The sequence below is a fragment of the Sciurus carolinensis genome, chromosome 4 (genome assembly GCF_902686445.1).
Source record: "Sciurus carolinensis chromosome 4, mSciCar1.2, whole genome shotgun sequence".
NCBI lineage: Eukaryota > Metazoa > Chordata > Mammalia > Rodentia > Sciuridae > Sciurus > Sciurus carolinensis.
Window position 1 is genome coordinate 37,923,798 of NC_062216.1, and position 60,948 is coordinate 37,984,745.

Below are 60,948 nucleotides of genomic sequence, written 5' to 3' on the forward strand. Positions count from 1 at the left end.
ACATGATCCAGCCATTCGTAAACAAAAATGGTGAATAAAACCTTTTTTCATTCAAACATAGGTGCCTGAGCACAATGTTGAATAAATGTGGTGAGAGAGGATGTTCTTAGGAGAAATCATTTGGTCTTTTGCTGTTAGGCATGACATTAGTTCTAGGTTTTCATAAATGCCCTTTATCAGATTAAGAAATTTACTTTCCATTTCTAGTTTGAGAAGAGGTTTTTGTTTGTTTGTTTGTTTGTTTGTTTTAAATTAGGAATGGATGTTGAATTTGTCAAATGCTTTTTCTGCTTCTTTGGGTTTTTTTTGTTTTTTGTTTTTTGTTTTCTTTTTTAGTTTGTAAACAAGATGATTAGCGTCAATTAATTTTTTAATGTTAAACTAACCTTGACCTTCTGGAATAAACTCCCAGTTGGCCATGATATATAATATTTTAATATATTTATGGGTTCAATTTGCTAAAATGTTAAGAAGTTTGCCACTTTCTTTTCCTGAAATATCTATTCTTTTTTTGGAATCAGGATAACGCCGGCCTCAAATAATGAGTTAGGAAGTGTCTCTCATTTTTTGACCTTTAGGAAGAATATTTGTAGAATCGTTATTACTTATTCATTTAATCTTTGGTAGAATTCCCCTGTAAAGCCTGACGTTTTATTTATGGAAAGCTTTTAAAGTACACATTCAATTTCTTCAATAGTGTGGGACTATCCACATTACCTGTGTCTTCTTGAATGAGCTTTGTTCTTTCAAGGAACTTGTTCTTTCAAATCAAGTTATTGAATTTATTAGCAGAAGTTATGCATAAAATTTCCATATTATCCTTTCAATATCTATAGACGAGTAACACTACCTCTGTCCTGATAACTTTTTTTGTCATCAGTCTGGCATATCGATTTTAATCTCAAAGGACAGCTATTAGTACAAGGAAGAATCCTCCACTAAAGTTTTCAGAGAGAACACAGGTCTGCTGGCAACTTGATATTGACTCCTAGTTTCAGAACCACAAGAGAATCATTTTTGATGTGTTAAGCTATCTGGTTTGTGGTCATTTGTTATAGCAGCCCTAAGAAGGGAATACAGAGCTATTTAAATCTCTGTGGATTTGTCTCTCTCTCCTTGGTGTTATATCAGGGCTTTTTTTTTTTTTCGTTTTTTTTTTAAACACTTTTTATTTGTTGATGGACATTTATTTTTATTTATTTATATGCGGTGCTGAGAATCAAACCCAGCAGAGTGCTCTACCACTCAGCTATAACCCCAGTCCTGTTATGCCAGTTTTTATTTCCCTCATCTTGAAGCTTTATATTAGATGCACAGAGATTTATGATTGTGATGCCCCCTATAAAATGACTTCTTTACCCCTTTTTATTTTTTCTTCCTATTATATCTTTATCTGTCTTTTCACCTTTAACTTGTTTACATCTTCCCATTTGAGGTGCATTGCTTGTGGTAGCAAACTCTTGGGTCTTGCATTCTTCTCCCACTTGATAATTTTTTTGCTCTGACTTAATTCTTTTTGTTCACTATTTTGAGGTTACATTTATATGTCTTAAATGTATGGAGGGATTTTTCTTCCCTTTAATGTGTATCCTATTGAAACGTTTTTAAGATTAGAAATTTAGACTCTTATTTTGTGAACAGCTGTATGTGGTCTCCCTCTAGTGGCCAAAATGAATAATGTAATGAAATCCAAATTCCAGAGCAGACCTTTGTCATGGCAAGCAAATAACTTGACTTTAATATTTTCCAAAGCGATGATAAAATGGTGTCACGGTCCTGAGAAACTATGCCTACATACGTCAAGAAGAGAAACTTGGCACCCTCAGTACCCAGCAAAGTAGTAGCCACCTAAACTAGTAACAGTTAGGGAGTTATCAACTCTTTGATGTGTAATTCAGAAACACAGTGGTTTGCATAGGAATGGTAAGTAAGTAGTGGAAATTTTCACTACATCCAAAAGCAGGACAAATTGAAAGCATAAGATAGCAAGGGAAAAGACTTATAATATGTGCAGTCATTCCCTCACAATATCCTTTGAATCCATAATTATTTCAAAATAAAACTTAAAAAACACCAGTGGTCATGACAAATGGAAATGAATTCAGACTCTAATCTCTTTATTTAAAAGAGTAGAGTTTTTTTTTTTTTTGAGGGGGTGATACTGGGGATTGAAGCCAGGGTCACTTTACCATCAAGCTACATCCCCAACCCTTTTTACCTTGAGACAGGGTCTGACTAAGTTGCTGAGATTCTTGAAATGTTGCAGAGACTGGCCTTGAACTTGCAATCCTCCTGCTTCAGTCTCTCAAGTCCCTGGGATTACAGGCATGCACCACCATGCCTAGTTTCAACTTGGACTTTTTTTTAAAAGGGAAAAGAAAATATAATGGTCTTCAGAAGACATGCCTAAGGCAAAAAGAATGGAATAGAAAAGAAAAACCAGGGATTTACAAACTAAAGAGAAGCAGGTATTGCTCCATTAATTTAGGGGGGAAAACTTTAGGACAAAAGTATTGCTACAAATAAAAAAGACCACAACTTAATGAGAAAAAATTTAATTCACACACACAAAAAGATAACAGTTCATGTCTTTCATGCCTGTAGATCCAAACAAAGCCTTGAAACATATAAAGGAATAGTTGACAGACCTCCAAGGAGAAATTAATTAACCCACTATTAAAATATCTATGGTTTTTATATGGCAGACACAGATTATAGAGAATAGTGTTTCTGCTAATATAATTACGCTTAGTTTATATGATGAAATTCTATATATTTCATATTGTTACACACACAAAAAATAATCACACTGATTCCCAGGTGTTCCATCATTAAAAGAATTTGAGAACTATTGCTTTAGAAGTTGAATACAGAGAGTTGGGGAGATAGCTCAGTTGGTAGAGTGCTTGTCTTGCAAGCACAAGGCCCTGAATTCAATCCCCAGTACCGCAAAAAAAAAAAAAAAAAAAAAAGGTTGAATACAGAATTAGGCATTTGTGGCACCTGTGTAATTCCAGCTACTAGGAAGACAATTTAGTCTTTTATTTAAATCTGAATCTCCTCCTTAAAGAAACATGCTTGATGAAATGAGGAACAGCATAGAGTTTTTAAAATTCTGACGTCTTTAGTACAAGTCACCTTTTGCAAATAAGCAAATACTATAGCAAGAACAAGTACTGGTCAGCAAACTTAGCAGTACAAGACAACTTAATTTTTATTAAAAGACTGCATTCTACCAAGTGGTGGAAACAGGTTTCATCTCCTTTTCTCACTGTGCTTTCCAATGAATGGCCTTTAAATTCCAGAGGTTTCTACAGGGCTAAGGAGGGGACAGGGAGGGACATTTGGTCTGGCTCTTCATCTGGCCATGCTGTATGAACTGCCAGGTCCTTTTCCCTCTGGTCCAAAGTCATGGTTCCATAAAGGTCACTTCTGACACGTTCCTCACTTCCAACCAGGTCTGGCCTGCTCTAAGCCAACTTTGGTGTCCTTAGAAACCCTGTGTTATTCTGTGGCTCCTGAAAACACAGTGTCAGGCAGAACTTAATGGGGTTTTTTTGGTCCATCACACCAGCCAGCTAAACTGCATGTGCTGGGTTTTGTTCCTCTGCTCTCGAATCATCACCGGACTAGCTGTGGGGTTGTCTCTGCCCTGTGTACTAAAACCCCACCCAGCCATTTCTTCCCCAGCATCTTGCAGTTTCCACGGACTGGGGCAGAATACAGAGCCCTTGTTTCTCAGGGATCCAGACTTGCATCTTGTTCTTTGTTTTCCCTTCATCTCTTTCCTTTCTCCCAGGTTTGGGAAAGCTTCTTGTAATCTTTGGAAGGATGGGTGGGCAGAAATCTTTTCCTTCCCTTTGGTATTCTACTCAATCTACTGTGTATCCTTGAATTTTTTCTCTTCCTTTGGAAATGATAATGCCAAGAACAGCTTCTCTTTTCTTTGCTTTACAAGTGTTCTCTTTTTCTTGTGACAATGACACAGAATGTCTGACTGATTGAGGAAAGTATCTGGGGCAAAAGAAAGCATATCATGATATGAAAAACCCTTACACATTAGAACAGCAAACTGTGTTCTTTGATAGTATAGATGATAAAAATTCATTTAACATTGGTTTTAATAACAGGTTGTATTTTTAAAAATGATTGATGGGGGCCGTGGTTGTGGCTCAGTGGAAGAGCACTGGCCTAGCATGTGTGAGGTACTGGGTTTGATTCTCAGTACCACATATAAATAAATAAATAAGTAAATAAATAAATAAATAAAATAAAGGTCCATCGACAACTAAACAATATTTTTTTAAAAAATGATTGATAGGAGGTATGAAACATTAAACACTAGGAAAGCCAGTTTAAAATGTACTTAGAAGATCAATTAATTCAACTCCAATGAGTGATAGCTTCATTCACAGAGGTTGCATGGCAATAAAATGGAAGATGTCAACAAGGAGTGTGGATCATTACAGTGGGAAGCCGTTATAAATTTAATTATATCATAAATTACTAAATACATGTGTTGGAGTCTTAGATAAAATAAAGGGATGCTAAGACTGGAAATAGGAGAAGGGAAGTTGTGAATCTGTCTTGAGGAAGTACAGGATCTGCCTGTGTTCGAGGGAGTTAGTGGCATAGCTGAGCACCTAGGCTTCCCTGCCTCCAGCAACCAATGGGCCAGACTGACTCAATTTCTCCAGGAAGCATAGGTTCTTCTAGGAGAGTCCCTTGGACTATTTTTTCTATGAATCAGGGAATTCCCAACCTTCTACCACACTCTATCTCCTTTAATAAGACTCCAAATTCTCCTAACAAATGTTTTGTTTCAAAAACATTCATAAAATGTTAAAATGCAAGTTCTAACCCAAGTAGCATGTTAAAGGTCATTCGCCCGAAAATATAAGCAAAGCCTCTGTGGAGAGACTTCTCACCCTGCATTGGAATGGCCCTGTAGGCAGCGCAGTGCCTGTTCCTGGCAGGTGTGCTTCTCCAGGGTGGCACGTCACTCTCTGAGTTCTGTCTCTGCAGGTTGCTTGAGTGTTTGGGGTCTAGAGTAGGCGCTCCATGAGGCTCTTAGAGAGGGAAAGGGGGGAAAAGTGAATGAATGAACTGGATTTAAATGGTTTCGATCATCTTAATTCTGGTGGGAAAGAGTAGGAGGGAAATGATACACAAGAGAATTAATTGACCATGAAAGGGTAAAAAAAGTTCTAGAAAAAATAATTGGGGTTAAAAAAAAAAAAACAAATGTTGTCATTTCATAATTTTGTTCTGCATTAGCTAACTGCCGGTGGTTGGTGCATTTTGCATGAATATTCATGATTTCAGAAGATGTGTGTGTGTGTGTGTGTGTGTGTGTGTGTGTGTGTGATTATAAAGAATGTATTAATTGAGGTATTGTTCTAATTCATAAACTCACCTGAGCAAGAACTGTGGGAAAATACTCATTTATTTTGTTCTGTCCTTTCAGAGCAGTGTGTCAAGGTGAAGGTGTCTACTAAGTACCTTTGACTGACATTCAGCAATTTGCCTGTAGTCCTATACAAATGTAATTCTGATACTCTCTGCTTAATACTGAAGTTTTCCATGTGGTATGTTCTAATTCCTATCAATATTAGGTGTATATCGGCACGACATCATCACCACCATCAGCAAATCCTTATATTTTCTTTTTTTCTTAGGAGTTTTACTCATTAATAGCTTCCATTTGATATTCCCAATTTGGTAGAAGAGATGGATCCTGTAAAAGCTTCCCCTGAAAATCCAAGCAATGAACTCACCACACTGTTATTTCTAGGGAGCCCTGTCCTATGGCCTCCAGGATGCCATGCCACATTGGAAAGCACAGTTTTCTCTCATCTTCTAGCTGCCTTGTTCATTCTCATGCTGGCAGAGAGTCACTGAGCACTGGGCTGGCGAGGGACGCATGTTCTGCAGAGCACCATTCTCTCCCGGGCCTGTGTAAATGATACTTGCATCTTGTGATCACAGGCAGCTCATGCTCCTGAGGGCATCTGAGGTCTTTTTTCTGAGAAAGTCCATGGAGGAAGAGGACACTGCATGGGCTTCTTTGGAAAACCACCTGTCAATAATTCCAGCAATAACTTCCCGTAGGTAACAGGATAATTGCAGAACAGCCAAAGAGAAATAAAATATCTTCTACTCAGAAAGTATTCAATATTATGATTGATGAAATTGAGCATAATAAAGATGATAATACTTTCTGAATTAAAACATTAAGCTAATATTCAATTTGATTTAAACATCTGTTAAAATTTTTGTCGTGGTGTTTAATACTTGAACAACTTCACAGTAAAAATAACTCCAGATACATAAGCACACAAAACTTTCTATTTTTTAAGTATTTGTAGACTCACATGTCTTTTTAAAGAACAGTGACCAGGAAAGTATATCATAGTTTGGAGATTTCATAAATTAAAGCTATTATAAGAACTTAATTTGTGACAAATTAGAATCAGGAGTATTAAGACAAATAATAGAAGGAATGTTTACTTATGGGCTGGGGTTGTGGTTCCATGGTAGAGTGCTTGCCTAGTACATGTGAGGCACTGGGTTCGATTCTCAGCACTACATACAAATAAATAAATAAATAAATAGATAAAATAAAGGTCCATCAACAATTAAAATGTATTCTTTTTAAAAAAGAAGGAATATCTACTTAGGAAATAGTTCAGAATGGTATGAAGAAAAGTGAAATTGGGTCTATATCTTCTTACTATCTATAATACAGTGCTAGATTTTTAAAAAATAACCAAAAAGTATTTTTCTTCCTAAAGCAGAAGAAAATAGGCCAATATACCTATGAGGGCAAACACACCAATATATCTATAAGAACAATACATTTACATCAAAACACAAAGATGTTCATAAAGATTGGTTCCTATTTAAATATATATCACTGATAGAGCAATATGATAAAATAAATGTCAAAGGAGAACAAAATGAATAATAATAAACACATATTTACTGCCCAAAATATATAAGAACTGTTGTTAATATCGATAGTACTCTGCTTTCACTCTAGCAGTGGTCAAGGAAGATTAAAAGTTTACATAAAAGGTAAGTCCTGCCAAATTAAATTGGATCATATAGAATATAGTTTCCTAGTGATTAAAGAGATGCAGATTAGAATTCATAAATGGCACAAATAACTAAAAGATGCTTAAAGAAAAGAAAAGAAACCAGAGCCCATCTACATTACTGATGTGTTCATATTTCTTTCTTTTTTTTTTTTTTTTTCTTTTGGTACTGGGGATTGAACCTGGGGGGGTGCTTTGCCACATCCCCAGTTCTTTTCATTTTTTATTTTGAGACAGTTTCTCCATAAGTTGCTGAGGGTCTTGCTGAGTTGCCAAGGCTGACTTGAATTTGAGATCCTCCTGCCTCAGCCTCCCAAGTCACTGGGATTAAAGAATTTTGCCACGTGACTGTCATGGTGGGTCCATATTTTTGAAGTGCAATTTGTCAATAGGTAGCAGGAGCTACAATACTTGAAAAATCTTTAACCTATCCATTCCATTTTGAAAATATATAAGAAGAAGAAAAAGACCGAAGGAGAAAGTGAAGTTTGTGCAAAAGTATTTGTAAAACAGCATTATTTTTCACAATCAAAAATAAGAAACAACTCTAAAGTGCAACTAAAAGTAAAATGCTCAATATTAACAGGATGGAATGTAGAGCACTATTATAACAAAAACAATTAATATGTGGATTATGTTGATCCATGCAAATCTACTTACATAAAGAAAGCTGAACAGGGAACAAATTACACTGAACTCTAAGGACCTGGGAGATGAGCCATGTTTTACTTTGTTGAATCCACAGGACCAAACTGAACCCCTGTACATAATCAATCAACAAGTATTTGTTGAATGGCTTTATAAGTGCCTGTTCTATTTTTCTATCTTTCTGTCTGCTCCGACCTCTGGCAATTTTGCAATAGTACCTAGCCTTCATAAGGCTCACCTTGATTTCCAAACTCTAGCCTGCCCTGACCTTGCATGAAAACATACCCTCTGTGGTCCTGGCACCCAACTGTTGACCTCTGCTCTACTTAAGTCTTTAGGCCCGAGTGACACACAGCTGCTGCTCAACAAACACCTAACATGATGTTTGCATTTATCAGGAAGTGGAAGAAATTTTTGTGAAAAATAAATAAATAAACTGTCAAAGATATAAGATAACATTAGCAAACATGGGGAAAATAACTGAGTAATGAGTTTAGAGATAAAAACTAATAGTAACCATTTCAGGGCGAGGAATTGCAGTATTGAACATCCGTGTGGTTATTTGGGCTGCCTTAGGGGGAAAAAAAGTAAGGTAAACCAAAAGTACTTTATTCATTAATGTACTCTAAAAAATTAATTGTAAACAATTTTCTGGGACTACATAGGTCTCCCCAACCACAGCTACTTTATACAGAGGTTAATACAGCCAAGGATTCCACCTTCTCTGAAAGGTTGACAGTACTGACTCTCAAGAAGGCGCCAGCTGATTGAGAACATTCTTCTCAGAATATGGGCTGAGATTCCATTGAGAACTGATGTACTCATAAAGTCCGTAATGGGCTTACAAATGCAGAGTCGGTGTCTCTCTCTCTCTCTCTCTCTCTCTCTCTCTCTCTCTCTCTCTCTCTCACACACACACACACACACACAGCTAAAACAAGTATTCACCTAGCCACCCCCTGCATTCTTTCCTACTGTACTGAATGCTGGGCACTTAAATATTTGGTAACAGAATGAATGATTGAACGACTGAATGAACTCGAGCACAGTAGATTGCCAGATTATATGAAGCAATCACAGCATCAAGTGACTTTAGAATATTTGGGAGGATCGTAATTGATTTGCCAGAGCGCACAGCTCTGATGAGACCCAAATCCAAGTACTGCCTCTGGCGAGGACGGCCTCTGCCAAGCAGAAAATAGGCAGAAACCTCTTGGCCTGCTGCGCGTCCCGTGGAGGCCCGAGGTTAAAGAAAGCCCTGCTTGAGGCGGCGGGTCCCGTGTCTGTGCCCAGGTCGGCCCCAGGCTAAGCCCTCTTGTGCTATAAATACAGCGGCCCACATGCTGCAGTGACACGGTGTTCCCGCTGCTAGCTGGGACAGATAACATGAATTTGCCCTTTAAATGTCCCAACCTGAAGGCACAGCCCCCGGCCCACCCCTGCCTCCCGGAAGCGCCTTCGCCCCCAATGCCCTCTGCATAGGAGGGGGACGAAGAGGGGGGTGTCCAAGCACCTGCTCAACCAATGCGCAATGCGCGCGCTGGTCCAGGGCCCTCCTCTTCTCGCGAGAGACCGGGAGGGGGATATAAGGAGGGCTGCAGGCGAAGCGACCGGCCCCTTCGCATCGCGCAGGGTCGGAGACGGGGTGGCGTTGCCTGGCCAGGGCGTAGGCGAGAGCGAGAGCGCGGCTCCTTGCAGATTGGGTGCGCCCGGCTGTCATCATGGGTGATCAGGCATTGAGCTTCCTAAAAGACTTCCTGGCAGGTGGCATCGCCGCTGCCGTCTCCAAGACCGCGGTGGCCCCCATTGAGAGGGTCAAACTGCTGCTGCAGGTAAGGACAGCGAGCCGGCGCGGGCGCGGGTGCAGCGAACCAGGGGCGGGCGGAGCAGGGCGCCGGGATGCAGCGCGAGCCGCTGCGACGCGGGCACGCGGGCACGCGGGGACGCGGGGACGCGGGCACCGCAGAAAATCAGTGCTAGGCCACGGGCTCGGCCTACGCGAAGGGGAAGGTGCCCTCTGCGTAGTGACAGGTCCGGCGTCAGTAGCAGATTCCTGGTGTCGGGTGGCGCCCAAGGTTCGGGTGTCTATATATGGAAACCCACCCGGAGTCGGTTTACAGCGAGCCAGATTATGCTCCTGGGGCAGCAGACACTCCATTCAAGGTCTCCTTAGGCCCGCCTCACCTTTTGATTTTCAATATCCCTTGAACCTTCTTATCTGCATCCACCTTTTCCAATACATCGGTTTACTCATGATTACTCAAGAACTTCATGTCCCACGAACTGCGCTATAGACAGACATATGTATTATTTCATTCATCTTCAATCTTTGTAAGATAAGAATTATCCACCCACCTCCCCTTTTTTTAGACGAAGAAACAGGTTTTGAGAGATTAAGGAACGACTTTCGGAATAAATTCAGAGCACCTTACCCATCCTGTGCCCAGATCTTTATCTCCCTTCCCTGGTTATTGAATGGTTCGTAGTCATCGGAGCATCTATTCGGTTTTTCTCCACCTGCCCAAAAGGCAAGGGCTTCTCAGCGGGGAATAGCCCAGTTTGGGAGTCCAAATTATCAAAACAAAAACCCCAACAAATTGCCTACAACAGGCAATTGATTACTTGTATAATCTGCTTGAAAATTTTAAGGCTGTATTGCCTAGTGGGTTTATTCTCCTTCCTGTTAGAGTACTACTCAGATTCTCATTTCCAGGGAGACTGGAGTGGCATTGAATAATTGTCACCTTTTGCTCACCATGTCCATTAAATCAGGAACCTTTTGGAGCAGGGATCTTTATTCAGTTCTATTTCCCAATAAACCCTGAAGGAAAGTGTAATAAATGACTATCTTTACACAAGTAAATCACCTTTTTAGTTTTGGGGTGAACCGTTTCCCTCAAATGCCCTAAATAAGTGAGGCAAAATTGGATTTTTTTTTCCTTTGCCTCCTTATCCAAGCAACTAACATATTCATTAATATTTCCTTCATATCTGGTTTCCTGATATTATTTTCAAAAGGAAATTGAGTGTCTCTCATGCATGCCTCCTGAGGGGGAAGGAATGGGAGAAAAGGAAGGGGTCACCAACAAAGTGCAAATCGTCTTTTTCTTCTGTCCTTCCCTTCCTTCTATCTTGCTTGTCCTCTGTCACCCCCCCTCCCCCTCCCCCCAGGTCCAGCATGCCAGCAAACAGATCAGTGCTGAGAAACAGTACAAAGGGATCATTGATTGCGTGGTGAGAATCCCCAAGGAGCAGGGCTTTCTCTCATTCTGGAGGGGTAACCTGGCCAACGTCATCCGTTACTTCCCCACCCAAGCGCTCAACTTCGCCTTCAAGGACAAGTACAAGCAGATCTTCCTGGGGGGCGTGGATCGGCATAAGCAGTTCTGGCGCTATTTTGCCGGTAACCTGGCTTCCGGTGGGGCAGCTGGGGCCACCTCCCTCTGCTTTGTCTACCCGCTGGACTTTGCTAGGACCAGGTTGGCTGCTGATGTGGGCAAGGGTGCCGACCAGCGTGAGTTCAGTGGCCTGGGCGATTGCCTTACCAAGATCTTCAAGTCTGATGGCCTGAAGGGTCTCTACCAGGGTTTCAGTGTCTCTGTCCAAGGCATCATTATCTACAGAGCTGCCTACTTCGGAGTCTATGATACTGCCAAGGGTGAGAGAAGGGCGTTGGGGAAGGAGGGCGTGTGGAAAGGAGCCTTAGGGACCTATAACTCACAAAGGACTTTATATGTACAGATTCTGTTCTTTCCTAGTGTCTGGGTTAAACTGGGACTTCTGCATGGGGAGGGGATGTGGTACGGATGAACTAATAGCTAAAGGATCCTCCATATCCTCTACTGGAGTAAACTCTGGGCTTGAGTTATTCAGAGACTTAGCCCAGGAGCCTAACTCCCTTCTGACACATTTGTATCAGTTACTCAGTTTAACCTGAAGCAACATCAACTTCAACATAAGCACAAGTCTGGCTTCCCGGGATCCAGACAGGGCAGCAACCAACTTCTGTTGGTTTCCTCATTATATGTGAGGTATCTTCACAAGGGGCAGGTTCTTCCAGAACCCCTAGAGTTGGGGATGCCATAACCTGTCTTCCCCTCACCTGGGCATTTGCTGAGCTGCAGAGAGGAATCCCTCATGGCCATTTGGCTTCTTGGCTCTGCCCACAGGGATGTTGCCTGACCCCAAGAACGTGCACATTATTGTGAGCTGGATGATTGCCCAGACTGTGACGGCCGTTGCGGGGCTGGTGTCCTACCCCTTTGACACTGTTCGACGTAGGATGATGATGCAGTCTGGCCGGAAAGGGGGTAAGTGTAACCAAGCACCATTGTTTTCTGATCTTTGACTGTCCTCCTTGGCATGTAACAGGGAGGAATTGACAGGTATTAAATAGTGCACATTATCTATGCTACATGTGACCCAGATGTTGGCCTAAGTCTCCCTTGCTTTTTACCTGTGGAGAACACTCTCTAGTGCTTCTTTTAGTTCTCATTGTTCTAAATTAATTGGTAAAATTATTCGATAAGGACCTTGGGAAGAAAACTATAATTAATTCCCTCTAACATTCTCAACTGCTTCTTTAGGGAAAAGAATTTTTTCTTTTTATCAAAGAGATGATAAGAACACAAAAAAATGAGATACTCAGAGAACTTAACCAGGTATCTAGCACTATTAGGGAGACCTTATACCCTCTTTTCTTAGAGCTTGGTGCAGAAAACAAGGGAAAAGAAGTTATTGGCTAGTTCATTGAAAAGGGGATGCTTACCTTATTTAGTTTTTGTATGCAGGGGGTTGGGGGGCGGTGAGTGCTGGGGGTGGAACCCAGAGGCACTCTACCACCAAGCTACATCCCTAGCCCTTTGTGTTTTTTGAGACAGGGTCTTGGTAAGTTGCCCAGGTTGACCTCAAACTTGTGATCTTACTGCCTCAGTCTCTCTTGTTGCTGGGATCACAGGCGTGGTCCACTGCACCTGGCAGTTATTTATCTCAAGTATTAGTGGGAGAGAGAGCATTTTGACTGGATAAGAGATGATCTGAAGTAATATGGGTTTTTGTTTTGTTTTTTGGGGGGTTTTATTTGGTATGGGAAATTGAATCCAGGAGCATTTAACCCCTGAGCCATATCCGCAGCCCTCCTCTCACCCTTTTATTTTTCTTTTATGTTTTGTTTAGAGACAGGATCTCATCAAATTGCTTAGGGCCTCCCTAAGATGCTGAGGTTAGCTTTTTTTTTTTAACTTGCAATCCTCCTGCCTCAGCCTCCCAAGCTGCTGGGATTACAGGTGTGCGCCACCACACCCGACAAAGCAATCTGTTTTGATAGAAAAATTTCACTTCTATATGTTGAAGTGTATGAAATTGTCATTTCTTTAAAAAAAGATTAGCAGTTTCATATGGCTCAACCTAATAGTTTTATCTTTGTATTTATTGTATAATCTTAGGCAGTCTAATCTATTATGTCTAGTGTTCTGTCTGTAAAAAAGGCAACCACACAACATAATACCCCCACTCCACCCTGCTACCTTCCTCTCTGATAGTGTGTGAATTGCCCTGTTCTTCACTGGTCTAGAGTTAGAGGAGTAGGAATGACAAGAAATCCAGCCTAGCAGTTATACAAGGAAGGAGAATGTCCAGTTGAGTGATTAAGACTGGGCTTCCTGTCCAGGTAAACTTGGCTTTGTAAAACGGGGAATGCTGCATGTCAATGCCTGTCAGAGGAAGTCTTTTCCTCCATTAAGGAGCCCTCACCCACGTTTGTCTCCACAGCTGATATTATGTACACGGGGACAGTTGACTGCTGGAGGAAGATTGCCAAAGATGAAGGAGCCAAGGCTTTCTTCAAAGGTGCCTGGTCCAATGTATTGAGAGGCATGGGTGGTGCTTTTGTATTGGTATTGTATGATGAGATCAAAAAGTATGTCTAATGTAATTAGGACTCAAGTTCACTGTGAGTCAGTGCACTTGGTTCACAAGTTCACAGATCCATTATGTGGTTTAATAGACTATTTCTGGGGAAATAAAAAGGTAGATCTGGGATAACACCAGACTGAAAGGAATACCTCAGAAAAAAATGCTTCACTGAGTATTCATTAAACCACAAATGTATTTTGTATTTATTTTACATTTAAATTTCCACAGCAAATAGAAAATAACTTATCATACTTGTACAATTAACTGAAGAACTGATAATGAATAACTGAATGTGAAACATCAATAAAGACCACTTAATGCACGTTCTCTAATTTATTGAACTCTTATTAACAAAAATAAGACCATATGTGTGTATGTTCTGGTATGACTCGTTTATCAATCAGTTCCAAGCTTCTCTGTGTCAGATATTATACTAACTACATATTATATGAGTTCCAGTTTGCAAACTTAAGCAAGTCATGCACTGTCTTTATCTTACCTCATTCAGAGTTGCTGTAGGCTTAAACTGACTTCCGTAACACTACCTTATTTTTTGCACTTTCATGTAGCCTTTGGGAATTATGAGGTTTTGCTAAAAGCTTTATCATCACAGTTTTAAGAATTTTTGTATAGAAGTGCATTTTAATCCCTTTGGAGAATTATGGTGCCTCAAATTTAATGACAAGTGGACAAGCATTCCCTGAAAACAAGCTGTCTTAATTTGAGGTGGAATAACTAAGTACTACACACTGGGTGTCTTAGAAACAGAAACTTATTTCTCACAATTCTAAAGGTCAGAAGCCTGAGATCAGTTTGCTTAGGTTCTGATAAGGGCCCTCTTCTGACTTCTGGTATCTTCATGGAGGAAAGAAAACAAGAGTTCTCCGAGGTCCCATGTTTAAGGGCTCCAATTCCATTGATGAGGACTCTGCCTTCTTGATCTGATTACCTCCCAAAGGCCTCAGCTCCTAATACCCATCCTAGGGGTTTAGGATTTCAACCCATGAATGTAGTGGGGGTGGGGGTTGCACAAACATTAGTTTATAAAATCAGTTATCAATACCTATTAGGCTCTGGGGACAAAAGATAGGAACCTGGCTTGAAAGAAGCTTGAGTGAGGGAAAGGGTGAAATGACCTTGTTAAATGGTGTAATGTTTGATACAATCAATCTTGGTTATAAATAGAATGGGATACGTGAAATGGGGTGGGAAGGATAGGAGAGGGAACTTTAAAGAAAATCACTAGATCGAGGTCCATGGAAATAGAAAGTATCTGTTAGAACTTCTTTTCTATAACAGTTTATCAAGACCTAGAGGAAAAGTCTGTTTGGATTTGACTAGCATTTTTGAGCGGGAGAAAAATAACAAAATTTCAAGTGGGAAATCAAGTACCATTGAGTCAGGAAACGACCAGTTAATAATAGAACTAGTTTGTAACTGAGCTAAAGGAAATGAGTCCCTATGTCCTAGGCAAAGTTTGAAAGGCAGACGTACGTCTTTTCTAACATGACAGGTGGTTTTGGGGGTGTGGGATTTAAGCCTTTCCACCTACTCTTTAGAAAATACTCTGCCTTGCTTTTAAACCTAGAGTAACCCAAGGTCTGGGTGTTACCAGCTCTGAAGATAAATCTAACCTTGTCTAGTAGATAGCTGGCTGAATGGAAAAAGCTAAGGTGTAGGGATAAAATAAGGTATCTCTCACTCCTGTCTCCTCCAGGCCAGGTAACAAGTGTGTGCTGTTAGAGAGCTCACACTTTTCATTTGGGGGTGATGTGAACGATTCATATTGCTGCTGATGGAGAAAAAAGCAAGCCAGTGGGGCCAGTGCTTTGGTGAAGCATATCTAAAAGTAGGGCCAGCCCTTTCAGTATTTTTAAACCTACTGCTTTAAGGTGAAGGGGAAGCTATGAAATGCAGTTGGGAACTGACAGCAATGAATGAACAGTGCTTCCTCCCAGCCCAACCAAGCACCATTGTTTTCTGATCTTTGACTGTCCTCTTTGGCATGTAACAGGGAGGAATTGACAGATATTAAATAGTGTACATTATCTATGCTACATGTGACCTAGATGTTGGCCTTCCTCCTTCCTGCTAAGGTTACCTCTACTGCATTTTGCCTTAGGCATCTTGCTGAGTGAATTCCCTACAGCTAATTCATTCACCAGGAATTCCTGGAACTCAGCCTCTGATAGGATGCAGTGATCTGCCTGGGGGTCAGGCAGCAAGCACTTTGCTTCAGTGTCCTATCATCATACCATCCCTGTACAAATGCTGTGCTTAGAGGTGTGGGAAGATGAAAGGGGTGTATGTTAAAGTGACAGCTTAGAATCCATTGTCAGACTCTTAGGTACCCCACCCCATCCCCGGATGTTCTCATGAGCCCCATTTCCCACAGAGCTCTCCCTAAATGCAGCCCTCCTCGTCCCCCATCATTTGTGCATTTTCTCTCCTAACACCTCACCTATAGGTGTATCTTTTTAGCCACCTTATATTTTAAATGTAGAAGAAAAATTAGAGCATTATATAAGAGTGAGTCCAAATGATAATTGGACATTTTGAAAAAAAATTGCCTCAGATATTTGTGCTGAAATTTCAGTGGTATCAAACTGCTTCCTTTCTAAACAGAATGGAAAATGCATAGTGTAACTTGTGTTGAGGCAGTATTTACCAAGCACCCACAATGTGCAAGACTTGGGGGAAGCTACATGAGGGCAGCTTCTCTCCTTACTAGTCAAATGCCTGGAACAGCACGTGAGGCAGATGTTTGATAAGTATTTGCTGAACGCAAGAATGGATGAGAAGGAAAAGTGCCATCTACAAAGCATAGAGAACCTAAGAGAATTTGCAAAAAGGCTAGTCTCCAGAGTAGGTACAATCTTGAATTTTCAAAGAGTACCATAGGTGCTGGACCAACTTACTGGGGTCATGTAATGGATAAAAATTTATGAGTGCCTTAAATTCAAATTTCAAGTCCTTAAATAAAATTGTATAATGTCTACCATACCATTAATTCCTCTTTACTTTTCTGCTCCTTTTATCAATGATAATGTACAGTTGATTCCCCCCCCCCTTTTTTTTTTGATTTGTTTTATTTTGCTTTGGCTTTTGGAACTGGGATTGAACCCAGGGGCACTTAACCTCTGAGCCCCATTCCCAGCCCCTTTAGAAGATTTTTTTTGAGAAAGGGTCTCACTGAGTTGCTTAGGGCCTCAATACATTGCTGAGGCTGGCTTTGAACTTGCAATCCTTAGCCTCCTGAACCACTGCACCCAGCTGATTCTCATTGTTCAGTTTCCATCTTTGCAAATTGGCCTTACTGCTAAAATTTATTTCTAACCTTTTTGACATTCTCAGACATGCACAGAGCTGCAAAATCTTGAGTAGCTGGATGCACACATTCCCAGCTGAAGTGGAACAAGGTAATACTTGGCTCTTTTGTTTCAGTTCTAATAGTGTAAACAAGTGTCCTTTCCACAGTATATTGATTTAAGTGCTACAGCTTTTGCATTGTTATACTTTTGCTGGTAATTTTGCTGCTTAAAATGGCCCCCATAGTGTTGAAGGGCTGTGTAGGGTTTCTAAGCACAAGAAGGCTCGGATACACCTTATAGAGAAAATGTATGTGTTAGATAAGCTTCTTTCAGGTATGAGCTATGTATTGCTGTTAGCTGAGTTAAGTGTTAATAAATCAATAATATACACTCATAGAGTGTACATTAACACATAAAACAAGGTTATAAATTCAACCAAGGAAAACATGGTGATCAGAGAGGCTCATGGCACTGAGGAGCTAATAAAGAGAGAAAATTATGGGATCAAACTGGGCACTGTGCACATACCTGTACTCCCAGCTACTTGAAGGCTAAGGCAGAATAGCAAATTCAAGGCCAGCCTGGGAAACTTAGACTCTGTCTCAAAATAAAAATGGCTGGAATGTAAGTTCAGTGGTACAGCACCCCCTTGGGTTCCATCTCTAGTACAGTGTGGAATGGGGGAGCAAAAACAAAACAAAAACCTGGGCCAACTGGGTCCCATTTCCCAGGAGTCCATTCAGCTATGACCATTAATGAGGTCAAAGCCCTCATGATCCAATCTTTGCCTATAAGCCCCACCTCTGTACACATGAGACTTTGGGTGACATTCCAGGTGACTATAGATAGCAATAATGTACTATTCATTTCAAAAATCTAGAAAAAAAAGATTAGTATTCTCAACATAAAGAAATGATAAATGTACATAGATGTGTTTGATCAAAACATCACATGGTACTCCATTAATATGTAATTTTATTTATGTATCAATTAAAAGTACATTTAACTTAAATTCTAAAAATAAAAGTACAAAAATTCTCATTATTATTCTTTGATTTTTAAGTCATCTAAAAATTTGAAAAGCCATTCATTCTTGGCTCCCAGGTTTAGCCAGTTCTTGGTTCCTATAACAAAATACCTGAGATAATCAACTTAAAAAGAGGGAAGGTTTATTTTGGCTCATAGTTTTCAATTTCAATCCACGATCAGTTAGCCTCATTGCTTTGGGCTTATGATGAGGCAGGACCTCATGGCAGAAATACATGGTGGAGCAAAGCCGCTCACCTCATAATGGCTGGGAAGCAAGGGTTCCACTATCCCCTTGAGGGCATATCCCCAATGACCAAAAACCTCCTTCTGGGCCTCTTAAAGGTTTCCCCCACCTACCAACAACTGCAAGCTTTTACAACATGGACTTTTGGGGGACATTACAGATCCACATTGTAGCATAAGCTATATAAAAACAGGCAGCAGGCTGCTGGATTTGAACAAACTAGTTTGCCAGCTTCTGATGTAGAATTTCAAGTTTTTTCCCTACAAAAATCATATAAATCAACAGCACAAATATAACTGTAAAACATCCTATTAAAAATATATGTTAAGCTGGGTGCAGTGGTGCACACCTGTAATCCCAGGGGCTCGGGAAGCTGAGGCAGGAGGATTTCAAGTTCAAAACCAGCCTCAGCAAAAGCAAGGCACTATGCAACTCAGTGAGACTGTCTCTAAATAAAATACAAAATAGGGCTGGGATGTGGCTTAGTAGTCAAGTGCCCCTGAGTTCAATCCCCAGTACCCCCCCCCCAAAAAAAAGACTTAAAAATAGGACTGACAATAAATATTGGTGAGGATACAGTCTAACAGGAGCTAATACACTTCTGTGGAAGAGAAAGTTGTACATGTACTCTGGTCAATTCTAGCATTATTTACACATGCTCTATGATCCAGCAACTCCACTCCTGGGTATATATCCAGCCAAAATGCACACATAGGTCAATCAAAGCACATAATGTATATATATTAGCATAAGAGTCAAAACCTGAAAGTCACCCTAAATGCCCATTAGCCACAGAATGAATAAACGAATCATGGAATAGTCAAATACTAGGGTACTATACAAAAATTTAATGAATTATAACTACTTGCAACAACATGAAGAACCTCACAAACATGTTACACAAAAGAATATAATTATATGAAGCTCAAAAGCAGGCAAAACTAAAACATTTTAATAGTTAAGAGAATAGCTGCCTCTTGCAGGGGAAGTGTTTAAAGACTGGGAAGAATCCCCAAGGGATCTTGAGAACATTCCAGTTCTTGATGTGGGTAGCGGTGACCAAGGTGTCTGCTTCATGGTAACTTTTGAGTTGTACATTTACATTTATGTTTATACTCTTCTGTATTTCCGTAAAACTTTTATCAACATTGACAACAAAACCCCCAAATCCATGAAATGTCATTTTTCTTATGGACGTTTACTTGAAAAGACCAATCCTTTCTCACATTCCCAAAAAATATAATTTAAAATGAAATCTTCTCAAAGTAATGGTAGAATTAGGTTTCTCTAGGTAGCATAGGTAAATGGAAAGCAGATATGTTTATTTAATTCTAGATATTTTCTACATGAAATAGATTCTCATAATGAAATAAAGAAAAAAACATTCAAAACTTGATCAGTTATAATCCCAAAATTTATTAAACAAACATTTTTTGATTATCCTTTATTAATTATTTAAGAAGGTAGAATCATATTATTTAATTTTTTTGTGACTATTCAAGTATTTTTACTCTTTTATTATACTAGATAAGAATAAAGATTCATATATTTTTAAAAAGTGCCGGTCTTGTTAAATTATAGTACACCAATGACAGGTTATCTCCTAAATTTTACTCTGTAAACCAGTAAAACTTCAAAAACATCATCACAAATAAACAGTGCAACTAACCTGTTATGGTTTGGATGTGAGGTATCTCCCAAAAGCTCACATGTGAGACAGTGCAGGAAGGTTCAGAGGAGAAATGACTGGGTGTAAGAGTCTTAACCCAATCAGTGAATTAATCCCTGATGGGAATAATTGAAGTGGTAGGGTATGGTTGGAGGAGGTAGGAATTGGGGCATGGCTTTGGGGTATATATTTTGCATCTGGAGAGTGGAGACTCTCTCTGCTTCCTGATGATGCAAGCTGCTTCCCTCTGCCACACTCTCCTGCCATGATGTTCTGCCTCACCTCGAGCCCCAAGGAATGGAGCTGGCCTTCTATGGACTAAGACCTCTGAAACCGCAAGCCCTCAAATAAACCTTTCCTCCTCTATAATTTTGCTGGTCAGATCATTTAGTCACAGTAGTGAAAAAGCTAATTAAAACATAAACTGAACAACACCAGACAGATTTTGAAATAGTCACAGAACATTAAGAATCTATCTTGTTAGACCCCAGTACAATAATACTGGGTGATTTTAACATACCCTCATCACCAGTGGGTCATCAAAGCATAAAATCAATAAAGATATATCCAAAGTAAATAACACCATAAATCAAATGGACCTATAGATATCTACTGAATATTTTACCCCAAAATAGCTGAATTTACCTTCTTCTCAGTAGATCATGGAACCTTGTCCAAAATAGACCATATTCTAGGTCACAATGTAAATCTTAGCAAATACAAAAAAAAAAAAAAATTGATATAATCCCATGCATCCAATTGGGCCATAATGAAATGAAAGTGGAAATCAACTACAAGAAAAATAATAGAAATCACATAAACACATAGAGCTAGAAAAATACTCTTTTTTAAATGAAGAAGGGATCAAAAAAGAAATTAAGAGAAAAAAATCAAGAAATTCTTAGACACAATTGAGAGCAAAGAAATAACATATCAAAATCTCTGGGACAGTATGAAAGTATTAAGAGGAAAATTTATAGCATTGAGTGCCTACATTAAAAAATATAGAGCCCAAATAAATAAGCTTATGCTTTACCTCAGGGGCTTAGAAAAGGAAGAACAAACTAACTCCAAAATCAGTAGAAGACAGGAAATAATAAAGATCAGAGCCAAAATTAATAAAATTGAGAATAAAAAATACATAGGATCAACTCAAAGTGTTGGTTCTTCGAAAAGATAAATAAAATTGATAGGCTCAAGTCAAATTAATCAAAAGAAAGAGAAAGGAGGACTAAACCAACAAAATTAGAGATAATACAGAGGATATCACCACAGACACTTCTGAAATCCAGAAGATCATTAGAAACTATTTTGAAAATTTATACTCCAATAAACTGGAAAATCTAGAAGACAATAAATGACAAATTTCTAGGCACATATGACCTTTCCAAATTGAACCATGAAAATATAGAAAACCTAAACAGAACAATACCAAGTAATGAAATTGAAACAGCAATTAAAAGCCTAACAAGAAAGAAAAGTCCAGGACCAGATGGATTCTCAGCTGACCTCTACCAGATATTTAAAGAAGAACTAACCCCACTCTTTCTCAAATGATTAAAAGGGAGGGAACACTCCAAATACATTCTATGAAGCCAGTATAACCCTGATACCAAAGCCAGACAAAGACACATCTACAAAAGAAAACTACAGACCATTAGCCCTGATGAACACAGATATAAGAATCCTTAAAATAGTAATAGCAAACCACATTCAAAAACACATTAAGGAGATAATACAACATGATCAATGGGCTTCATCCCAGAGATGCAAGGTTGGTTCAACATACACTAATCAATAAATACAATTTACCACTTAAATAGAACTAAGAACAAAATCATATGATCATCTCAATAAATGCGGAAAAGACTTGATATAAGGCAAACATTCATGTTAAAAACGTTGGAGAAACTAGGGATAGAAGGAACTTACCTCAACATTATTATGGCTATATAAACAAACCCAACCAACATCATACTGCATGAGAAAAAAACTGAAAATTTTTCCTCTAAAAGACAAGGATGCCCACTCTCACCTCTTCTTTTCAATATACTTCTTTAAACTCTAGCCAGAGTAATCAGGAGCGAGAAGAAAATTAAAGGGATAAATAGGAAAAGAAGTAAATTATCCTATTTGCAGATGGCATGAGTCTATTTTTAAAAGACTCCAAAAATTCCACCAGAAGAACTCTAGAACTGATAAAATGAATTCAGCATAGTAGCAGGATACAAGATCAACACTCATAAGTCAATAGCTTTCCTATGCTCTAATAGCAATTCAGCTGAGAAAGAAATCAGGAAAACCATCCCTTTCACAATAACCTCAAAAACTAACCAACCAACCAACTCCTGGGAGTTAATCTAACCAAGGAGGTGAATCTCTGCAATGAAAACTATATAACACTGAAGATGGATAAGCAGAATTAATATCATCAATATGGCTATACTACCCAAAACAATATGCTGATTTAATGCAATTCCCATCAAAATATCAATTACATTTTTCACAGAACTATAAAAAATGGTCCTCAAATCATTTGAAAGAATGAGACCCAGAAAAGCCAAAGCAATTCTGAGCAAGAAAAGTGATGAAGGAGGCATCATAATACCTGAATTCAAACCATATTACAGAGCTTAATAGCAACAACAGCACAGTATTGGCATTAAAACAAACATGAAGATCAATGGAACAGAAGACACAGAGACAAACACACATATTTATAGTCATCTGATACTTATAAAGTTGCCAAAAATATATGTTAGAGAAAAGACAACTTTTTTTTAAACAAACGGTACTGGGAAAACTGTATATCCACATATAGAAGAATGAAATTAGATGCCTCTTATCTTGCAAAGATCAAATCAAAATGGAACAAAGACATAGGAATTAGGCCAGAAACCTGCTAGAAGAAAATAGGGTCAACACTTCATCTATAGGTGCAGGCACCAACTTCCTCAACAAGACTCCTAAAGCTCAAGAAATAAAACCAAGTATCAATAAATGGGATGCCATCAAATTACAAAGTTTCTATACAACAAAGGAAACTATTAAGGGCATGAAGAGAGCGCCTACAGAATGGGAAAAAAATTCTCTGCCAACTGCTCCCCTGACAGGGGATTAATATTCAGAATACATAAAGAACTTGAAAACCTCAATGCCAAAACACACAAATACAACAACAACAACAACAAAAACCAAATAGCCCAATCAACAAATGGGCAAAAGAACTAAACAAATTTCTCAAAAGAAGAAATACAAATGGCCAACAAATACATGAAAGAAACATTCAACATCAGGGAAATGCAAATCAAAACTACAGTAAATTTCATCTCACTCCAGTCAGAATGGCAATCATCAAGAACACAAATAATAATAAATGCTGGCAAGGATGTGGGGAAAAAGGCACACTGAGACTGCAAATTAGTATATACACTCTGGAAAGCATGTGGAGATTCCTCATAAAACTAGGGATGTAACCACCATATGGCCCAGCTATCCTGTTTAACCAAAGAACTAAAATCAGCATACTATAGCAATAATCACATCCATGTTTATAGCAGCACAATTCACAATAGCCAAATTATGGATTTCAGTCCAAATGACTGTCAACAGGTAAATGGATCAAGATAATGTGGTATATATACACAATAGAGTTTTACTCAGTCAAAGATGAACGAAATATTGCTATTTGTTGGTAAATGGATGGAAATGGAAAGAAAATATTATGCTAAGTGAAATAAGCCAGACTCATAAAACCAAGGATTAAATGTTTTCTCTCATATATGCAAGCTAGAGCAAACTAAGGAAAAGAAGGTGTGGGAGATTAGATATCACAAAATATACAGGAGAGAGCAGAGGAATAGAAGAAAGAGAATAAGAGGGAGGAAGTATGAAATGATTTAACAAAATCATGTTATATGCATATATAAATTGTACCAGAGGGAATTTCACCTCTCTATATAATGTAGAAAGTACTAATCAAAGATTAAAAAAAAAAAAACAAAGATAAATTAAAGAACAAAAGGAAGATCAGCAGAGGAAGGAAAATAGGGGGAAGGAGGAAGGGAGGAAGAGGAGGAGGGGAATGGAGATTGAAATCAAGTTCTTTGCAAGTGTAATTTTGTCAAAATTAACCCGATTATGTATAATTTTAATGCTCTAAAGTCTATTATGTTAGCTCCAAAAATCTTTAAGTGGATTAAAAATCTTTAAGTGAATTTAAAAATAAAATTTCTGCCATAATATAATCCTGTTTGCTTTGAGCATCCTTTAGCTTTGTATGCTCAAATACACTACTGCAGAACCTACTCAATTATTTATTACAATGGCATTATTCTTATTAAGTCCTCATTAAAAATCTTCTAAAAATGATGAATTAGATGATACTGCTTAAAGAAATGCTAATCAGAAATGTCATTTTAAGCAAAAATTTCCACATCACACTTTCAAAAGTATAAATAACTGATACCTTCTCCTCCCAACTTCATCCTCACCATGTCTTCAAAAGCACATAGAGTTTATTATGCTAAAAATAGGAACAAGGCAATGAATTTTAGAGATAGGATTAAAACTGAGTTTAATTCTTTTATTACCTTTTTTCACTTTGTCAAGATTACAATGAACTAGAAAATTTTAAAAAGATATTGGTTTTTAAGTTACTTACTAATCTGTGTTCATGGAAATATTTAGTTAACATTAAGTACATTTTCTAAAATGATATGTAATCATTTAAGTTTTTGGCTTTAAGATATTAAAAATTTTAAGAACTTAATTATATATTAAATAATAATAAATTATATAATGTATATCATACATACATTATATAATAAAATATAATAAACTTGCACTTACTCTTCAACTTTATATTGGTCCTTTTTTTTTTTTTTTTTGGTACCGGGGACTGAACTCAGAGGTACTCGACCACTGAGCCACATCCCCAGTCCTATGTTGCATTTTATTTAGAGACAAGGTCTCACCGAGTTGTTTGGCACCTTGCTTTTGCTGAGGCTGGCTTTGAACTCTCAATCCTCCTGCCTCAGCCTCCCAAGTTGCTGGTAGTACAGACATGCACCACCATGCCCGGCTTATATTAGTCATATTACTTTTCACAGTTGCAGTATTTGAATCTGAGGATGAGAAGCAATCAATATCACATATTGTGCAGATTATCTGTTTTGGACAGTTGGGTTAATGCGTTAGTGCACTGAAACAACTACATAACACAACAATTATAAGCAAACCAGAAAACTTTATTTAGAGTGGAAGCCAAAAAATCAGCTTTTTATGGAAGTTGAAAAAGGAAGTAGGAAAGTATGAGATAATAGCTACCCTTAAGAAATAATTTTAATAGTTCACAATCTTTCACAGAATCTCTTTTAAAAAGGAGGCAATATTAGTTTAATATTTGACAGACATGAAAATAATTTGCAATAAGAATCTGGTTAATAATTAGACCTTGGATTAGTATACTTTCTAGTTATAGATGTTAAGTCTAAATCTTCAAAGTACATATATTAAGCACAAGTCAACCAAATACAAAACAGTACTCGAACATCTTTTATGTTCTTAAAAATGAAGAGACTAATGTACTTATGATTCCTTTATTAAAAATGCCCCTTTAGCCCTAAAACTTAAAAGTCTGGGACTTAAATCATTTCCAACTCCCATCCACCTACTCAAATTCATCATATATATGCAACCATGACAACAAAATTATAAATTCTGTTTAAAAAGATTGCTGCTCCTCAACTTTTAAGTCAAATCCCTGTTATAATACTTAAAACTTCCCATTTCAAAGGAGTAGAAACTAAAGCGATTGAACTAATATCTAAAATCAAAGAACAGCTTTATCTATGAAACTATGTGCTGTATCCTGACAACTGGAAGCAGAGTCCATATAAATAAACTCAGACTAATGCCATTATGAACAGGAAATGATATATGTGTGTGTGTGTGTATGTGTGTGTGTGTGTGTGTGTGTGTGTGCATACATATATTATATACATACACACATATGTATACACATATATGTATATATATATATACACACACACACACTCATATATACCACCTTTGGGCAAATGTTCAAATGCTGAGTTTTAAATTCAGCATTATCTCTCCTTAAAGATAAGTTTTTCTACAAACAGTAAAAGTGCAGTAAGTTAAAAAACAAAACAAAATAAAAACCTTGGTTTAGTACAGCTAAAGCTTATATAGACAGCAGGTGTAAAACTTGTTCATTTGAACAAAGCACAGAATAATGTTGAAGAACATTACACACCAAAGAAAAGCAGCAAAAAAACTCAAAGCCAGGTTGTGTTCTCATGAATTTTTTTAACCCCACTGTTTCCATACTGGGTATGCCCTATCCTAAACAAAATCTATGAATATAAACTAAGGCCAAGAAATTATGAATTGATGGTTAGTAAAATATTACCTGCCTTACTGCTAAGTGTACTAAGAAAATAAGTGTAGCATACATGCTACAGAGCTTGAGCACTGAAAAAACAAAACTTACTGTGGTTTGAGAAAATTCATATTAAAAAAAAGATTTATCATTTAATATGAAAGTTTTCCTATACATTCTAAGGCTATACTAAAAAGGCCAGCAATGAAAAACAGTGGTAATATAAAATATCATACTTTGTTGTATGAAATAAGAGCCTACAGATTGACAGGAAAAATATGCTAATTTTGAATGTCAACTATATTATACCCTATCTGCAACTAATAATTCCATCAAGATAACTAGGCTTTTCAATTTAAGACTGGTAAAAATATTTCTAGGATTCAACCAAATAAGCCAAATCAAAACAAAACAAAAGCAGTTGCCTTAACAAAAGTACAATTTATTTTCCTTCTTATTTACATTTTAGTTTTCTATTTCACACTCTATAAAGACTAGCTGGAATTTCTAAAGCATTCTTATTCTAAATCTTCTCCCTTAATAATACTAAATCATTGCAAAATATGCTAACAGTATCATTTAAAACACTGTTCTGACATACCTTGGGAACTGCCTTTTGACTCTTCAAACTGGTGGTGCTACTTTACAGATCTAACAAATCCTTGTTTTAGCTTATGACACAAATGACGTGGTCTGCAAAAAAACTAGTCAGTCACAAGGCAGCAGACTGAACTCTAATGTCCACTGCCTTTGTCAGGATCATTAATAGTACTTTACTTAAATATATAAAATCATAAAAAGGAGCTTGTAAGTCGAACTTTCTAATATTCAGTGTGAGAGGGTTTGGAATGATTACTCAAGTTTTGAAGACAAAACTCAATACACTTATACAGAATTACTAAGCAATTACTTGTGAATTATTAAGGATTGCCTCAGTACAAGCTTCTCTCAATCTGCTCATCAACTCTAATTCAGTTCCACCTATGAAAACAAATTTTAGGATGTTTCATAACAAAATGTAACTCTCATACAATCAGGTTGTGACTCATGCCATAGAGGTTGGCATAAAAATTGAAAAATAAGTCAAATAAGAGGCAAGCTCATGGCTTAAGGTGTACAAGAAATTAAAACAATACAAAACTATATATTGATCATCTCAGGCCCACCATGCAACAATACTATCACTGCTGTTTTATCATCATGACAAGTGAATCAATTTTTATACTGAACATATATCACTAGTATATCACTAGTATTTCTCTGTTAAATCTGTATACATTTCATTAAATACATACTCAGGGCAAACACTGGTTTTACATTAAATTTTCTTTTTGACAACAATTTTGCACTGGAAAACAAAAAGTAAATTCCTGAAAAAGTATAACAGATATTTATACATAGAATTATAGTAATATACAAAATCTTGTCAAAAATTAGATGAACAATGTTTAAAGTAAAAAAGAATGTTTATAACCAAGCAGTGCGGACATTAGGGGGCTTAGGTCTTAGCAACAGGTTGTTAGTTGTATCAAAAGCTGATCGCTCAGTCTTACAACTGAGACCACTGGTAGCACTGGATGTCCTGGAAGCTCCTCCTGAAAATACACAAAGAAAAAATAATTTCAATTAAATCACCATTTGAAAAGTTTCTTCCCCTACGTCTAGACTACTTTTTCTTCCTTATCTGACACGTATCTAACACTCTAATGCAATGATTCTCAATCAAGAGCACACTTTGGGATTCCCTGTGGAACTTAAAAATTGTTCAAAGGATTCAAGTGAAAACAAAACCTTTGCATAACCATTTATATGTTTATTTGACAAATATAATACTAACCTAAATATAGGTTACTGGAACAATACCTTATCTTAGTCACTGTAGTGAGTAAATGGAATTAGTCTTTTTTTTTTTTTTTGGTACTAGGGATTGAATCCAGGGGTGCTTAACTACTAAGCCACACCCCCAGACTTTTTAAATATTTTAAATATTTTATTTAGAGACAGGGTCTCACTAAGTTGCTGAGGCTGGCTTTGAACTTGCGCTCCTCCTGTCTTAGCCTTCTCAGTCGCTGGAAACAGTCACTTGTTTTTAAGAATCACATGAGCACTGGTAATTGTGGCACTGTAAGTGGTTCCAACTTTTCTCAGTACTGGCTTCGATGTATTTTTTTTTTTTTTGAGGAAAAATATTTATTTGAAATATGTATGATAAAGGGTTAGTGACCTCAACATAAAAACAATTATTTTAAATAAATAAGGAAAAAAAACTTAATGGGAAAATGGAACCAAGACATAAACGGATAATCCTCAAAAGAAGAAATACAAATCTGAATAAAAATATTAAAAATGAATATGGTTCTATTTCTTATATAGTTTACAATGCATATAGGAAGTAACAGCACAAACTTTGATAAAGGAAATTATCTGGCATTTTTAGATGTTGTACACCCTGGCGTTAAATAGTCCTATAATCTCTGGGATATTCAACTGGCTAGATATGTAATAGATCACATACCAAACATTAAGAGGTATTAAAACTGATGACTCTATAGTTTGTTAATTTTTGTGTTAGTTATACAGTGAGGAGGAAAAAGCGTATATAAGGGCTAGAAGATACTGGTAATAATTTGTAAATGGCTAGAGGGAATGTTTCAGCAACTTTCCAACAGTATATCTATTCATTCTTCCTTTAATAAAAATAGAAATTATGCTGGGCATGTGGTTCAAACACAGAGCCCAGTGGAATTCCAGTGGCTCAGGAGACTGAGACAGAAGGATCCCAAGTTCAAAGCCAGCCTCAGAAACTTAGTGAGACCCTGTCTCAAAATAAAACATTAAAAAAAGGACTAGGGATGTTGCTTGGTGGTGAAACACCCCTGGGTTCAATCCCCTTTACCAAAATAAATAAATAAATAAATATTGAAATTATGAGTTCCCTCTTCCATTTTATAAAAACTTGATATCTTCAGCTTTTTAAAAAAATCTTTTGGTTTCTTTCCTAGGCTGCCATTAGGTGCTATAAATAAAACCTGAAATCAATGAACACAAATAAAACAAAACATGGCTGTGAAAATAATAGAATGCATTCCAGAGGTAAGGATTTTAAAATTCTATCACAAGAGTATGTTATAATTTTTTTTTAAAAAAAGAGAAAAGACACAAACAAGAACAGAAAAGTTTTGAGTATGCTTACTTAATGGGCTGTATTGACCAAGTGCAGATCTCACTTGTCTAGAGGATGGTGTTGAGCTGAGATAACCCATATTACGATGATAGTCCATCAGCTGTTCTGAACGTTTCATACCAACTGTCGGCTTCACAGCTTCAAGCCTTTTCAATAAAGCCTCCATTAAAAACAATTGATTTGAAAGTCAATGTTAGAAAAATAGCAGTAGTTTTAAAACAGACAAATCCTTTCTAGAATCTGAAATTTACTAAATAAAGTAGAAAAGACTTTAAGTCAATCCAGACATGCCATGTGAAAAAAAAATATTCAAATAACATACCTACAGGAAAATCTAAGGGTTTTTACTATCCTTTAGGTAACCAAACCACTACAATATAAATGGCCTAATGGGAATATTAAGAGCCCAGAATTGAACCTGAGAAATGACCAGAAACAGATCTAAATTACTACGAATTCTATATATGGGTACATTACAAAGCAGTGGCTTTCAACCTGTTGAGTAGTGAGTGTCTCGGGGCTATTAGGACACTGACTAATAATGAGTGACTAGTAGTGAGTGTCACTGAAGGCTGAGTGAGCAGGGCTCTCAGTTCTCCCATTCCTGATTTCTACTAGCTGCCTGCTTCCTGTATTATCTGCTGTATATACTGAAGATCTGTGTGAAACTTACTTTGGCAAAAAAGGATTTTCTCTTAAGAAATTTGAAAACAAATTATTAAATAATATAAAAGCTTTAAAAAGGATATATGAACCAACAGGTTAAGGGAACATAGTATGGAATAACATTTTTTAAAATGTGATTAATATTCTCTATAATAATGTTCCTAATTGTTAAATCAAAAAGTAAAAGTTTTTTTCCTTTAAAAATTTTTCACAAGGCTGGGGAGATAGCTCAGCTGGTAGAGTGCTTGCCTCGCAAGCACAAGGCCCTGAGTTCGATCCCCAGTACCGCAAAAAAAAAAAATTTCACAAACATCATTTAAAAGGGATTATGTATGTAGACCAAATGGCTTGGGAAACTGGTCCATGATTCTTATTACTTTATTAAATAAAGTCATTACTTTCTCTGAAGCAAGTTAATCTTTATTTGAAGAGTGTGCAGATCTGCACTAAGAATCACATTTAAAAAATCAGCTTCATGATTTTCAGTCACAGATTTTTTTTTCTATATAATGTTTTCCTTCTTTTACTGTGCTAAAAATACACATAAAATTAACTATTTTAACAATTTTTAAATATACAGTTCTGTGGCATTTAGTATATCCACACTGTTGTAAACCATCAGGACCAGTCATTTTCAAAACTTTCTCAATTTATCAGTTTTGTCTCCTGCCTTTCTAATTCTGACATTCCACTAATAAGATTATTGTTATTTCCACACAATTAAAAAGAAGGAATAGATAGTGGTAAAATAAGACAAAATATTCAGAGGAAACAATGTTTAGAAAAGGTGCTAGGGATGTAGCTCAGTGGTAGAGCACTTACCTAACGTGTGAAGTAAGTGTGATTGACCCTGGTTTCAATCCCCAGCATCACACACTCTTCTCTCTGTCTGTCTGTCTGTCTGTCTGTCTCTCTCTCTCTCCCTCTCTCACACAAACACACACACAAACACACACATGAAGGCAAGTTTCTAATTCCCACACCTCAGGCTTGGAGACAAATGGTAGGGGGTGCAGAACATATGAAGCAGACAGACGGAGAGAACATTATTGTCGCCTGCCTGCTATTGCTTTTGCATAGCATATCCTTTCGGTTTTTAGCCTTTGAAAACTAGAATTGAATCAACTCCTTAGAGAAGTCTTCCCTAACTAGAATTAATGGTTCTCTTTGATGAGCTAAGGCTTATGACTGGGACACAGTTTCACTGACTATAAAGTCTACAGTACTGCATTCAAGAAGTTGTAGAGTGCAGGTGTCAAAGATGATTACTTTTCCTAGTTATAATTTATAATTCCATAGGAAATTTCCTAGGTGTCACCTTTTTGGTGTATATTACTGGGCAGAGTAACAGTTACTCTTTTTCTATTATTACTATTATTCTACTAGTTACTCATTGAGCTGTGCAGGACAGAAATCTTGATATCTTTAGTTATCCACTTTTTTTCTTTTTTTGCTGATGGAAGTCACAGTGTCTATTAAACTCCTATTTTCCTAAATTAATTTTGTTGAGTGAGTACATTTTTTAAATTTTAAGAAAACTGCAATGTTTATTCATCAGATGTAAAAGAGTACAAAGTAATAGAATTAATTCTAAAATAACTTGCCAATAAGATAAAACATAAGCCCATTCTGTAGTCTTATATGTCAATTATGGAGAAGCCTATGGAAATAAGAGAGAAATTACTCAATCAGCTATCCAAATCACATGGAGCCATTCCAGGTCTGGGTGGCATATGAATATAACTGGCTAAGAAAAAGGTAAAGAAATGATTTGAGAAATAGCTAGAAGTAGATCTTGTTAGTACAAACAATATCAAAACATGAAGTATTGATTACAGAGTAAAGATTAAAATATAAAGTTATACATTTCAGTTCAGTCATCAATTTAGAATGCCTAGGAAAAACTTTAAAATGACAGTTCAAAATGCTGGAACAGATTATAATAGAGTTGTTTAAAAAATATAAGTTATCTAGTCAGAAAGACTTTGAAGGGGTACAGAAGAGGGGGAAACAGAAGGAGACTGGTTATTAGGTACTAAAATGCGGTCAGATTGGGGAATAAGTTCTACTTTTCTATAACACAATAGAATGATTGTCATTTGTAACAATTTATTATATATTTTAGAAAAAACTAGAAGATAGAAGTCTCCCAACAGGTGCTAGAAATGCTAATTACCCCAATTTAATTATTACATATTGTATATACACCACACTGTATTGAACTACCACACTGTACCCCATAAATATGTACAATTATTTCCCTTTTCTCCTAGTACTGGGGATCAAACCCAAGACTTTGTGCATGCTAGGCAAGTTATCTATCACTATACCTGTAACCCTACAAATATGTACAATTACTACATGCCAATTTAAAAAGCAAGACCTGGGCTCATGTCCTGGTTCTGTCACTGACTGTGTATCCTTGGTCAAATTACTTGATAGGGATATTAACAACAAAATAACCTTAAAAAGTCAGTTTTTAGTCATCAGTCAGATAATACGTTTGAAGTGCCTCATAACAGTGTCTGACATCTAGTAAGGACTTATTCAATATTCATGCAATGATTAATATTGTTTGTTTTGGGACTGGGGTTGTGGCTCAGTGGTACAACACTCACTTCAAATGTGTGAGGCACTGGGTTCAATTCTCAGCACTGCATATAAATAAATAAAAATAACTAAAATTTTTTTAAAATATTGCTTTGTATTATTTTCTAGTTATTTCTCACACATTCTTCCCAGTGCTATAAATTACATAACAGAGAAATATTTATTTTTCTTACATTCTCTATACTGTCTTACATAGTTTGTGGCAGACATTAAATATTCATTTAATGGATTGAAAAATGATAAAGAATGGTTACTTATATTGAACTTATGATTTACATAATCTCAGAACTGTCTGTTACAATTTAGAAATACAGTAGATATGAGCCTGCAAAGGCTCATGTGTTTGAAGGCTTGGTCCCCAAAGCAGTAATAAGTGGGGCTTTGGGGGAATGACTAAATGATTAGGATCATAAAGATCCTAATCTCATCAGTGGATCAATCCCTTGATGGAGTCATTTTGATGGCATTATTGGGAGATGGTAGAAAATGTAGGAGGTGGGGCCTATTTGGAGGAAAATCACTAGGGGGTATGACTTTGGTGACTATATCTTATCCCTGGGACCCCTTCCTTTTCTCTTGCTTCTAGGCTACCTTGAGATAAGCAGTTTTTCTCTGCCACTCCCTTTTACCAATAATGATTTCTGCAACTGTAAGAACTGTTTTATTATTTCTAAAATAATGAAGACCTTATAAGGACATTAAAAAGGAATAAGTGTCCTATACTTGAAAAATCGAAGGAGGAGGGCAGATTTTATTTTTTGTTTAATGCCTTTGAGATTTGAATTTTATAAATTTGTACAAACATTACCTTTATTTAAAAAATAATATTTTAATACAGGAATTCATAAGTAGAAAGATTATAGTTTATTGTCTATTTTTATTTCTCTGAATTTAAAACTGACAATTTATGTAACAGAGAAAACATTGTATAAATATATATAAATATACATGCACTTTATGCATCCAAGCAGACAAAAAAAAGTGTACTCCACTTGAGTTCTAGGCTGTCTACTAGACAATCTTAAACCACTTCACCTGACCCCTGACCTAAAGCCACTTATTTGCTTGTGTAGTGATATCTGGCCACAGTATCCTTTAGCTAATCAATCCAAATGGCCACTTAATGGCACTCTAGATCCTAATGTTCTACGGGACTTATACAACTTCTGTGAGCAAGTGGGCAAATGGAAAGAGATTCCCTATATTCAAGCTTTCTTTCTTGTGCACTAAACCTGATCTTTGCTCTTTCTGCAAACCCAAACACCTCCTGTGGAGTGGATGGTCAGAGTCCATGTTCCGTTTTCACTCTATCTTTCCCAGATGAGAAGCGGCTAGGCTCCTTCACTTCCAGCTCTGCAAATTTCATTAAGGAATTTTAGTATCTTACCCAGTCTTATGACCTTACCTGGTATGACATTTATATGATCATGTTCAACACCTTGACCCCTGAGGAGCGCAGGAGAGTCTGGGAACAGGCACACAATTATGCGGATAAGGTTCACCAAGCGACCCCAGTCCACCCCATTGGGACTGAAGCAGTACCAGAAAGGGAGCCCCAATGGGACTATAACACGGGGACCGAGTGTCTGCAGTGGGACGAGTGCCAAACCTGTGACCTTGCAGGTCTCTGAAAGGCTGCCATTAAACCCATTAATTATAATAAACTTCAGGAAGTAATACAGGACAAAAATGAAAACCCATCCGCCTTTCTGAGTCACCTCACAGAAGCCATGCTCAAATATACTAATCAGGATCCTGAAACTCTGGAGGGATGACAGCTACTCATGACTTATTATTTCTCCCAAAGCCATCTGAACATAAAACTAATTGAGGTTATACAGGGGACCCCTTACCCCACAGCCAGAGGTTCTAGCAGTGACATTAAAGGTATATAATGGAAGGGGGAAAAAAAAAAAAAACCAAAAACTAAAATACCAAATGCCAGCCAAAGCCTTTCAGCCAGCTAGACCTGCCCAGCCAGCCACTACTAGGGGTACCCTAGCTCCCAGAAGACCTCCAGGCCCATGCTTCAAGTGAAGAAAAGAGTGCCACTGGGCACAAGCCTGCCCCACTCCACAGCAGCCCCCAGGTCCTTGTCCAAAATCTCACCAACCGGGACACTGGGCAGTGGATTGCCCTGGTGCTCAGAGAAGTGACAGGTCACTCTCACCCCCTTCCCCTGGTGACTTACTGGGATTGGCAATGGATGACTGAAGGGGCCTGGGATTTCTACACCCGATGACCATCACCACAGCTCCCTTTCCTTATGGACACTGGAGCCACCTTTTCAGTGCCGTGGGAGTTTTGGGGACCCACTTCCCCTGCCAAATCTTCTATTGTCGGGGTAGAGGGAAAACCATACCACCCTCTACAAACCTCTCCAGTGTTGCCATATCGGACAAATCTGCTTCACTCATTCCTTTTTGATAATTCCTATGTGTTCCATGTCCCTCCTGGGAAGAGACATCCTAACCAAATTGGGTGCCTCTATTTCCTTCTCATCCACCATGTGCCTCCACCAAGACTCCTTTGCTATTCCTCTCCTCATGACCTTGTAGGAATATACAAATCAACCTGAGTCTTCATATCCCCTTCCTCTCTCCCTTGTTTACCCCAAGGTCTGGGACAACCATACACCCTCTGTAGCCACATGCTCATCTGTACTCATTCACCTGAAGGACCCAATATCCTACCCAGCCCAAGCCCAACATCCCCTTCGTCAAAGGCCCCTCTTAGGGCTTCAACCAGTCATCCAGGCTATAAGGCAGAAAGGCTTCCTGTGCCCTACCAACTCACCTAATAACACTCCCATCCTACCTGTTAAAAAACCTAATGGATCTTACCGTTTGGTGCAATATCTCCGCATTATCAACCTGGCAGTTGCTCCCATCTTCCACATTGTGCCTGATCCCTACACCTTGCTTTTCTCTATTCCCGCTTCCACCACATAATTCTCTGTGCTGGATTTGATGGATGCCTTTTTCACTGTCCCTCTTCATCCTGACTCAAAGGATCTCTTTGCTTTCACCTGGACTGACCCCTCTCACTGACTCAGCTGACCTAGACAGTTCTCCCACAGGGATTTTGGGACAGCCCTCACCACTTTGGTCAAACACTGTCTCATGATCTCGATTCTTTTTAACTTTCGTTTCCTCCTTCCTCTTATAGTATGTTGAAGACCTTCTTCTATCTAGTCCCTCTCTCAAGGACTCCCAAGGAGACACTGTTAAGCTTCTAAATTTTCTGGCTGACAGCAAAGGTACAGCTTTCCCAACCTCAGGTTATTTACTTAGGAGTCAGCCTCTCACCTGGATTTAAGGCCATCACTGTAGAGAGAAGAGCATTGTTACAGAACATGCCCATTCCATTTATCAAGGAAGAAATCCTTTCCTTTCTAGGGCTAGCAGGATATTTACCATCCTGGATCCCAAATTTTTCCATCTTGGCAGCCCTCTTGTATGAGGCTTCAAAGGGCACTCTTACTGACCCTCTCCTCAACCCAGTGGAAGTCCCTTTCCAAATGCTAAGGAAAGCCCTTCCTCAAGCCCCAGCCTGACACCTCCCTGATATCACCAGACCATTCTATCTGTTAATCACTGAGAAAAGTGGGTTCGCTTAGGAGTCTTAGGACACATGTTCAGTCCCACCTTTGGCCCAGTGGCATACCTATGAAGCCACCTAAGCCATGTCTTAGGGTATTGGCCACAACACTTGTCTTAACCCAGGAATTGAAAAAACTTTCCTTTGGGGCTCCCACTGAAGTGCTATCCCTCATAATCTGTTAGAGCTTTTTACTTATAAGGGTCTGCAAACTCTACTGCCCTGTTGGGTGTTAGTTTTGCAAACTGTTCTTATTGAGGACTCTTCCATTTCCTTTGAGACATGCCCTCCTTTAAATCCAGCCACCCTCTTACCCCTGCCTTCCAACCTACATGCTTCAGCAACCCATAGTTTCCTTGAGTCTCTGGAGGAGTTAATACCCTGCCCCTCCAATGTTCAGGAGAGGGTCTTACACAACCCTACTTTCATATGGTTCACTGATGGGACCTCTTTTCTCCATGAGGGGATCTGACAGGCTGGATATGCCATTGTCTCCCTGGAAAAGGTTGTAGAATCAGGACCACTATCAAACAACACCACCAACCAACAGGCAGAACTAATCGCCTTCACCCGCACATTCACCCTTGCAAAAGGAGAATCCCTCACAATCTACACTGACTCCAAATACACTTTTCACATTGTCCTTTCCCATGCTGCTATTTGGAAAGAGAGGGAACTCCATTACCAACTCTAGCTATGTCCTAAACCTCCTCGAGGCTCTTTGCCTCCCAGCAACCATAGGCCTTGTACATTGCCAAGCCCTATTCAATCATCAATCTCTTCAGGCAACAACAAGGCAGATGAGGAGGCTAGAAGAGCAGCCCTATCATCCACATCAGCCCCCATCAAGACTCTCCAGGATCCCTTGCACTCCCCAGGGGAACTATCCAGTCCCCAACCCCCACCTACTGCAATGACATCGCCCTCCCCTGAATCAGCTCTACATCCACAACCAGCACACAGCAGTTACTGAAGATGAATCTTCTTATAAAAATAAAAATGAGGGAATGAAGGGACAATGGGTTAATAAGGTTGCAGCCATTTACTGCTCCCCTGCCATTTTGATGCTTCCATTATTCTGCCACCCCCGCCCCCATCTTACAACCGAGATTGTTAGTCTGAAAACTTCCTAATCAGTCACTGGTCCCATTGTTAGCCCACAAACTTCCTCGTCAGCCATTGGTCAGATCATTATTAGCCCATGAACTTCCAGTGCTTTAGAATAGCTCCCCTGCCACTGTCCCTCTCTCTCTCTCCCTCACCCTTGAGGGCAGACACTCTGCTCGTTCGCTTAATAAAATCTCTTGTGTGAGTTCCTGGGTCTGGAGTGGTTCCTGGGTCTCGAGTGGTTTTCTGGGTGCCTTCACATGTGACTTACATTATGTTTTTACCATTCTAGAGTATAACAAGATCTTATTCTAAAATGGAGGTATTATTCACATACAGACATCCCTAGTAATAAGGGAAATGCAAATCAAAACTACCCTAAGATTTCATCTCACCCCAATTAGAATGGCGATTATCAAGAATACAAACAACAATAGGTGTTGGCGAGGATGTGGTGAAAAAGGAACACTCATACATTGCTGGTGGGGTTGCAAATTAGTGCAGCCACTCTGGAAAGCAGTGTGGAGATTCCTCAGAAAGCTTGGAATGGAAACACCATTTGACCCACTCCTTGGCCTATACCCAAAGGACTTAAAATCAGCATACTACAGAGATACAGCCACATCAATGTTCATTGCTGCTCAATTCACCATAGCCAGATTGTGGAACCAACCTAGATGCCCTTCAGTTGATGAATGGATAAAGAAACTGTGGCATATTTATACAATGGAATATTACTCCGCAATGAAGAATGATAAAATTATGGCATTTGTAGGCAAATGGATGAAATTGGAGAATATCATGCTAAGTGAGATAAGCCAATCTCAAAAAACTAAAGGACGAATGATCTCGCTGATAAGCGGATGATGACATATAATGGGGGTTGGGAGGGGTTAGCATTAGGTTTAGGGTTAGGTTTAGAGTTAGGCTAAGGAGAGCGGTAAGAATGAAGGAAAGAAGGACTGTATAGAGGGAAAAGAGGGGTGGGAGAGGTGGGGGAGGGGGAAAAATAAACATCATTACCCTATGTAAACGTTAAAAATAAATAAACAAAAAAAAATATAAAATAAATAAATATGAATAAAATACTGGTATCTTTTCACTGTTATTAAAATAGCTGAATGTGCAAAGGATTTGGAGAGTAATAAAAGCTATAAGCAGAAGCTGCTGACAGTTTTCATACTGTACATATTCAGAACAGAGAAGACATTAATGGTTTCAACTTTTCACAAGTCCAAACTCCTTAAAAAGTTGAATATATAATTACTAGCATATGACCTAGCAATTCTACTTTAGATATATACCCAAAGGAACTTAGAGCAGTAATTTGAACAGATAATTATATGTCAATGTTAATTATAGCACTATTCACAACAACCAAAAGATGGAAACCCTTTAAGTGGCCATCAGTGAATGAAATGGGTAACCAAAATATTGTATGTCCCTCTGACAGAATATTATTCAGCTATAAAAAGAAATAAAGTCACAATACATGCTATGACATGATGAACACTGAAAACATTATGCTAATTAAAATAAACTCAGCACAAAAGAATAAATATTGTATGATTCTACTTACATGAAATATTTAAAATTGCCAAATTCATCAAGACAGAAGGTAGATTAGAGGCTTTCGGAGGATAGGCTGTTTAACAGATATAGTGTTTCTCTATGGAATGATGATGATGGTTGAGAAAAAGTGGTAATGGCTGCAAACTATTACTGTTGAATTTAATGTTACTGAACTGTACACTTAGAAAAAATTAAAATGGCAAATTTTGTTTGCCATTCAGGTAAACCAGATTTGAATTCGGGTTCTACCATGTATTGTTTGTCTGACACTGAGTAATTCCCTATCTCTCACTCAGCTTATTTTCCCCCAGAAAATAGTTAACTGTATCATAAGGTTGAGGATTAAATTATCTAATATTTATAAAACAGGCATCATGTAATTGCATATTAAATAAAACAGGCTTCAGAGCTAAGTGGGAGAGTAAAAACAAAGTAAACCCAAATATTTGTGACATAAAACGATTTCACATTTTCATAAAACATGAATGAATCTTGAATATTGCTAATGTGATAAGCAAGAAAGCTATTTAACTTATCACCCATTAACCTCATTTAACTTGCTTCTCTGTTATCAACTCTTTGCCACATATAGGATAAACTTCTTGAAGGGTTAAGGCCTACAATTTTTTGTAAATAAACTACCCCAGCTCTCCAACTCCTGGTATTGTGGCTATATTTTAATTTTTAATTTATTTTTTATTTTTTTTAAGATGTTAACAGACCTTTATTTTATTGTATGTGGTGCTGAGAACTGAACCCAGTGCCTCACACATGCTAGGCAAGTGCTCTACCACTGTGCCACAACCTCAGCCCTCCTGGGATTATTGACAGTAATAAATTTAAATAAGAGTTGTTACAAATTTGAGTATACATATATGGTTAAATAGGTAATGAAACATAATAAGGAAATGAAACATAATAAGGGCTAATTTTGGAAAGTCTTGGTAATTTTAACAGCTTTAAAAATTTGCTTCACTCTGAATTTATGTGCTTATTAAAGGTCTAATCTTAGCTTAAGATATTTAGTTTAAGACACACCTATGGACCTGTGTAACTCTACATCAAGTATACCAGAAGAATGAGAAGTTATACTCCATTTATGTACGATGTGTCAAAATGCATTCTATTGTCATGTATAACTAATTAGAACAAATTTTAAAAGTATATTAAAAAAAGAGACCATATAAGATCTTGGTACAGCCACTTATTTACTAGCTCTGTCCTTGGGTAATTATTTGAACCCCTTCAGTCTTCAGTTTTTTTATCTGTAAGATACAGATTTAAAACAGAACCTATCTCAAAGAATTATTGTCAAGATTCAATAAGTTAATATTTGGAAGATACTTAGAACAGTACCTAAGTGTTCAGTAAGAGCTCAGCAAACAGCATAATGTTTCATACAATTAAACTACCTAATTTGACCTACACCAGATGTATTTGTCCTGTATAATAAATGATACATAATTTATTGTAGTTATCCAGGATATAATAAAGTGAAACCAATGTAGTTAGTGACTGAATACTTAACAGACGATACACTCCATTTGACCCTTGAATACTATTTCCTATTTTTCTGTGGTACTCTAGGCAAATTGTGAAACTTTCAGGATTTCCTTTTAATAGTCCCTTAATATATTATTTACCAGGTAAAAAATATATACTGTAGCTTCCAAATTCATAGCTCATAATTTATTTCATACCATATATATCTATACCTACTTTTATGTAATTAAATTTGAAAATGTGGCTATATTTATGTTTTTTTAAGTTGTACTCATAAATCTGTGCAAAGGCATTTTCTTTAATTAAAAGGTTTCAGTTACTTACCAAATTTTCTCTTTCAATCCTTTGTTGTTCCTTCTGTCTATTGAGAGCACTATGATATAACTTAGGGGTATGACCAACTGATCTTCTGGGAATTGCACTTTTGCTTCCTGGTTTTTCAGCCTGCCTTGACAGTTCTTTCAAAAGCCTCTGATTTTCTCGATCAATCTTTCTTACCTCTTCTCTTGTGAAAGAGTAGTTTTTTCTAGGTACTACTGAGGGATGATCAAAGTGGTGTTTTTGTGGTACCTTTTTATCTAATTGCAGAAAAGCTATAGAAATGAACAAAAAAAGGTAAAATGATTAAACAGAGTAGCTATGATGGTAATTAGGCTTTAACCCTTAAAATATAAACCATATTAATTCATGAAAAGATGCATGTGAAATAATGCAGATGACTTCCCAGATTGCAGCCATTATAGGAAAAAAACTTAAGAGGTAGTTTAGAATTGTATGCTTAGTTCTTTGGGCATAAATGTTACACACAAAAAAACATAAACATCTGAATAATAAATGTACATGGTAATGATTCGTAGGAGGTATAATTTACGGAAAATGTTTTCATCATACGTATTTATGTTTCCCTATGGCAGTATAGTTGCTGAGTTCATAAACCTTTGGGATGTATGCACATATATAATAATTTCTTAGCTGTGGTTTTTATTAATTGGAGCACATATGTGAAAAAATGTCCTGAGCAAAGACTGAGGGAAACAACATCAAAAACAAACTCAGAATATTCTGAAACCATCAACTTATCCTGAAAATATTGTACTACAAAAGATTTATGGATCTTACTATTGTCATTAAAATAAATACTTATGTAAAGGACATCTTATCCATTATTAAACATCAGCTGAAATGAATACATTATATAAAAGATGCTTTTAACTAAGAAAATATTTTATATCCTACAATTATCAAATGAATTTTTATCAACATGCTTAAATTTTTTAAATTTCTGTATCTTAAAACGTCACCAGACACAATTATTAAACACTTGTAAAAAAGCTAAAAATACAGACCTTGCTGAATGTTTCTAGTTTACTAATATACTAAACAACGGTAATATACTATATCAGATTAGTAGACAGGGATATTTGTTTTTGTTACAATATTTTTAAAAAGTAACCATTATTTGTGTTTACTTGACTATTTTTGTTATTTCTTTTTCATGGCTAGCATTATACTGTTAAAGCACAGTGCTATAAAGGGAAAAGGTATTTTTACTCCCCTTTAAAAAATGAGCACGGTGCAGGAAAGTTAAATCACTTGGGCAAGGTCACAAAAACAGTAATTCTACCACCCTTCCTAGGTTTAAACCTCAAACAGAAGGCCATGAAACATTACAGAAACTTTCGAAAGAACGATTAAGGCGGGGGATGTAGCTCAGTGGTAGTGCACTTGCCTGACAAGCATGCAGCTCTGGATTCCATCCCCAACACCTCAAAAAACAAACAAAAAAAACCCCAGTGGCTTCCTGACAGGAGAAATATGGAAATTAATGGTTGGTAATTTGTTGAAAACCACACCAACTGGCAAAACTTGAATGAGAACACACCTAGAAAGATATAAATGTGTTGCACGTTTTAAATTATCCTGCTTCCAAGAAATACCTATCTTGTAGAGTTCTGTATGGTTTCTCAATTAATTTAGCTATATATAGAACTCAATAAGATTAAATTCCAAGGGCTGGGGCGATAGCTCAGCTGGTAGAGTGCTTGTCTTGCAAGCAAGGCCCTGAGTTCGAGCCCCAGTATCACACACACACACACACACCAAAAAAAAAAAAAAAAAAAAAAAAAAAAGATTAAATTCCAAAGGAAATTAAAGCCATCATTTCCTAATGACATTTAACAAACTTTTTGAAAGTAAAAAAGGCAATAGCAAAAAAATTTTAAAGATATTTAATCTAATTCAGTTTTAAAAAATTAGCATTCTAGCTCTTCCTGATAGAAAACTACATGGAGTGCTTATATACTGACAGCAAGTGTTACTAGTATATTTTTCTAAAGTAGTTACTTGCTGTACTATATATTTTAGTATAATGTTGTATGCTTTGCATGCTTTGTGATCTCAAATATAAATCCACTCTATTTCCAACTAAGATTTAAAAAAATGTTTTAATATGAATAAACTGCCAGGGATACAGGTATATTTACATAAGTATATATATTTAGACTTACATATTTAAAAATATTGTTTTCCTCTAATTTTTCTTAGTGAAATAATTCTATACTGCTCTTCCCATGTATTTCAATCCATCATCAATAGTGTCACTTCTGGAGTCACCTGACATCACTTACTAGAGTATCAGATTTACTTTTATCTAAGCTATTTGATACAAATGGCATTTAAAAAGTTTACATGTAATGCTGTAATTGGAAATTTTATTCCAAAGGTAAGGTTTTTTTTCTTTTTTTTTTTTTTAATTGTAAACAAATGGGATACATGTTGTTTCTCTGTACATGGAATAAAGGCATACCATTTGTGTAATCATAAATTTACATAGGGTAATGTTGTTTGATTCATTCTGTTATTTTTTCCCATCCCCCCCACCCCTCCCACCCTTCTTTTCCCTCTATACAGTCCTTCCTTCCTCCATTCTTGCCCCCCTCCCTAACCCTAACCCTACAAAGGTAAGTTTTTATTTATATATTGGTTCTTTTAAAAACTTCATCCTATTTCATCTCACCCCAATTAGAATGGCGATTACCAAGAACACAAGCAACAATAGGTGTTGGCGAGGATGTGGGGAAAAAGGTACCCTCATACATTGCTGGTGGGGTTGCAAATTAGTGCAGTCACTCTGGAAAGCAGTATGGAGATTCCTCAGAAAGCTTGGAATGGAACCACCATTTGACCCAGCTATCCCACTCCTTGGCCTATACCCAAAGGACTTAAAATCAGCATACTACAGAGATACAGTCACATTAATGTTCTTTGCTGCTCAATTCACCATAGCCAGATTGTGGAACCAACCTAGATGCCCTTCAGTTGATGAATGGATAAAGAAACTGTGGCATATATATACAATGGAATATTACTCAGCCATAAAGAATAATAAAATTGTGGCATTTGCAGGCAAATGGATGAAATTGGAGAATATCATACTAAGTGAGATAAGCCAATCTCAAAAAACCAAAGGACAAATAATCTCGCTGATAAGCGGATGATGACACATAATGGGGGGTGGGGAGGCAAGAATGGAGGAAGGAGGGACTGAATAGAGGGAAAAGAGGGGTGGGAGGGGTGTAGGGGGGAAAATAACAGAATGAATCAAAAACTATTACCCTAGGTAAATGTATGATTACACAAATGTAACGCCTTTACTTCATGTACAAACAGAAACAACATGTATCCCATGTGTTTACAATAAAAATAAATGTAAAAAAAAAAAATTAAATAAAAACATCCTGTAGTCATATTCATGATGTCTCTTAAAAAAAGAATATATCCTTTTAAAATTGATATTTAAAAGATTATTTTTAAAAATCTAATGTATTTAACAAAGGCCATAATTTAAGGAATAACTAATTTATTAAATTTGCCTTCTTTATTAATAACTTGCTGGGTGAAAAGTTCTGTGATATTCTTCACATTCTCTCTTTTAAATATAGGCAGGCTTGTAACTGCGCTAATCAACAAGGTACAGCCAAAATGATATGCAACTTTCAAGTCTGGGTGATAAAAGGAGACACAGTCCACTCCCTCACGTTTGCTAAAATGTGTGCTTGGGGACCCCTGGGCCATCAGACATGTCTGATTACCTTAACGCTGCCACTGTATGAGGAAGTCAAATCAAAGAGGCCATGTGTAGGCACTTTATAATCCTAGTTTTTGAGTCATCCAAGGTTGCTGCTTTACACAAATAAGTTTTGTGGTGCTCTGTTAACAGAGCAACAGTAACACAAAATCTTATAGCAGGAAGTACAAAATCTAAAATACATGGCACTAGCTTTGTGACAAGTAAAGCTAGAAAGACCTGGAGAAAACTGTTGAAGTCTGATAGGATACAGTGGCAGACTGTTCAACAATACTGTTGGCTATGGTGACAAGAAAATTGGGAAAAATTCCTCTTACACTGGTGGATTTTGCTAAGCAGATCTCTGAGCAGAATGTTGAAAGTACATTCTGGTTTATTTTATACACAATAAGAATCCATAGGATATAGATATAAGCTTAAAAAAAGGAACTGGTCAGTTTTCATGCAAATTATAAAAGAGCCAGGACTTACAAGATTCAGAACAAAACCACTCCTCATGTGTCATGTCTCCCAGAAAGATTCTCAAAGTATTTGAAGAACTGTAGCTGAGGAGACACACCTGAGGAATCTCAGCTATACTTACACTTGATATAGGTCTTGAATTTAGAGACTCGGGGGTATATCTGGAAAGGGGAATATATTTTCACATATGGGAGAAACACAAATAAATGTGTGGCTAGAAATAGGATTGAAGAGATTTTAAGATATGTCTCAATTATTTGACATTCCTCCCATTAAGAGGTAGGGTCTATGTCCCTCCACTTTAAACCTAGAAGAGTTTATGATCATTTCAACCAACACAGCATCAAAGAAATGATGCTATGTGACTTCAGAGGTTAGGTCATAAAAAGCAATGAGATTTCTGTATTGTTTCCCGGGTACATTAGTGCTTGGAGCCTTGTCCAGGAAGCCAGGCCACATGGAGAGACCATGTTTGGGTCCTCTGGTCAGCAGTCCCAGTCTTCTGGTGGTCTCAAGCCTAGGCACCTGACATGTGAGTAAACCAGCACTCAGATAATTACAGTCCTCAGTCCTCAGTCATCGGGTTGCCTCTACTTTTAAGTGTCTCTATCCCAGAAGTGATAGGGTAATTTGTAATGTAGCAATAGCAAGCGATGATTTTTATCACTTTAAAAAAATTTATGTGACAAAATGCCTGTGGGACAAGTATAACCCACAAGCACTTAATCCTTTTTATGTTCTAACTGATTTAACAGTGTTCCTTAGAGATTGAGACTTCGTCAATTTTGTTGTTTTCAAACTTTTTGGTGTATTTACTAACATAAAACACCCTCCTTCATCCCTTTTAGTATTTTACACATCTTGAATTCTATTTTGTGCACTCACAGGATTGATACTTCTCTTTTCCCATTTTTAAAGGAGATTAACATGTCATATCTTTTTCAAACCTTTACTTCACTCTTCCTATACTATTTTAAATATCTTCTTAGGTTGGATTTTCCCCTACCAAATCAATAGGTATTTATTGACCAACTACAGTTAGCATAACAGAAATGCTACCAAAAGGGCTGTCTTATTTTCAATTTTTTATTGGAAAAAAGATCAACAAAACAAAACAGAATGAAAATTTACCATCTTATTTTTTAAGTGTACAGTTCAGTGGTACTGAATGTTATTAAAAATGTTATGCAACCATCATCATCATCCATCTTCATAGCTCTCTACCGTGAAAAATTGCAACCCTATACCTATTAAACAATTAGTCCCCATTTTATCCCTTTCCCCAGCCCCTGGCAATCACAATTCTACTTTCTGTCACAAGTACTTTATGTAATTGGAATCATAGTTTTTTTGAGACTAGTTTATTTCTCTTAGTATAATGCCCTTCCTTTTTTAAAGCTGAATAGTATTTTTAGTTTAACTTCTAACTTGGTGCTACTCTCTTTTGCTAAGTTAAGTCATTCGCTTATTGCCCTCTTCTCCTATGATTTTTTAAAAATCTTTTTACTTCTTATTTTCCTCTCTTAGGTTAACTAAGTAAAATATTTTCCCCCAAATTTCTCCAAAATTTTAGTATTAAATTTTAAAAGATATTTATTCATTCCTTTGATAATAATTAACTATATGTTAATATAACATTTTTTAAAACACAAAAGTGTTAGTAGCAGAACTTAACAGTTTTGCAAATTTTTTAATGCCTGGCTTAATAGAAAGACAGCTGGATTCTCATAGCTGCCTCTGCACAATTGTGCTGCCATTGCCACATAGGCCCTGAAAGACTACTGTACACATGTAGCAGAAGGAGAATATAAAAATCAAGTCAAGTTTAGTTTTATTAGTGAAAACTGTTTCATCCTTGCAGATTCTCTCTAAAATCTTTGGGCTTGGTCTTTTTAAGTTTCAAATATTACATCCTTTATCATGAGAACTGGGCCTCTGTATTGATTTTAGCTTTTTTTTTTTTGGGTACTGGGGATCGAACCCAGGGCCTTGTGCTTACAGGGCAAGCACTCTACCGACTGAGCTATCTCCCCAGCCCGATTTTAGCTTTTTGAAATCTTTAGTAATACGTGGTAGTGTGTTGAGGGTATTAAGATTTCTTATAGCTTACCAACAAAGAAGGGATCGAATGGCTGCTAGGCATCCCCTTTCTTCTGGTATATAACAAGATATGAATCTTACCCTTGCTCAAGGCATTTCACTTCATTCTTTCCTGTGCTGGTATCTTAGTAGAATAATTTAACCAACTCATCAATGCTTCCTCAGTTAAATTTCTTTCTATGTATTTTTCTTCTCAAATTACATACTGTAGGGCTGGGGTTGTAGCTCAGTGGTAGAGGGCTTGCCTAGCACATATGAGGCACTGGGTTCACTCCTCAGCATCACATAAAAATAAATAAAGGTACTATGTCCATCTATGACTTAAAAAAAAATACACACTGTAGTGTTTATTTCATACATAATCTATGTGGTTAATTTTGGGGTCATGCATTTCTAAAACATCTCTATTTTGCCCTGATTTCAGATTCTTCCTAAACTGACAATTTTATATACACAAAGTACAAAATGCTTTCAAATCTAGTCTTATCAACTTTTTCAATGCTCTCCAAATATGTGAGGCTCATGCCATAGCCTGATTCAAAACTTGTTTACTACTCCAAATTTAAGGCCCTTTCTGCCTATTAAAGGGTTTATGCAGTTCAAGGTCAAAGATCTAATTCTAGCATGGCACAATGGTAGTAGTATACAACTGTAATCCCAGCTACTTGGGAGGCCAGGCAGGAGGATCCCAAGTTCAAGGCAACTTACGGAGACCCTGTCTCAAATTAAAATTTAAAAAAGGAAAAAGCTACTGTACCTCAGTGGTTGAACACTTGCCTAGCATGTGCAAGGTCCTGTGTTCAACCCCTAGTACTGAAAAAAAAAAATCTAATTCCAATCACACTTTTTTGAGATTTACATAGCAAAGGCATGTTTAGGGTGGGGATGGAAAAATTCCCCAAGTCCACCTTCCAAAAAAGGAAGCTGAATATTCAGAAATTCTACTAATATTTCAACTTCTACTTTAAAATCATATCTAATAATGCCAGTCTGCACTGATCTTCCCTCCTAATACTTCTTACAGAACCTGAGAACTCTGAATTTAGAATGAAACCTACCATAAACTACACTGACTACCCTGTCCTACAAATGAAGAATCTGGGGCTCAAAATAATTACTGGTTTGTTTATGGACATGTTAATAACACAAAGAAGCCTTAAAATTTTCTGATTCTATGTACAGAATTTTCTCCACCTTGCCATAAAAGTATCCAATTCAACACTGTTTAATTATTCCATGGTCTTTATGGGATATTTGGTTTTATATTCTTTTATTAATATTTGTTTTACAGGTTTAGTATTTTGAAATCTGAATTTGTATTTAATAAACAAAATTTATTTTAAACTGATACATGTGAACACTGTTAGTTATATAGGCATTCCTCACTTTCTGAACTCTTGGCCAATTTATGCTATAAAAACTCACAAAATATTTTACTCAAAATTTACTACTGGAATCAATAAATACTTTAATGCATCTCTGTATGTAAGCCAGTAAAAATGTTTAAATTGAGAGTATGTACAGCATATGCTGCTAAACTATTTTGATAGGATTGTATGTTGTGCTAAAAATTTTTAAAAATTTGTTATACTTTATCACTATCATCTTCCCCACACGAAGTAGATTTATCTTCCAAGAATGTGAAAAACACCATAAAAAAAATATATATTTGAACCAAAGAGGCCTAGGAAAAAATCCTATTTGGTAAAAGTTCAAAGTGATAAAAGTGTATTGCATGAGATAAAAGCAGAAAAGGCACAAGTTTGGTTGTGCCTCCATCTACCATGAGCATGGTTCAATTATATGAGGGAAAAGAAAGAAAATTTACGAAAATATTCTTGGATCTACAAAGTATCAGTGTGTAATGCAGCAAGAATAATGATTTTGAAAATCTAAAGACCTACCTTGCAATGAACTGATATTCATAATTAGTGTTTAAAATGCTATATAATAAAGAATCCTTGGTGGATTGTCATATTATGAATTCCAACAACAGATGTACCAATTGGCAAAATGCCACCTTTGTTCCTGCGCCTTAAAAAGCCCTGAGCACCACTAACTGACAAGACTGCTAGAGCAGAGCTCTCTTCTGTATAGCAAGCAGTATGAATAAAGCTTGCTGCTACATTTCAGCTCAGCCTCTATGTTGAAGTTTCTATGGTATTTTGATTTAATTAGAAATTCAGAAATTTAGGGTGGGATCATTGTTTTCTCTACTTAGAACTATTATATAGGGTCACTACATCCATCTAAGTTTCAAAAATGGGCTAGAAAAGAATAGTTAAGAGGTGTCTGTATTTATTTTAAACAGAACCAAACAGTAGTTTCATGATATCCAGAGGATGGTCCTTGGATCAGCAGAATTGGTATTACCACTGGGCACTAGTTAGAAATGCTGCTTTGGGCTCCACCTTAGTCTCACTGAAGAAAAATCTTCATTTTAACAAGATTCCGTGGCCTATATACATATTAAAGTTTAGAAGCTTTTGTAGACAAAGTTGATTGCCCAATTAGCATACATTCCTACTTTTCCCATCTCCAACTCCACGGTGAGTCTGATTGGTGAGGAATAATCCCACTTCCTTTGCCAATTACTGGTTCAGGAATGGGAATGTAAGCTAATTCTAGGTAATGAGATGTAAGTGCAAGTGGGCTGGAGATATTTCTTTATAGTTTCCTCCACTGAAGAGAGTGAGAGGAAGAGACAATTTCTCTGGACAATGTCAATGTGTACAGATGAATACTGAAAACTGCTTCAGATTATCTCCTAAAAGCCTAAGAATGAAGACATCACCAGAGCTGGAGGAAGAGAGTGGTAGGCATTTTGAGTTTGTGTAAGGCACTAAAATAAAGTTAATGTGAAGCTTCTAGTTTTACTGATAACCTTTGCAATATCTATCTTTTCTGATAATACAAATAATATTCCAGATATTTTCATGATATATCAATCATTTCAATCAACACAAGATAGCTACTCGAAAAATCAGTGTAAATTCACAGCATTCAATATTTAAGCTTAATAAAAAAATTTAATGTACAAATTTTAAAGAGAAAAGAAAATTACCTTTTAAAAGATGATTCAGATCCATTGTGTCATGTAAGACTTTTTGATTATATCTGTGATCTAAATCAGAATCTAACACTGGTGACTTTGGGGCAAGATTAGGTCCATATTTTTCTTTCCCTTTCTTGGCTGTTTTCAAATATTTTGAATCATTTTTTAAAATCTCGACATCTTCATATACCTCTTGACTCACATTTTCTTGCCTTTTAACTTTTACTTTTTGGTCATTTGATGCACCCAATTCAAAAGACTGAACAGGGCTAATGTCTGGAGTTGATAAAGGAGTAACATCTGTCACAGTATCTTCAGATTCCTCTGGGTAGTCACCAATTTTTGGTTTAGTTCTTGAATGCTGTGTTCCTGCTGATTTTATTCTTGACTTATATTTCTGTTTTGGTGATAAGAGGGTTACACCAGATATATGTTTCCTTGATAATGGACGGGAATGAGATTTACAAATATCTGATACTGCATCTGAACAGTCTGTACCTGAACTTGAAGATGAGGAAGACAAAGAAGAGGAAGAGGAACTTATTTTGGAATACTTTTTGCTCACGCTTTTTTTGAAGTTAGTAGATGATTTAGCTGACCTGGACTTCACATGTTTTTTGCCATCATCACTGCTTTCCTCTCCATCAGTATAGTAATCATCTTCACCTTCTTTTACAATTTTGGGAATTCTATTTGGAATGGGCAAATGTATTTTCTGTCCTGTTGCAGCATCACTCAATTTTTTCGAGCCTGAAGAAGTGGTCAATGATGAAGAACTGGTATGCAAAATATCATTCTTTACAAGATGTTCATCTGGAGGAATTTTTGCTTTTCTTTCATTTCCCTTCTCAGTAAGATAACATTTCTTTGTTTGTATTCCAAATTTCAAGTTTATATTTCCTGTATTCTTATTTATTCTCTCTTCAGGGTCATCATTTTGCTTTTCCACAACTAAGTTACTTTCACATTTCTTTGCTTGTTCTTCAAAGTCACTATCAAAGAAAGAATGGTCAACTTCACCTTCTGATATATCTTCAAACCGATCCATGATGGCAAAAATATATCTGAAAAAGAGTAAAGTGTAAATATCAGACTAAAAAGTAACTTACAATTTTTTTTAAATTTTATATTAGTTGTTTTAGCCAGCTTTTTATTGCTGTGACTAAAGGACCTGACAAGAACAACTTTAAAGAGGAAAAGTTTATGTAGGGGCTCACAGTTTCAGAGGTCTCAGTCCCTTCTTTTTGAAGGCACTCATAAAAAACTGCACTAGTAGCTTGGAAGATGTGACACAATCACCCACAGAAGACGACAGGGGAAGAATATATATCTGTATCTGTTAAAGAGGGTTTGGTTTAAGAGACATTTCATAGCAGACAGTCAATGCCTAAAATAGGGAATTCAAGGCACACTAGTTAGACACATGAAGTTAAATATTTGAAGAAATGGATAAAAATGTTTGGGATCATGGGTTAGGGACCACTGTTTTTGTTACAAACCTTAAATTACTAGTTGAACTATAAATTTATATATATGTACTACAATGATTTAAAATATTTTATTATTTTAATAATTGGAATGAAATTGGAAACATCATGATAAAGTCATAGCCTTTAAAAAGTATTTACCTCTGTTGTTAACAGTGATCTAAAAAAGCAGTGTCACATTATCTTTTACTGATAGTTCAGTTTGATCTTTAGTACTATTCTCCACTACAAAAACCATGATTCCCTGGAAGGCAGCTGATTTTATTGCTGGAGGTAAAGAAAAACAAGCACCTTATTACATTACCTTATCATGGTCAGAAAGCATGATATTCAAATATGCTTTTGAGTTATGACAATGAAACAAAGGATCCAGTTTAAAGGGGCTACCACTGTATAAGCTAGACAATTTAGTACTATAAAAACAAAAAATATTATGTAAAGATTATTAAAATTTATGGAAAGTCATGAGTTCACAATGATCAAAAAGAATGGATAATATTAAGTTAAAGGAAAGGCACGTAAGTGTTCTCAATAACATGTTATTGCCAATAATGCAATTACATGCTCATCACTATATTCAATGTAATTGACTATAATCAATTCCATTATAGCAAAACAGGCTGTAGTCTTTAAGTGACCTTGTAATCTGAGAGGTTATAAAAACAAGTATAGACATGATTTAGAAATAAATCAAAATTTCTATAAGCAATAACGTAGTCCAGTATGATGATGCATACCTGTAAACCCAGTGAATCCAGAGATTGAGGCAGGAAGATCACAAGTTTGAGACTAGTCTCGGAAAATTAATGAGACCTTTTCTCAAAATATAAAAAAGGGCTGGGGAAGTAGCTCAGGGGTAGAGCACTTCTGGGTTAAATCACCAGGACCATCACCACTAATAATGATAATAACAATAATTAGGCTAAGTATGTGTGATAATTATTTTATAACCATTGAATAATTTTGTTTGCCTTTAAGTGTTTGAGGACTTCAAGATATTCTCATTACACTTATAAAACTTGGGTCAATTATTATTATTTTGTATGTATGTATAGTGCCGAGGGTTCCAGCCTTTAGACTTTAACTTTAAAAATTTAACTATAATACATTTTTAAGTGCTTAAGGGAATCAATTCAGTAAGTTTGGACTTTGAAGTTTTATAACAAAGTCTAAGTGCTTAGGAGGATTTCCTTAGATTTGAAAGTGTATCTTGATGTGTGCTTGAGATACTTAAGATAATAAAACATAATAAAAAAAATTGTGGTGGTAAGCAATTTTGCAAATGGTGTATAATGTTCAGGGAAATATATATATAAAAGCTATTTATAATCAAAATATAAGTGAGTTTTAAAATTTTAACCCAAAATTAGATTTAAACAGAAATATGTTTAAGTATATCTTAATATTTAGGAAACTTGATTATAAAATTTATATCTAATAAACATTAAAATACAAGATGTATTATTTTCTATAGCACAGATTAATGTCCTCTTTACATTTTAAAGTTCAAATAAACAGAGGTGACTCTGGAGGTGTAGCTCAATGGTAGACTGCTTGCCTATTCTGCCTAATGTTTGCCTAGGGTCCTGGATTCAGTTCCACTACTGCAAAATATAAACAAACAAACAAACAAAAAGTCAAATTAACAGAGAGGAGCTTTCTTCCCAAGTCCCCAAAATAAGATGCCTAGTAAGGTTTTAGACTTTGTATTTATGCACATAGAAATCAAAGTCCTCTCATTCATTTATGAAAACTTAAATGGCTTTTAGAGTATTTCACAGTTAATTTTCAGAGTCATGGAAAATCCACATACCCTTTGAAATCAGTTACTTCGTTTCTGCAAATTTATCCTAAGAATATAATATTTAAAATAACTATCACGTGTAATACTGAAAACTTGTATAAAAGTTATGATTCCATCAAAGTAATAATTTAGCTCATCAGAGGTAAGCAAACTATTGTCCAGGACCAAATCTGGCTTACCTGTTTTTGTAAATAAAGTTTTACTGGAATACAGCCTCATTCATGAGTTTTGATATTATCTCTGACAGTTTTCATACAACTACAGAGCTGAGTACTTGAGACAGAGGCCCTATAACCCACAAAGACAAATATTTACTAACTGACCCTTGACTGAAAAAGTTTATAAACCTGATATAATATATAAGCATGAAAAATATATACAGAATATTTGTCATTAAATAATACAATTTAATAACTGTATTCATACAATTTATACATTTAAATAAAAACTAGGAGACAAAAATAGAAATTAAAAATTGATCTGTTACAACAAAAGTCACAATCCTACTGCACATTTTCATATATTTTTTTAAATTTTATTTTTACGGACTGCACTTTGCCCCATTGTATACAAACGGGGCACAACTTTTCATTTCTATGGTTGTACACGATATAGATTCATACCATTCATGTAATCATACATGTACATAGGGTAATGATGTCTGTCTCATTGCACTATCTTTCCTTCTCCCGCCCCCTCCCCACCTCATTTCCCTCTACACAATCCAAAGTTCCTCCATTCTTCTCTTGCCCCGCTCCACCTCCCCTTTATGTATAATCATCCACTTATCAGAGAAAACATTCAATCTTTGGTTTTTTGGGATTGGTTTATTTCACTTAGCATGATATTCTCCAACTCCATCCATTTAATATGGCTAATGCCGTATTTTATTTTTCTTTATGGCTAATTTCTTTATGGTATATACCAGTTTCTTTATCCATTCATCTATTGAAGGGCATCTAGGTTGGTTCCACAATCTAGTTACTGTGAATTGAGGCTTTATAAACATTGATGTGGCTGCATTAGTGTAGTATGCTGATTGTAAGTCCTTTGAGTATAATGTAAAACCACTTCAAGTTTTCTGAGGAATCTACATGCTGCTTTCCAGAGTGGCTGCACCAATTTGCAATTCCACCAGCAATGTATGAGTGTGCCTTTTCCCCACATCCAAGACAACACCTATTATTGCTTGTGTTCTTGATAATAGCCATTCTAATTGAGGTAAGATGAAATCTTAGGGTGGTTTTGATTTGCATTTCTCTAACTACCAGAGATGTTGAACATTTTTTCATATATTTATTGATCGCCTGTATATCTTCTTCTGCGAATTGTCTGCTCATTTCCTTAGCCCATTTATTGATTGGGTTCTTTGTATTTTTGGTATAAAGTTTTTTAAGTTCTTTCAAAATTTAGAGATTAGTACTCTATTTGAAGTGCATGTGGAAAAGATATTTTCCTACTCTGTAGGCTCTCTTTTCACATTATTGACTGTTTCTTTTGCTGAGAAAAAGATTTTTAGTTTGAATCCATCCTATTTATTGATTCTTGCTTTCATTTCTTGTGCTCTGGGAGTCTTGTTAAGTTAGTCTGGTCCTAAGCCAACATGATGAAGATTCGAGTCTATTTTTTCTTCTATGTGGTACAGGGTCTCTGATCTAATTTCTAGTTCCTTGATCCATTTTGAGTTGAGGGTTAGAGATAGGGGTTTAATTTCATTTTGTTACATATGGATTTCCAATTTCCCAGCACCATTTGTTGAAGAGGCTATCTTTTCTACATAGTTATGTTTTTGGCACCTTTGTCTAATATGAGAAAACTGTATTGAGGTAGGTTTGTCTTTGTGTCTTCTATTCTGTACTACTGGTCCACCGGTCTATTTTGGTGCCACTACCATGTAATTTTTGTTACTATTGCTCTGTAGTATAGTTTAAGGTCTGATATTGTAATACCTCTTGCATCAGTCTTCCTGCTCAGGATTACTTTGGCTATTCTGGGTCTCTTAATTTTCCAGATGAATTTCATGATTGCTTTCTCTATTTATATGAGGAACGTCACAGGGATTTTAATTAGAATTGCATTGAAACTATAGAGCATCTTTGGTACTATGGCCATTTTGACAATATTAATTCTGCCTATCCAAGAACATGGGAGATTTTTACATCTTCCAAGGTTTTCTTTAATTTCTTTCTTTAGTGTTCTGTAGTTTTCATTGTAGAGATCTTTTACCTCTTTTGATAGATTGATTCCCAAGTATTTTATTTTTTTTTGAAGCTATTGTGAATGGAGTAGTTTCCCTAATTTCTCTTTCAGAGGATTCATCACTTATGAAAAAAGTGCATTAAATTTATGCATGTTGATTTTATATCCTGCTACTTTACTGAATTCATTTATTAGTTCTAGAACTTTTCTAGTGAAGTTTTTCAAATTGTTATATTTTTATTACTGTCACGAAATAGTGTTTGTGCAATAAATGATGAATAGGAGTCTGCTCAGTGTTTGAAAAGAAATAAACTGAGTCAGACATACTGAGGCTTAAAATTTGATTCTGACACTTCTGTTTGATTTTGAGCATATGAACAAAGATGTTTATCACAACACTAATAGCAATGAGTTAGAATCAATTTCAATGTCTAAGAGGAAATGGATCAATAAAATGTTTTGCAAGCATTTGTAAATTGAGATCTACAAAAATATTTATGACTAAAATAGCAGAATTAAATGATCAACAATACAAGTATATAAAACTTAAAACATAAACCAAACAATGCTATATTTTTCATTGACATAGACACATTAAAAAAATTCATATAGCATGAACTGGAAAGACATACAGTAAAAATCCACGAATATAAACTTATGAGCGGGAGGGGAGGCTTGAGGCTTGTGCAGGGTGTATCATCATAGGCTATCACAAACCTCTAAAGAATATGACTGACAATTATGACTAATCATTAAAATCCAATTCTCCCTACCCAGGTTCAAAAAGAAAAGAGAGATCTTAAGCATGAGGAAAGAGCAATCCTACTAAGTCATAAAAGAACTGTAAGTTTCCCTAAATGATTTGCCCACACTAAGTAAGTACATGTTTAGATAAACTTATTAATAGATATCTGACCATCTCAATGAATGTTTCTGCTTGATTTTATCGGGTCATACATCAATACAAAAAGCTTAAATTTTCTGAATCACTCCTCCCCCATTCCTAGTTGCTTTTAAAAACATATTCAGATCATTCCAACCCACATCCCTAAGAAAAACTTGTTTAAAATTTAAAGAAATAAAATTACACAGCATAAATATGCCTCACTTGTATTAGTGCTATATGCTCTCCTATTACTAATAGCTATCTGGAGTATTTACTAGTATTTACTATATACAAGCAATGCAACTTTAATAGGTTTTGTCATTCCAATTTTCCAAAAAAGAAACTGAAACAGAGCAAGAACTTGTCCAAAGTCACACTGCTAGTAAGGAGCATAGCCAGGATTCCAAAGCAGGCACACTTTAAAGAGTATTATCTACTGTTTGTTCTGCTTCTTAGGACTATTTGTGCTTCTATTATATGTTATATCCATGATTTTGAAGTAAGATGGGCAAAATAATAAGAATTAGATAATAATACTTCCCAACTTTAAATTAACAAGTCATTCCCATCTCAATCTAAGCTTGTGAACAAAACCCCCTTTCCACAGAGAAGTAGTGCATTTCAAAAGTATTGCCAGCAAAGAGTGCTAATTCTGGGAGTCACTAATCTTGAAATGTTTCTAGAATGCCTCTTTTTGGGTGTATGACATAACAGAAGAATTTGTTACCAATCTCTATAATTTTAAAGGAGACCTATATCAAGTTTTTTTATGATGGTATATGTACATTAGTAGGGAGCATTCATTTCTTAGAATGAAGAAACTAAGGCCTGGCAAATACAAGTGACTTGAGTAATTTAAATGTAGCTTAAGAATGAAACATTTTCAATGTCAGGTTTTTGGAAAACGGGTGCCCAACCTGTAATAACTCAGATACGGTTATGTAGGAAGGTGAAGAACGAAGATGTGCTGAGCTTAAAAAGGTTCAGAGTCAATTTTAAAAAGTGCTGGAGCTCACCCGGCAGCAAACTATGACTTGGCAACCAAAAAAGTTTTTATAAGTTCTTGTATCATACAGGTAAAGCAGCACACAGTCTTAAAGGTTTTTATGATGGTGTATGTGGCATGTAGTAAATGTTGGGGCTGACATTCTTCCTAAACCCCTGCCCTGACAAGATTTTTACCTTCCCCTCTACCCCATGGCTAATATTAGGTGTATTATATTTTGCTTGGTCAAATAACTTCCTGAATTGAAGCATTTAATTCTGTGACCACGGTAAAGAGTCTAGAATCTAAGTCATGATTAGAACAATGACTAAGGGAGCTGGCACTGCAGCATACGCCTGTAATCCCTAGCGACTTGGGAGCCTGAGGCAGGCAGATGGCAAGTTCGAGGCTAGCCTCAGCAACTTAGCAAGACCACATCTCAAAATAAAAAGGGCTGAGAAGGTAGCTCAGTGAAGCCTAAGTCATTAAAAAGATTGGATGACCACTTGCTGGGATGCTGCAAAGGAAAGTATCTTTCCCAACCTCCAACTAGGTCTAAATCCCAAAGTCTATCCACAGCCAATTGACTACAGATACACCTTTGAAATCCCTGTCACATAATGAACCGTTTCCTATTTTGCCTGTGAAGGGTCTCAGAATATACCACCCAAAATATGCCATTTTAGCATAAGGATCATTTTGAGCTAAAGACAACTGAGAATCAACAGATGTAGAAATAACTCTCAAACATTCCTTATTTGACTAAAATCAGAAATTTTCAAATAATGAGAACAGCCATAAAATTCCCCTCTCCCAAAGAAGGTATCTGACCATGAAAAAGAAAGATGGCACTGAGGGACCTGTACAAATAGACCCTCAAAAAGCCCTTATCTTCCATTCATTCTCCCTTATGTATACCTTTCCACAGTTTATAGTCCCTAGAGACCTATAATCTTTTTTTCTTTGTCTTCTGTTTCCACAATTTATTGTTTTCTTTGTTAAAAAAAAATGGTACATAAACTCTCAGGCCTAGCTACTTCTTCAGATCTTCACTTCTTTTTCAAGAAAGCTGTGTGTCATGACAAAAATTAATGTCAAATAAAATTCAGTAGGCTTTTCACTTGGTGATCTGTCTTGTCAATTTAATTTCCAGGGCTTCAGCTACAGAGTCTAAGAGGCTAGAGGAAGAGGGTTTTCTTCCCCATCTCCTATACTTATCTCCTTATCAGACTGGTTACAGCTGGCATGCCTATAGTCCCAGCTACTTGGGAGGCTGAGGTGGGAGGATGACTTGAGTCCTGGAGTTCCAGACCAGCCTTGAAACACAGATCATCCTCATCTCAAAAAAAAAAAAAAAAAAAAATCCATGCCTTACCAGATCACATTGGGAGTGTCTGACGTCTTGCTCATTTTTACATCCCCAGTGCCTAAAGGAGGACCTGACAAATAGTCATTTAAAGAATGTTTATCATGAAGGCGTCTGGGGTTAAGATACTTAAGATTGAGTTCTTATTCTGCTCTTTGCTAGTGATAGCACGCAGAAAAATGTTTTCAACCTAGTTTCCTGCACTTTCCTTCACTCCCTCCAGATATATACAACAGAATTATCCCCATATGTGTATTTCCAGTAATAGTCCCCAACAGTTATAAACCATCTGCTTTCCTAAGTGGTCACAGTTCATCAGAGGTGATGCATTGCCCAGGGTCTTGGGAAACTTTTCAGGTTTAAATTTAGATTCATAGTATCTAACAGGGTTATTGGAAGGTTTTAAACACTCATCATTTTACTTAATTTACAGGAAAATTTATCCAACAATCCCCTAAGTAACTCTTGCTAATGTTTACTTCACAGCAGGATCCAGAGCTAGGCTGGTGGGCGTGCCTGTAACCCCAATGACTGAAGAGGTTGAGGCAGGAGGATCGACAAGTTGGGGGCCTCAGCAATTCAACGAAGCCTTAAGCAACCTAGCAAGACTCTGTCTCAAAATTAAAAAAATAAATAAATAAATGAAAGGGCTGGGGTATATCTCAGCAGTACAGCACCCTGGGGAGAATAAATAAGATAAACGGTGCCTTCATAAAGAAAAGATTCTCTTCAGAAGACATGGGGGGGGGGGTGTGGAGGGTAAAATTATGTAATAGTTTATCACACAATAATAATAACCCTTTGTTATTCAATCAAGACAAGATTTTGCCAAAGCCTGCGTGGGAGTCACTGGGACGGCTCACAAGTTGCAAAGGTCATGCAGAGCTACCAATAGAAATACTGGTGCTTTGAGGATATATCAGGAACTACACACATACACACACACACACACTTTGGCATTTTTTAAACTGTCATTTGGTTCATGTGACATCACATTTCTGTAGCTATATAACAGGGCCCCAAGTCCATACCCAATACACAAAAATCTCAGCCCAAAGTAAACGTTTGTTTTCCAGGTATCTGCAGCTCTATTCACCACCCCATCACGACCCCTTGCCAAGGAGGTAGGCAGAAGACGGTCCCTTAGGCCTCAGGGTTCAGATTCGAGTACGCAGGTGGGCAGCAGCGGCCAGAGCCCAAGTACCGGTCGCAGCCACATTCCAATTCAGAGGCGACCCAGACCCGAGCCGCCTCCAACGCATCTTGAGGGCAGGACGGCCGTTCCCACAGGGCGGGCAGGGGTGCGGACGACCACAGGCCCGGCAGCCTTTGTTGTGGTTACACCCGCCGCTCCGGGGGCTGGCCGGGCCGAGGTAGCCGAGCAGAGGGCCTGCCTTCCGACCTCCCGCGCAGGCTTGCTGGTACCCACCCCGAGTGCTCGCCGCCGTTTGGGCCCCGGGGAGGGGAAACGGATCCCGAACCGCGGGGATGGTGGCGGACGCGCCCCGGGGAGGGACAAAAGGGGAGTCCGCGCTGTGCTCACCTGGGAGCCGCCGCTACTACAGCTCTCACGCGGCGCCAGGGCGCTCGCGACCTCGCTCGTTCACTGGCATTCACGCACGCACGCGCTGGCGCGCTCCCGCGGCCCCTGCACGCGGCCCCGCGGCGGCGCGCGCTTCCGGAGCGGAAAGGGAAAGGGGGGCCGAGAGCGCCGCGGGCGCGGCGGAAGCTAGTGGCGGCCGGCGCGCGGTCCCGCGCGGCCCCCCGCGGCGGCGTCATAGAGCGCGGCGGCGGCTCCGCGGCGCGCCCGGGTCTCGCGAGGGGAAAGAAATCCCTCCAGGCCTGTGCTGCTGGTGCGTGCGGTACTTCCTCCTCCCACCCTTTAACGCAGAGCGGGTGGGTAGCCGGATCGTGGATAGTTTCACAGCGAAAGCGGTTTTGATGATCTTGGAATTCTT

At 37.2% G+C, this 60,948-nt stretch overlaps 2 protein-coding genes across 2 annotated transcripts; one reads left to right on the forward strand and one right to left on the reverse strand.

Annotated features, from left to right (window-relative positions):
* The first annotated feature begins 9,351 nt into the window (after nt 1–9,351).
* On the forward strand, nt 9,352–13,980 carry Slc25a4 (solute carrier family 25 member 4). The gene is made up of 4 exons (XM_047551421.1): nt 9,352–9,577; nt 10,917–11,403; nt 11,915–12,055; nt 13,515–13,980. The coding sequence occupies exons 1-4, from the start codon at nt 9,467–9,469 to the stop codon at nt 13,670–13,672; spliced, it is 897 nt and encodes a 298-aa protein (XP_047407377.1). The 5' UTR covers nt 9,352–9,466; the 3' UTR covers nt 13,673–13,980.
* An 11,159-nt stretch (nt 13,981–25,139) lies between these two features.
* On the reverse strand, nt 25,140–60,666 carry Cfap97 (cilia and flagella associated protein 97). Its single transcript, XM_047550533.1, has 5 exons — nt 60,534–60,666; nt 50,273–51,327; nt 40,884–41,152; nt 29,511–29,661; nt 25,140–27,912 (listed from the first exon to the last, which is right to left on the reverse strand). Exons 2-5 carry the CDS (start codon nt 51,309–51,311, stop codon nt 27,785–27,787), a joined length of 1,587 nt encoding a protein of 528 aa, XP_047406489.1. The 5' UTR covers nt 51,312–51,327; nt 60,534–60,666; the 3' UTR covers nt 25,140–27,784.
* Between the last annotated feature and the right edge of the window lie 282 nt (nt 60,667–60,948).

Coding starts and splice junctions, on each gene's coding strand:
- Cfap97 (XM_047550533.1), bottom strand. CDS start 51,311: ATGGATCGGTTTGAAGATATATCAGAAGGTGAAGTTGACCATTCTTTC. Junction 41,153..50,272: donor TCTGAATCATCTTTTAAAAG/GTAATTTTCTTT, acceptor TCATTTCTATAG/CTTTTCTGCAATTAGATAAA. Junction 27,913..29,510: donor TGGTCAATACAGCCCATTAA/GTAAGCATACTC, acceptor GTGTATTTTCAG/GAGGAGCTTCCAGGACATCC.
- Slc25a4 (XM_047551421.1), top strand. CDS start 9,467: ATGGGTGATCAGGCATTGAGCTTCCTAAAAGACTTCCTGGCAGGTGGC. Junction 9,578..10,916: donor GGGTCAAACTGCTGCTGCAG/GTAAGGACAGCG, acceptor CCCTCCCCCCAG/GTCCAGCATGCCAGCAAACA. Junction 12,056..13,514: donor GCAGTCTGGCCGGAAAGGGG/GTAAGTGTAACC, acceptor TTGTCTCCACAG/CTGATATTATGTACACGGGG.